The sequence below is a fragment of the Papio anubis genome, chromosome 5 (genome assembly GCF_008728515.1).
Source record: "Papio anubis isolate 15944 chromosome 5, Panubis1.0, whole genome shotgun sequence".
NCBI classification, from domain to species: domain Eukaryota; kingdom Metazoa; phylum Chordata; class Mammalia; order Primates; family Cercopithecidae; genus Papio; species Papio anubis.
In genome coordinates, this window is record NC_044980.1 from 3,814,167 (window position 1) to 3,886,255 (window position 72,089).

Below are 72,089 nucleotides of genomic sequence, written 5' to 3' on the forward strand. Positions count from 1 at the left end.
CTGTATTCAAGAGACCCATCTCATGTGAAAAGACACACATAGGCTCAAAATAAAGGGATTGAGGAAGATTTATCAAGCAAATGGAAGGTAAAAAGAAGCAGGGGTTGTAATCCTAGTCTCTGATTAAAACAGATTTTAGACCAACAAAGATCAAAAAAGACAAAGAAGGCCATTACATAATGGTAAAGGGTTCAATTCAACAAGAAGAGCTAACTATCCTAAATATATATGCACCCAATACGGGAGCATCCATATTCATAAAGCAAGTCCTTAGAGACCTACAAAGAGACATAGACTGCCACACAATAATAGTGGGAGACTTTAACACCCCACTGTCAATATTAGACAGATCAACGAGACAGAAGGTTAACAAAGATATCCAGGACTTGAACTCAGCTCTGCACCAAGCAGAACTAATAGACATCTACAGAACTCTCCACCCCAAATCAGCAGAATATACATTCTTCTCAGCACTACATCGCACTTATTCTAAAATCGACCACATAATTAGAAGCAAAACACTCCTCAGCAAATTTAAAATAACAGAAATCACAAAAAAATTGTCTCTAAGACCACAGTACAATCAAATTAGAACTCAGGATTAAGAAACTCACTCAACACTTCACAATTACATGGAAACTGAACAACCTGCTCCTGAATGACTACTGCATAAATAAGGAAATGAAGACAGAAATAAAGATGTTCTTTGAAACCAATGAGAACAAAGACACAATGTACCAGAATCTCTGGGACACATTTAAAGCACTGTGTAAAGGGAAATTTATAGCACTAAATGCCCATGTGAGAAAGCATAAAATATCTAAAATAAACACCCTAACATCATAATTAAAAGAACTAGAGAAGCAAGAGCAAACACACTGAAAAGCTAGCAGAAGACAAGAAATAACTAAGATCAACAGAACTAAACTAAACTAAACTAAGATCAACAGAACTAAATAAGGTTACCATAGCCTTGTAGTATAGTTTGAAGTCAGGTAGTGTGATGCCTCTGGTTTTTTCTTTTTGCTTAGGATTGTCTTGGCTATACGGGCTGTTTTTTGGTTCCATATGAAACCAAAAAAGCAGAACTAAAGAAGACAGAGACACGAAGAAACCTTCAAAAACTCAGTGAATCCAGGAGCTGGTTTTTTGAAAAGATAAGCAAATAGATAGCTACCCAGACTAGTAAAGAAGAAAAGAGAGCAGAATCAAATAGACAAAATAAGAAATGATAAAGGGGATATCACCACTGACCCCAGAGAAATGCAAACTAACATCAGAGAATACTATAAACACCTCTATGCAAATAAACTAGAAAATCTAGAAGAAATGGATACATTCCTGGACACATACACCCTCCCAAGACTAAACCAGGAAGAAGTAGAATCCCTGAATAGACCTATGACAAGTTCGGAAATTGAGACAGTAATTAATAGCCTACCAACCAAAAAAAGCCCAGGTAAAATTCACAGTGGAATTTTACCAGAGGCACAAAGAGGAGATAGTACCATTCCTTCTAAAACTGTTCCAAACAATAGAAAAAGAGGTATTCCTCCCTAACTCATTTTATGAAGCCAGCACCATCCTGATACCAAAACCTGGCAGAAATACAACAAAAATAGTAATTTTCAGGCCAATATCCCTGATGAACATTGATGCAAAAATCCTCAATAAAATACTGGCAAACCGAATCCAGAAGCACAATAAAAAGCTTATGCACTGCAATCACTTTGGCTTCATCCCTGGGATACAAGGTTGGTTCAACATGCACAAATCAATAAACATAATCCATCGTAAAAATAGAACCAGTGACAAAAAACACATGATTATCTCATTAGATGCAGAAAAGGCCTTCCATAAAATTCAACAGTCCTTCATGCTAAAAACACTCAATAAACTAGGTGTTGATAGAATGTATCTCAAAATAATAAGAGCTATTTATGACAAACACACAGCCAATATCATACTGAATGGGCAACAGCTGGACACATTCCCTTTGAAAACCAGCACAGACAAGGATGTCCTCCTCTCACCACCCCTATTCAACATAATATTGGAAGTTGTGGCCAGGGCAATTAGCCAAGAGAAAGAAAGAAAGTGTATTGAAATAAGAAGAGTAAAAATCAAATTATCTCAGTTTGCAGATGACATGATTGTATAACTAGAAAACCCCATCATCTCAGCCCCAAAACTCCTTAATCTGATAAGCAACGTTTGCAAAGTCTTAGGATACAAAATCAATGTGCAAAAAGTGCAAGCATTCCTATACACCAATAATAGACAAACAGAGAGTCAAATCATGAGTGAACTCTCATTCACAATTGCTACAAAGAGAATAAAATACCCAGGAATCAAACTTACAAGGGATGTGAAGGACTTCTTCAGGAAGAACTACAGACCACTGCTCAAAGAAGTAAGAGAGGACACAAACAAATGGAAAAACATTCCATGCTCATTGATAGGAATAATCGATATCTTGAAAATGGCCATACTGCCCAAAGTAATGTATAGATTCAATGCTATCCTCATCAAGCTACCACTGACTTTCTTCACAGAACTAGAGAAAACTACTTTAAATATCATATGGAACCAAAAAAGAGCCTGTATAGCTAAGACAAACCTAAGCCAAAAGAAAAAACTGCAGGCATCACACTACCTGACTTCAAACTATACTACAAGACTACAGTAACCAAAACAGAATGGTACTGAAACCAAAACAGATATAGAGACCAATGGAACAGAACAGAGTCCACAAAAATAATGCCACACATCGGCCGGGCGCGGTGGCTCAAGCCTGTAATCCCAGCACTTTGGGAGGCCGAGACGGGCGGATCACGAGGTCAGGAGATCGAGACTATCCTGGCTAACACGGTGAAACCCCATCTCTATTAAGAAATACAAAAAACTAGCCAGGCGAGGTGGCGGGCGCCTGTAGTCCCAGCTACTTGGGAGGCTGAGGCCGGAGAATGGCGTGAACCCGGGAGGCAGAGCTTGCAGTGAGCTGAGATCCGGCCACTGCACTCCAGCCTGGGCAACAGAGCGAGACTTCGTCTCAAAAAAAAAATAATAATAATAATGCCACACATCTACAACCATCTGACGTTTGACAATTCTGACAAAAACAAGGAAAGAGGAAAGGATTTCCTATTTAATAAATGGTGTTAGGAAAACTGGCTAGCCATATGCAGAAAACTGAAACTGGTTCCCTTCCTTACACCTTACACAAAAATTAACTCAAGATGGATTAAAGATTTAAACATAAGACCTAAAATAGTAAAAACCCTAAAATAAAACCTAGGCAATACCATTCAGGACAGAGGCATAGATAAAGGCTTCAGACTAAAACACCTAAAAGTATTGCAACAAAAGCCAAAATTGACAAATGGGATCCAATTAAATGAAACAGCTTCTGCACAGCAAAAGAAACTATCATCAGCGTGAACAGGCAACCTACAGAATGGGAGAACATTTTTCCAATCTATTTCTCTGACAAAGGTCTAATACCCAGAATCTACAAGAAACTGAAACAAACTTACAAGAAAAAAACAAACAACCCCATCAAAAAATGGGCAAAGGATATGAATAGACACTTTTCAAAAGAAGACATTTATTTGGCCAACAAACATATGAGAGAAAGTTCACCATCACTGGTCATTAGAGAAATGCAAATCAAAACCACAGTGAGACACCATCTCTATCTGTGGTATCAGATATGGCAATCTTTAAGAAGTCAGGAAAGAACAGATGCTGGAGAGGATGTGGAGAAATAGGAGTGCTTTTATACTGTTGGAGGAAGTGTAAATTAGTTCAACCATTGTGGAAGACAGTGTGGCAATTCCTCAAGGATCTAGAAGTAGAAATACCATTTGGCCCTGCAATTCCATTAGTGGGTATATACCCAAAGGATTATAAATCATTCTGCTATAAAGACACATGCACAAGTATGTTTATTGCAGCACTATTCACAATAGCAAAGACTTGGAACCAAACCAAATGCCCATCAATGATAGACTGAATTAAAAAAACTGTGGCACAAATACACCGTGGAATACTATGCAGCCATAAAAAGAATGAGTTCATGTTATTTGAAAGGACATGGATGAAGCTGGAAACCATAATTCTCAGCAAACACAAGAACAGAAAACAAAACACCACATGTTCTCACTCATAAGTGGGAGTCGAACAATGAGAACATATGGTCACAGGGAGGGGAACATCACACACTGGGGCCTGTCGGGGGGTGGAGGGCTAGGGGAGGGATAGCATTAGGAGAAATACCTAATGTAGATGATGGGTTGATGGGTGCAGCAAACCACCATGGCACATGTATACCTATGTAACAAACCTGCACCTTCTCCACATGTATCCCAGAACTTAAAGTATAATTTAAAATAACAATAATAATAATTTAAACTTTCACATAAAGAAGAATTCTGGTCAATTTTCTAGAAAAGGAAATTTGTATCTTCCTTAAAACTTTGAAGATATATTTTGTAAATATGTTACCTTGTGGATAACTTTTCAAATTAAATGTGCAAATGCATTAAAGGCACAGAAACCAGCAAAAATAAAGTAATTGAATTGAGTACAAAGGTAAGGATATGATACAACTTTAATTCTAGGATCTTAGAAGATCTAGGTAGTTCTTGAATTAACCTATCCTTTTCTGGCCAAGAAACTGACAACACCTATAATTTGCTAAAATATATCCTAAAGAATTTGTTTACTTGTTGTCATAAAAAAACCCGAAATTGATTGTATTACAAAGAGAATGTCCATGGCTCTTTTGAAACCTTCTCAAAAATTTTAATTTCTTATCTAATGCAAACATCAATAATGTTCTTATTTATTTATGTTTAACTTTATCCAGAGTAAATTGTACTTATTGTTTAAACAGTTTGTGCTTAATAATCTTTGCTTTTTTCAGGAATATTTTATCATATTTTCTCATGAAAAGAGACGTTTGTTATAGTTATCTTTTTCTCACTTAAAAACTCAAAATAGTACTAGTCAAGTTGAGCATAGAAACATCCTATATTTTTCTGTAGTTTCTCTATCTGTATATAGTAAGTTGGTCAGTTCGTTGAAAAATTTAAGATAAGTTCTTCTCTGAACTTTGTTGTATTATTTCTACAGAAGGTCAGGCTTAAAGTTTCTCTTTAAATACTTTAAAGAAAAGGTACCAGGTCCACAGGAGCCCAATATTCTGTTTACTGACAACCCTGATGCCAAACATTGCGTATGTCAGACACTGTGAAGAAAGATCTGTGGCAAATATTCTAATTTACACGTACTACTCCATGCACAGTGAACTTGAGGCTCCTGTTAATGAATCAGATGCACTCACTCTGTAACTACTGTTCTGAGCACTGCTTTAGACCAAGTATTTTAGAAGCCATGTCTTCAATCCTTTGCACAAGCTGAGCGTTTCCTTTGCATTTGCAGCAGAACAATAGACAGATGATCATTATCCACCCACAGGCTGAACACACGCAGGGGGAATAGATGAAAATGCTTCGTGATGGGCTTCTGCCCACATAGGCGTTTTCATATTTGGGAGTTTTTTTCAGTTTAAAATGCATGTTAAGGACAAAGACATAAACAATCTTCCTTTAAACTCTGCTTGTCAAGGAGCACCTATTTCTGATACATAAAAAACAAAACAAACAAAAAAACAACTCCTGATGAGCCTATGTTGAAAACAAGCATAAATAGTGGTGATAAAAAGAAAAGAATGTAGATAATATGTGTTTGTTGGAAGCTGGCTGAAAGTGCAGATGAGTTGGAAGGCTGGAAAGAAGCAAAGACTGGTGATATTCATCATTTAAAAAATGAGTAGTTTTAAGGCTGCATTCTGCAGGGAAAACAATAATTACACATTTAGGTCAGCCTGGAGGGACCTCTGAGATTGTTTCAGGCTTAATATTTCTACCTCTAACTCAACATTATACTCAATTAGTCTGCCTTTGTCCAAAATTAGAAAGAGATTTTAAAGGGCCTGATTCTTTCTTGCTGTGAGGAACTTTCCCCTTGGAGAGTGCAGCACACACATTGCAAGATTAAACCTTCCTTTTTGTTTCTGCAACCTAAGCTAATATAGCAGGACCTTGTAATGTCTCGCAGCAGAAAATTGATATAGTGAGATCAGGAAAGATAAACTATAATGACTGAAAAGGGCATTCACAGCCAATCCAAAGGGCTGGGTGAATTTTTTTTTTTTTTTCCATATAAGGGAATTTATCTAAAAGAGTCATATCTGTTGAGTTCAATGCTAGTATGAACTAGGAAAAAAATTTAAAAGCTTGAAGTTGGTAAAAATATTGACAATTTCAAACACAGCCAAGCTTAGAAGTCACTATCAGAATTCCTCAATGTCTCAAATGACTTTATTTTTCTCAACATTGACCATTATGTACAAGTGCTTCTGTTAAAAGATACATATAAGTCTTACCATTTACCTTTCAAAGTGGCAAACTGAAATGCAGACTTTACTATGGTTCTGTAGCCAGAGTTTGAATTCCAGGTTTGCAAAATTATAACCTTCAAGGTATAAAATATGTGGCTGCCACATGACATGAGCTCTGACATGTGAGTGGTGCTCAGCTTTTACAGCAGGAAACAGAAGAATTCTGAGGATGCTCTTGACTGTTGCTTTCAATATTAATAAAAGGAAAACAGGTGAATTATATTGTTTCATCCTTCTACCCTCATAAAGATAAGCTTTCTTTTTGCGAATGTACCAGTCCTTGATTGCTTATTTTCTGTGTCTATTTGTCATAATTTCCTTTAACAGTCAATGCTAGACTTTTGGATAACTGAAATGTTTTGCCTTTCTTGTGTTATCTGGGTCTCCAGATCCACTGTGTCTGATATACATTAGATAATCAATTTGGTGCAGGGCAGGCCAGCTCCAAAACTGGGACTTAGCCTGGGGAGGTTCTTGGCTTTGCTCAGGAAGGATTTCAAGAGCGAGCCAGTATTAGAAGAAAACAGTCTTGTTGAGGCAGTGGTGTTACAGATCCATGACTGGTCCTGCAGAGCAGAGCTACCCCACAGGTAGTGTGCTGAGAGCAGCAGCTCAGGGCAGTTCTGCTATCATATTTATGCTCACTTTTAACTACATGCAAATTAAGGGTCAGGTTATTCTGAAATGTATCAAAAAAGGGGAGTAACTTCCTGGTTTTTGTCATGGAAAGGGGAAGTAACTTCTGGGTGTTGCCATGACATGGTAAACTGTCATGGCGTTGGTTGGCATGTCTTATGAAGAGGCATTTTAGTGCCTCTTCTCTGTTCCAGCCAGTCTTCAGTCTGATCCAGAGTCGAGTCCTGCATCCTACTTCAAATAGATGTTAACTCCTTTTCTCATTTTTGTCTGATGGTGAGGTTTCTAAGTAAAGGGAAGGGACTTTGCTGAAAATGGTGACAAAGTCCCTCCCAGGGCAGGTTGGAAACTGAGAAATACACTCCAAAAGGTATGTAAAAATCTCCGAGTAAGGTGTGATTGCTGTAGAAGGATCTCTGACCACTGAAGCATAAGGTGTCCTACCTTCTCTTGTATTGAGAGTGTGGGCCTCAATTCAAATTTCAAACACTGAATAAAGTTAAAATAGTTGTCAAACTGCTGACATTTTCTCCAAATGTAACAAAGAATGTGAATGTGGTGAATAACAGGATATCGATGTTCAAAATCTATGTTTCTCATCTAAAAAATCATGTATGAAACTCCCATTTTTCGTTTCCAAGGAGGAAAAAATCCAGAAAGTTTAGGCATATTAATATTTATGAGTTAAAGAGAATAAAACTTATTTCAGGAAATGCAAGATGTTAACAGTATGAAAAATTTTCAGGCAGACATTTGGAAGAAGCTAGGAAGAGAAGTTTTTTTTTTTTTGCTTTCTTCAATGAAATTAAGAAAAAAAAAAATACCACACCATAGTGATCATATTATTAGTGGTAAGAAGAGGAAATAAGTTGATAATTACTAGTAAAGTGCATTTGGAACAGACCGGAATAGTTCTAATAGCTAAAAAGTCTCATCCAAGAATTTCATTTAATTTAAACCTTTAAATAACTATTCAATAAGAATAAATATTAACAAGGCTATATCAGAAAGATGCATAGCTTTCCTGGCTCTGTATGTACCTGACAAAAATTATGAAAGGCAGAACATTAAAAGAATTAGAAAAAGAAATATATAAATCCACAATCATTGTGTATATATTTAACATAACCTCCTCAGAAATTGATAGGCCAAATAAAGCAAAAACCTAGCAAAACCAAAGAACACATGTGGAAAATTCAAGACATATCTCAAAACAATTAAGACATCTACATTATATCTTCCACACTCCTTAATGGTAATTATTTGGAATAATTATAAATGAAAACTGAAAAAATAACCAAAATCATCCTATATTTTGGTAATATAAAAGCACACTTCTAAATTCTTAGTGTATCAAAGACAAAATGATAATGGAATATTAAAAATTATAAAAATGTGATTTCCACCATGACTTAGTAGATGTATTATTAATCTATTTCACACTCACAGAGGTGGAATTTAAAAACCATGCTTCAGTTCTTTGCCCAAGGATGTACTAAGTGAATGCCAAAACCAGAAATTAAAGTCCAATCTTCTGATTCAAGAAACTGTCTTCTTTTTGATGCTTTTATAACCCTGCCCATAAAATAAGTAGTGTTATCAATAATACTAACAAATACTTTGTTTTACCTAATGAAGTTAATATTCATAAATTTCGCGGAATATCTTAAGATTTGCTTGGTTCATTGTAGCAAATATATATGGGCCCTTAAATAATCTACCTGCTATCAGCTTTGAGTTAGGAGGAGGTTGTGTTAATGTGTATGGTGAGGAAGTGTAGGTGATAAGGACTGGACATTGTGATGATTCACATTTATTCTTGTGAGGAATAACAATCATCATTCCAAATAAGCCACATTCCTTGGTAAGATTCTTCGTTACACAAAAATATGATTGATTTTGTGCGAGTGTGGTTAAATCTGATTTCGAAGATATTATGGAATAGTCACATGCTTCTCTTCTAGACCTGCTTCCTTTTGGTCTCACCCTGTCTTTTGGCTTTGGATGTACCTGAATGCCAAGGAACTTCTCTTCTTTCTACTGCAACCTCTGTCCTAAACTATAGACTCAGACGTCAGCCCCACTGCCTGCCCCGCTCCCATTTGGATGCCCGACAGACATCTCAAAATCGACAGGTCCAAATTGAACTCTCAGATCTCCAAGTCACCCCCGTCCAAACCTCTTCTATCCCCTCTCCTTCAGCAGATGGCCATGGTCTTTCAAGCTCCTCAGACCAAAAAGCTTGAAGTCATTCTTGACTCTTATCTATTCCTTGTGTCCCACAGCCAGGAAGTGAGGAAATCTGGTTTGCTCAACCTTCCTATATCTTCAGAATCTGACCCCTTGTCACCACGCCACAGCTCTGACTCAGTCTGAGCCATCATCTCTCCTGCCTGCACATCTGCAATGCTTTCCAGCCGGTTGTCCTGCTTCCATGCTGAACTCTCGGCAGTCAGTCTCTCCAAGTCTCTCTGTGGAAGCTGAAGTCCTTAAGAAGGTGTAATAGTTCATTCTCACATTGCTAATAAAGACGTACCTGAGACTGGATAATTTATAAAGGAAAGAGGTTTAATTGACTCAAATTCAGCATGGCTGGGGAGGACTCACAATCATAGCGGAAGGTGGAGGAGGAGCAAAAGCACATCTTACATGGTGGCAAGCAAGAGCGTGTGTGCAGGGTAACTGCCCTTTATAAAACCACCCGATCTTGTGAGACTTATTCACTATCATGAGAACGGTATGGGAAAACCCACCCTTATGGTTCAATTACCTCCCACCAAGTCCCTCCCATAACATGTGGGGATTATGGAAACCAGAGTTCAAGATAAAATCTGAGTGGTGAAACAGTCAAACCATATCAGATGACCCTCAGCAGGCCACGCGATACGCCCCCATTTCAGCCCCTGACAGTGTCTCCCACCCATAGTAGACCATGCACCGGCCCCTGGTGATCCTGGACCTTACCTGACATGATACTCCTACCCTGAATATAGCAATGTAGGCAGCAGTCTACCCAGCCCTCCCAGGCTCTCCTGGGAAACCTGACTCGGGCCTACTTTTAATTTTTCTTCATTTCACAGTCCATCATATGTTAATATTTATTGAGTCATCTTGCTTATTGTTTACTTTCTATCTCCTTCTTCAGAAAGATGAAAGACATTATTTAATGTTAAAAAATGTGCTATCTGCTAATTGGTAATACTGACCTAAGCCCTGTGCAAGTACACCAGCTTTTAGCAGGAACCAAACGACTGCCCACGTATGAATTTCAGTCTTTACAATCAATGTGCTTCATGTTCCTGAGTCTATGGTAGAGCCTGCCTTATTCATGTCGTGAGCAACACACTTGATGAAATAACATAATAAAAATGCTTCTTTCATTCAGTGCAATGATTAACGTATCAGGTACCATTTTAATTTTATTAATAAAATATTTCACAGTAGTATTTCTTTTAAACTAACTTAATAGAAACAATTATTTTTTATCTGTTTTCACACTGAGGCTTTAATAGAAGACACAAATATATTAATTTATGCCTAATTTGTTTAAACAAAAAAAAAACCTACAAAATATTTTTTACAAATTAATTATCAGATGTAGGGCTGTGAGTAACTTAATTTCTGAAGCCTCTTGGAGGGAATGGCATTAATACACTAAATGTCACATCAGTAGACACAATGTGGGATGAGGTATACACAGATGGAATCACAATAGGAGGCTTGAAAGAAGTAGGAAGAGACAGCTATATATCTTCTGTGCTTCTTTTTAAATATCTATTTTTCATTTCAGAGTTTCTCATTCCCTTAGGTGCAGTATGAACTTAAAAGCAACCTAGATTCTTCATAGGACTTTTAGAGTATATGATAGATCAATAATTTGTTGGTTTGTTTATGAAATATGCCAACTTACTAGGACAGAGTCATTTTTAAGAGGAAGCCAAGATCAATATATATGTGCATAGATTTATGGGTGTTTTTGTTACAATCAGAATAAGTCCGTTTAAAGAACTCTAAACGGCAAGGCTGGCTGTTTTTACTGTGATCTATTGGCTCATGGGTGCCACTTTAATTCCAGAGACTAAAAATATCCATCTGAGACTTTCATTCTGATAAACTCTCCTTGAATGTAACTAATTTTAACAGTTAGATTTTAAAATTGCAGACAAATAACAACCCAGCTGTAACTTAACAGCATAATCTCTAGAATTTGCTCCCTTTCTTAGGAGTACCAAATAATTGTTCCTGCCAGTGGATTTTAGAGTTATAGCCTTCTGAATTTTAATACTGCATTTTTTCCTTTACAGAATTAAAGAAAGGAAGCAGAATTATGGACTTAAACATATGTTATGGCTTAACTATCGAACCACACCTGTGTTCCCACATGACCCAGCTGTGATACCTTTCTTTGTGTAGCTGGTTGGATCTCATCCACGCCACTCTGGACAATCTAGTTTGGGCAAAGACAGAAGACACAAGTAAACGTCCTCATTCGGTTTATTAATTTCAGTGATACTTTCATTCTGTTGGTCTACTGAGCATAATCAGCTGGTCTATTGACATTGCACAATTAGCCCAAAGAGATGGGTTGGCTTCAGGTAGTCCAACTAAATAGAAGGGATGAGAAACATCGTGACATGGCAGCAGCATCTTTCTAAAGCTCTCATGGACATAACTTTAAGATGAGGTATGGGGCAAGTTAATACTCTCCAGCTACAGAGACGGGAGTGTGGTAGTTATCTCCATCTTACATTTCAGTTGTGATCATTTTCATCACACACTCCCCACGGTGCGGCTCACTTTAATGGTGAATGTAATAAACTTCTCTCATCCTTCCCCATCCTCAACTGCATGTAGGTTTCTGACTAGAAAGGTAAACACAGTGTCATCTAACTTTTAAAGTGTTAATCACTAATCGAAGGATAAAGACTGTTGTCTTAAATCCTAAAACTATTAAAATGAATTAAAATTGTGCAAGCATATGGGGAAGACGGGATCAAGGTTATTTTAGCCACAATTTCTTATTTGACAAATAAGAAATTAAATTTATTTTTTTTCCATTCATAGTATTTGATAAGAGAATGATTCCAATTAGATCACCCCTAGGTAAACAGATTTTCTTCCTTTTAGGGATCTGTGAGGAAAGACATTTAGAGTCTCCTCTCCTTGGCTCTTGACCTGAGCCTCTACTGTGCCACTGAGTTGGAGGGTGAAATCTGGAATCGCATACTCAAACACCTGCACTGTTCTTCCAAAAACAACCAAGTTGAAACAGTAAACGACTCATCTGGTATCTCTTAAGCTAAGGTGCAAAGGTGCAACATCATCAGCAAATACATTCGGTTGCATATGTACCTAAACAGTGTATTTCCAGCTTCCTCCTAATCTGATCCCAACTCACATATCCCTCCTCTGCATCTCTTCCTGCTTCCCACCTGCATGGTCTCCTCCCCTTAGCCTACCATGTGTCACTGCTCCTGATCATGTGTGTCACTGCTAAGTCCTTGGGACTTTGCCCAGTGTCTGTCTCCCTAACTGCTGTGGTTAACATCAGTCCCAGCTTTTTAAAGCACCTGTAACACAGATTTTAGTGCATACTATCATGAGCTATTACATGCTGCCTTGCGCCATTCATTAAATGCTTTATATTTTCATTCCTCCACCAGATTGAAAGTCCTTTAATGGAAGAGCTCTATCCTGAGGATTCGGTCGAGAGTCAATCATGTGGAAGAGAACTGGTTGCTTTATTAAGAAATTTTGCTAGGTGCATCAGACAAAATGACTCTGAAGGGGAAAGAAAGATTACAGTAAAATAGTCATCCCAGGAACATCACAGAGACTTTGGACAAGAGGAGGAGGAGAAGAATACATGGGTGGCAAGGAAAGGAAGGAGAGATTAGGAACATTAGAAGAACGTAGAAAATGTCTTATAATGATTCGTAGATATCTAACAGTCATGTTAGTAAATATTTAGCAATATATAAAATTGTCATAACCATGTCAAATAAGCAAGGGTAGAATTGCATGCCATTACCATAAGTTTGACCCCTTGGGGAGTGCTTTGAGGGAAATGTTTACTATCTTGGGTCTCTTTTTCTTGCACCAAAGCTCAGCTCCACTGTAATTTCTAAGGAGAAACAAAATGAGAGTCAGAAGTTACAGTGTGGACTGTTTTCTGCTCCAGATCAAGCCTTGGTGTCGGGAACACCGATGGAGGAGAGTTCTAGGCTTTGTGCCATTCCACTCCCCACTCTGGATGTGCACTCATCTGGCTATCGGAGGCGGGAAGCATTGTCAAGAGATGAGGGCCTCCATTCATGCTCCTTGGTCCTCTCCCAGGAAGGAAATCTGGATGTTATCTAATTTCTCCAAGTCAGTTTTCTCGTAGGTCACATAGGGATGATGATAGCATCCAGCTCATTGAGACGCTGCAAATACTAAATGCATCGGGCCTGTATTGTAAGGCATCCATGCTAATACCTATGGGACCTAGTTACAAGGAATATAAAGGCAGTGTTGTTACATGGTGCAAAGGAATCGAGGCTGTCTTCAGAGAAATGGGCCATGATGAAAAGGGCTCTAGTAGGGGAGGTGGTGCAGAGACAACAGTTCCGGTGGTGCAGACTGGAGGACTTATCCCTGGACAGAAACAGGAGCCACCACAGCAATCACAGCAGCAGCTTGCAGTCACAGCTCTGCAGTTGCCAGGCTCTTATAAGCAGTCAGTGTTTTCTGGATTACTCCATTTAATCTTCCAAATGAGGTTAAGTCCCACTGTTCCCCCACTGAACTGATAAAACCACTACCTCAGGTCACCCAGAATTAGGAGAGCTTATATCTGAACCCCAGCATGCTGATCCTTGATCCACACTAAACTGTTCTTTCTCTATTTTATATTATTTTAAATAACTGAAATGATGTCTACGTATTTGGGTGACAAAAGGATGGATCCAGCTCCACAGAGTGAACCTCTGCAATTCAGCACTCTCAACAGATGTTGGCTGAGGTTCTAAGGCTGAAAAACAATGTCAAACGCAGGGCCTGTGCTTAGAACACACACGGGTCAGAAGCTGGGAAGCCCATCCTTTCATCTATTAGGAGGACAAGAAAGAATTTTCTGAGCACTTGCATGACTGCAGACCAATGCAGAGATGCTACTTCCTCTTTGCCCTCAGCAGATAGGCTGGTAAATATCTGCACCTCTCATGTACTTCCCTCTAACAACACTGGTTTTGGAAATAATGCTGAATTCAAATAAACTCATCGTTTTGTTGATGTTTATTTAAAACTGTATGTAGATAGCCAGGACAACATGGCTACAAATGTGTGTTTAGTAGATTAGCATGAATAAAATTCAATAGATTGTTTTCTTTTAATATATATCTTAGAAAAACAGTCAATAAATTTCCTCAATATTCTTAAAGGCAGCTGTGGCCTTACTCTTTATCCCTAAGTCATATGTAAGAAATCACTGTTTTTATCATATTTCAGTACAATATTCAGAAATTGGGGTTGGAGCTGGGGTCAAGGAGTTCCCCACTCTTTGGCTGGTAAGTTAGGGCATCCGTGACTGGGACTGAAGACTCCAGAGGTTGACACACCTCTCACCCGTGACTTCAGGCGGAAGACTACTCCTTGGCTATTTTTAGGCATTCCAAATAACAGCACTTGTCCATTTCACTGTCCACGTGGCTACTATGCAAATAATGAAAATATTTCCACATGCATACATCGAGGTATGATCAATTGTGGGTGACTATAAAGTAGTAATAAAATCATCCTTTTAAATAACTGAAATGGCAATTGACCATTAAGCCTGTTATTCATACCAGCAACATTTCAATGATTCAGAAATAAGGAAAATGGGTAAAGTGTTTACATTTTGCAGTTCCAAACTACTTGTATCTTTTAGAACAACAACAGCAACACACTCTCGGTCTCTCAATGTAGACACATACATGCATACATAGACACACACATCCCTGTATGCGCATATATAGATGTGTCTGTATGAAAGCAACAATAAAAATATATTTTTAGCATTTTATACAAATTTTCTAATTTTGAGAATATTTGGCACACCAAGAAAGAGGCCAGTTGGAATATTTTGGCTCTTAAGGCTCACAGGAGAGAGGAAAAGAGAAGGGGAAAAGGACAATGCAGTTGTAGAGTCCAGGTCCAGGCCCAGTATGAGCTTGGAGATGCCACAACGATGGAGAAGTGCGGGACAAAGCATTAGAAATAGACACGAAGGTTCTGCTCACCTGTTTCAGGACAGTAGGGAGATCACCCTGGCACCGCGGGCATGTTCATCACTGCCAAACCAGACAGCAGACCATCCATTAATGACGCAGAAGAATGATCACTGTAGGGACGGGGGTCACTGAAGCGAAGCACTGGCACCAGGAACATCCGTGTGTTCGTATGTGCCTTATGCCGAGTTCGTATTACTGAGCAATGTCTAGAATTTCCAGGGGTCCACGTAAAAGTCAAAAGTTTGGAAACCTATTATTTATAGTAATGCCCTTTTAAAGCATTCTCTAGGAAGTCACTATGAGCTTTTTATAATTCAAATTCTACAGAAGTATATAGAGTCCTTTCCGCTCTAGACTCTAGCCAAGGGCTCTATAATGTAAACTTAAGAGCACTTCCTGTTTGTATTAAAACAACAACAATAACAGAGAGCTGTATGGCTCCCAGTTAGAAAGTATCTCTTAGGTGTTGATGCTTCATGAAGCACAATGATGGTTCTGAGGCGGGTGCAAGTGATTTTGGATTAAATGACCCTAAGACGTGACTTGTAAAGATGACACGTGGTCAAAGAGAAGTGGTATGGGGGAGAGAGCGAATCCTAAAAAAGAGACAAGCCTCGTTTACACTTTATTCGTAAACTTTATTTTAGAACACTTTTAGGTTTACAGAAAAGTTATGCAGTATAGAGAGTTCCTATATACCCTGCACCCAGTTTGCCTATTATTAACAGCTTGTATTAACATAGTACATTTGTTAAAAGCAATGGACCAGTATTGGCACGTTGTGTTACCTAACATCCTATTTCTGTTCCCGCATGCCATTCAAGATACCCCATCACATCTACTTGTGTCTCCTTAAGCTCCTTTTGAGTTTGAAAGCTCGAGGCATTCTCTGTCTTTAATGACCCTGGCAGTTTTGAGGGGCATTGATTAGATGTTTTATACGGCATTCTTCAGCTGGGGTTTGTCTGATGTTTTTCTCATGATTAGGCTTTGATGATGTGTTTTTAGGAAGAAGGGCACAGAGGTTAAGTGTCATTTTCCTCACAACATAGCAAGTGTATTGTATTGTGCTACATCAAAATAAATACCCCAAAACACATTTTCAACTCCTAGTTCCCAGAACCTATAAATGTGACTGTACTTGAACTAGGTTATTTGCAGGTTTAACTGCATTAGAGATCTTGAGATGAGATCATCCTGGATTTAGAGTAGACCCAAAACCCAAGGACTGTGTCCTTGCAAGAGAAAGTTGATGGAGATTTGAACACAGAAACACATGGGGGATAAGGCCATGGGAAGATGGAGACAGAGACTGGAGCAATGCAGCCCCAAGCCAAGGAAGCCCAGGGCACCAGAAGCTGAAAGAAGCAAGGGAGGGCCCTCCCATGGAGCCTTCAGGGGCAGTGTGGCCCAGCTGACACCTTCGTTTCAGACCTTTGGCCTCTGAACTCGGAGAGAATAAATTTCCTTTGTTTTAAGCAACCCAATTTATGGTCATTTGTTACACTACCCCTTGGAGATGGAACAGGCATTTACTATCCACATGACTTCACCACTGATGTGAACCTTGATCACCTAGGGGAGGTGGGATTGTCAGATCTCTCCACTGTTATTCTGTGACTACTGCATGGTCACAATGATGCGTAGTAACTAACCTTACTATGCATGGTCACAGTTCCACTCAAGGAATGGGAACTATGCACCACCTCCTTGCAGATACCTTAGATACATCTATGTTTGGAATCCTTTTGGAATTCTTCTTCATGGGAAACCTGTTTCTTCTTCTCTTCACCTTATTTACTTATTTAATCATTTATTTATGACAGTATAGACTCATGGATATTTATGTTTTGGATTTTAATCCAATACTACATTATTCTTTTTGTTGGTAACTTGTGCCAGATTTGGTCACTGGGAATTCTATCAGTTGATTCTTGCATTTCTTTGAAATCATCTCATTATTGCAGGTTTTTTTGTTGTTGTTTTGCTGTTGTTGTTTGTTGTTTTTGTGTGTGTGTGGATTTGCCTTGTATTTTTTTGTTTTGTGAACACTTTCTGAATTTCTAGCAAATGGTGCTCCAGGTTCATCTTGCGAGTTTGCTGCTTCTGAACTGGAACCAGCCATTTCTCCAGGAGTCCTCCTTCCCCTTCTTGGAGAACACCATCAGATGTAAAGAGCTGGATGCTGGCTGGGCTCCTGCTAGTGCGCTGAGTTTGCTTTTTGATTTGCTATATATTACCTATTTGTCCTTGAATATGCTACTTAGCCTCTCTGTTTCATTTTATTTAACTTTTAATGAGGGTTATAAAATACCAAAAATAATTTCTAACCAATCTTGATTTAATGAACTATCAAAACTAATACCTATTTTCCATTTGCCCTTTAAACCATCTGACTAGTGACTACACAAAGGAAAGATCTGATGACGTGAAGTCACTTAAAAATCCTAGAAAATGAGATATTTGAGCCACTCACAGGGAGAAAGCAAAGTGTAAAAACTGGAAGTGCTCAACATTCAAATTACTTTGCATATTACCTGTAAGATTTCACCATCTTACTGGAAGCACAAGCACAGAAATTGTGAACTGAGCCTTTTGTGTACATTTTTTCAAGAAGGAGAACTTGGAAATTAAAACAGCAACAGATCCATATTCAAACAAGTTGATTCTGCCCTTTTTGAAAGATTGATAAATGGACACATTTTATTTAACTGGTGAGTCACGAGGGGCTTCAGCCAGTGACTCATTACCAGCAGGTCTGGAATATTTTTGTGTTTTAATAGCTCCCATGCTGTCTTGGTGTGTACTGGCTAACTGTACCCCCAGCATGGGAGTCTGAGGTTAACAATTTCATGCCATAACTGACTCTTCAGTAACCAGTTGGTTAACCTGCCAAGAGGGCTTTACTACTATGATTTCCTGAGGCGGGTGTAGGACAACTCCTGGCAGGCAGAGTCTTTCCACATTCTGGTGTGTGAAACCGTCACTGCCATTGTCTCCTCCTTGTCAGCATTAGCCTTGACTCCAGGATGACTTGACTCTGCCCAACCAGAGATGTTCTTTGGCAAAGTTTTTGGCTGCATTCTAACTGTGTCTGTAAATTGAAAGTGCAGAGATTTTGGTGAGACATTATGAAGATCAGCACCACCAGTGCAATCCCTAATCTCCTTACGTCTAGTTTTCTCCTCTGTATGAAGGGAAGTATAATTCTTAATGTGTATGGCAAAAATTAAAACAAGAAGTCAATGCTATGAGATGTTTGTAAGGAGCATTCAATAAATGTATCTATTGCCAGCTGCATTTTATATAGACAAAGATGTAAAGAGTGGGCAAGGCAGGCAGGCAGAGAGAAGATTGAGAGGCAGCATGGGGGCACTTCAGACAGAAGGATGCCTATGGTGCTGTGGGAGCAAAATGAAAACATTATATAATTACTTTCCATCTGCCAGGAATTGCTCTAAATGCTTTCCAGGTGGTTCTCACTTGCTCCTCAGCTAGTGCATTAAAGCCTTCTCACTTCACCGGATAAAAACTGGGGCACAGAGAGGTCTGCCCCTTGTCCAGAGTCCATCACTTCTCCAATACAGATGCTGGCTTCAGGCCCACTTTGAGTGCTGCTGGCTTGTCCTGGAGGACTGCGTATGAAAACAGGAGCTCTTGGAAGCACAGTCTTTTTTCGGAGAGCAGTTAGTTAATCAAAGGATGAAGGAAGTATAATTGGGGAAACAGCATGACTACTGCAAAGGTTTGGTGCCCCACATGGCCAGGGACTCTCTAGCAGGGGTGATTGCCTTTGAGGGCTTTTTGGGGGAGGGATGGGTGTGTACCTGGAAGACACATACAATGGCTGGTTATTAAACGCTAATGAATCCGTGCACATTTTATCAAATGTCTTCTTTTCTGGTGAAAATAATAAATGGTTCTCCTGAACTCTCAGGGGAATGGAAGGAAAAGGGCCAGTTGGCACACGATTGAGCATGCACATCTTTTATTCTAAAAAATATTAAGAGACCTGAAAATATGAGCAATATAGATGGTAAGGAGGCAAAAAAACAAAAACAAAAACAAAACAAAACAAAAAACAGATGCCTATTAGACCAGGAGTCCCCAACCTCTGGGTCATGGACTGGTACTGGTCCATGGCCCATTAGGAACTGGGCCACACAGCAGGGGGTGAGTGAACAAAGCTTCACCTGTGTTTACAGCTGCTTCCTATCACTCGCATTACTGCCTGAGCTCCACCTCCTGTCAGATCAGCAGCGGCATCAGATTCTCATAGTTCTTCACAATTCCATTGTGAACTGTGCAGGTAAGCGATTTAGGTTGTGCGCTCCTTATGATAATCTAATGCCTGATGATCTGAGGTGAACAGCTTCATCTTGAAACCATCCCCCTCAACACCCTGTCCATGGAAAAACTGTCTTCCATAAAACAACACTAGTGCCGAAAAGTTGGCGACCATTGTATGCCAATAACAACTATATTAGTTTGCTAGAACTGTGGCAACAGAATACAACAAACTGGATTTTTTAAACAACAAAAATTTGCTAGGTGTGGTAAGATGCCTGTAGTTCCAGCTATTTAGGAGGTTAAAGCAGGAGGATTGCTTGAGCCCAGGAATTTGAGTCTAGGGTGGGCAACACAGTGAGATCCCTGTGTCCAAAAAAAAAAAATCAAAACAACAGAAATTATTACCTGATAGCTTTGGAGGCCAGAAGTCGAAGATCCATGGGTTGGCAGAGCTAATTCTTTCTCAGACTGGAAAGGAGATGCTGTTCCAGGCTTCTCTTATAGCTTCTACCGTTTGATGGCAATATTCAGCATTCTTGGACTTGTGGAAGCTTCACCCCAATCTCCACCTTCAACTTCATATGGTGTGCTCTCCATGTTCATATCTGTCTCCAAATTTTCTCTTTTGTAAGGACATCAGTCATATTGATTAGAACCCACCTTAATGAGGTCATTTTAAGTAGATTACCTCTTTAAGGACCCACCCTCCAAAGAAGATCAAGCTTGGAGGTACTAAATGCTAGGACTTCAAGATATATTTGGGGCAGGTTGGAGGGACACAATTAAACCCATCACAGTGAGAGTAGTTAAAACCATGTACTAAGTATAAATTATAACAGTAGGATAGTCCTTCATGTTTATTTGAAGCATGTGAAAATTATTCACAAAGAAATTCTCACATTAGTGGTTTCAACTTCAGTTAATTTTTATTTATTTATTTATTTTTATTTTTATTTTATTTTTGAGGCGGAGTCTCGCTCTGTCGCCCAGGCTGGAGTGCAGTGGCGCGATCTTGGCTCACTGCAAGCTCCGCCTCTCAGGTTCACGCCATTTTCCTGCCTCAGCCTCCTGAGTAGCTGGGACCACAGGCGCCCACCACCACGCCCTGCTAATTTTTTTTTATTTTTAGTAAAGACGGGGTTTCACTGTGTTAGCCAAGATGGTCTTGATCTCCTGACTTTGTGATCCACCCACCTCGGCCTCCCAAAGTGCTGGGATTACAGGAATGAGCCACCATGCCCGGGCTAGTTACATATTTTTAAATGTTATTTATCTCTTACAGGCTGTTACAAAATCATCCAAATATCTTTATTTTATATCCATCAAAGAATAACAGCACTTAAATTTGTCATCACTCTGAATGTGCTACAGCATTTCGGAATTGTTTGTACAGTCTTTTTAATCATGAGAATTGAATATATTTTTGGTGTGACATTGTTAATGTACACAAAAAACAAAGTTGTATCTAAAATGCATTTTACTTCAGTTGGAAGTGGAAGGAATAAGATTTATTCTTATGTCAAATTAATTTTTCACAGCTCTTCACAATAAGGTTCTAAGTTAAATCATGTTTATTTTAGATAACTTAAAATCATCATTTTTGTTTAACACATTCATGAGAAGCAAAAGTCTATTTTATAGGCCAGAAGAACAAAGGAACATTGTAAAAATAAACTTTTAAAAATGGATCTATTTCTCCCCCAAAGAGAAACTATTCTAAATCCACCAATGGGTGTCATTTAGAGCAACTGTTCCCAAATTGTTCTGGGATGTGTGCGGGTCCCTGAGGTCCCTCCAGGTGACCCGCAGGCTAATCTCATGTAGTATTGATGCTTCTAATATGAAAATGTCTATATTTTAGTTTCCAGAATGGATGGTTTATGAATAATGTATAATATTTAATAAAACCAGACATTGCCTCATTAATGTCTCATCAAAAGTAGAATGGATCTTTCCCTTATATCTGGCATTTTTGGGTCATGTACTAGACACAAGTGTGGGTGGATATACATTATTTCGCCCTACTAAAGACAGTTATATTCCAGAGAATCTGATAATTAATTTTTAGAAGTTGTAATCACTAACCAGATTTAACTCAAAATAAAAATTACATGCAGTTATTAATTTATTTACTTTGCAGTGAGTATTTTTATTTGCTTGAAAATCGTTATGAGAAAGGTGAAGTCCAGATTCCAGGAAAAGGATTTCTCTGAAGAGCACGCAGTACATTAGGATGAAGTTCCAGGGTTGCTGCTTAATACATATTTTAAAAGTTGAACTGTTTGAGGATAATCACAATATTTGTTTTGAGGATGCTGATTATTTGGTATGAGAAAATTATACTGGGGAAAAAAAAAAACTCCATTGCTCTATGACACTGAGGTATCGGTCTACACTCAGATTTCAGATTACCTAAGAAATGAATGATTCCCATTAGTTACTCAGTATGTTATCTGGTCAATTATTTGCTTTCCCAACAATTACAACTGCTACAGTGAATTCATAACTGCTCTAAGTGATGATAGTAAATAATTAGTTTTATCTAATCTTGGCACTGTATTCCTGCAGAGTCTGCATCAATCTTAATATTTTGTCACTGACTTTTAAAAATCGTGCTCACTTAGCCTTTTCCCAAGCTGGCATATATATCATTTTACGTCTAAATATGTCTTGCATTTTACATGAAAACTTATATGCTTTAGTCATGTTGAACTCTCCTTCTCCTTCTTTTTTCCTCTCTGTTGTAGGATATGGTGGGGATGGAGTGGGAAGGAAGGAAGCAGATTGGTGAGGCTGGGCAGTGTTGGTGTGACAAAGGGTAGGTGAGTGGGCATCTTTGATCTCTAGGCTGGAGCCAGTGGAGGCGGAAGAAACACTCCTTAAGGAATTATTTCTCCTGGAATTGGAAATCACAGGTTTCCTGAATCAAATGAGTTGACTCTGAATTCTAGTTATCTGAAGTCTTGGCTGTTTGAAAGGTAACTTCTAGAGGCTGCGAGGACCCCTGACACCTTTATAATCTCAAGTCATTTACAATCTTCCCTGAGACAATTTGTCAAACTCATTGAGTCATCCAGGAAAATGCTATGCCCTCCCACTCCCCACCATGACCTTCTGGGTAAAACCCCAGATCCTCAGCATGACCTGCAACTGCCTTTCATGGTGTGATGCTGGCAGCCTCTGTAAGACCACCTCACTTCATTCCCCAACCCGCAACTGGCACTTCCTGTGGGGAAAGTCTCCAATATGTGCTGGTCCTTCCATCCATCCCTGCCTTGCCTATGTCACCTCCTCTGTGCTCAACATTAAGGCCAGTGCATTACTCTTTTAACCCTATCATAAGAGCTCACATATCATCTATGGGGTTTCCCCATCATGGCCTAGGTTGAACATTTTCCCACCTGGTACTCATCACAGGACCTTCTAATTGCCTGGTGGCTTGTCACATTAGCTGGAGATTTCCTAGAAGTCAAATAATTAACTATCAATTTTATCTAAATTTCTATAACTTAGAGGGTACACAGTATGTGGTAGATGCTCTGGCAAAGGTCTAACAACTGACTGACCAGAGGAAGCTTTAAGGGAGGCAGAAAATGGGACAGTTGACATAGATGAGGCAAAGAGGGTGAAAGGTGATGCCCTGCTACGGAGCTGCCTTCTTCTGCAAAGATGGATTTTCTGCACGTGGTGCTACAAAGAAAACATGCTACATTACTCACTTTCAGGAAACTTGGTCTATAAAGGACATTATGGACTTTAACCTAATCACAGGATCTTGGAGATATTGATATTTAAATTTACTTAAGTTTTTAAAATCAGGACATTAGTATTATTTCATTTTGACTAGGAAATTGTTCTGTTAACAAAGCAGAGAAAGAAATGAGCTGGGAATTGGGGTGAGAAACTATGGCTAAAGAGAGTGGGAAACGTTATAGATTGGTTTCAATCATTCTGGCAAGTGATAACTAACAAGATAGTAGTAGATGGAGAGGAAAACGCACTGGCCAACAAAAGTTCTTAACATTTTCATGAAGAAGTTCCAATGAAGCCCCTTATCACATGCTACAGGGACACCACTTTTGCAAATGCTCTTTGGTTTTATAATGAACATTGCAAGGGATGCCACTTAGCTGGATGGCATCGATCCCCTTAATGAAGGTGTATCTATCCGAGAGTTATTTTTGACTCTCTCCTAATTTGCTGATTCTCTCCTCTCCTACTCCAGTTTCTTTCTGGCTTTCCTTCCCATTGCATTTTTTCCCCCACCAAATTCTATTTGTGAATCAATTTGTCCCTAAGAATAGAGCAGCCTTTGCAAAAATGTATCCAGTACATAAAGAATGGAGAGTACAAGCAAGTAAATCAAAGGTGATCCAATTAGTGATTTTTTTTCTAGAACAGGAGTACTGAGTCTTCATTTATACTTGGAAAAAATATAGAGCACTAAAATAAAAATTACTAGTTCATGATACTTTTTAAAGAAAAGTGCAGATGCATTTAAAAAGTTATTATTTTTTTTTAAATCGGCTAACAGAGAGATGCCAGGCAGCAGGTGTTCCCTGAGGAAGATGGTTATGTATTTATGGCAGGTTTAACACCGAAGATTCTGAAATCTTCTCATCTGTAACCAAATCCATTGAGCAGAGCAAAGGTGACATCACCAAAACAAGGAAACCGTCCTTACCATTCTGGAGGGGATCAAAATAAGAGGGTCTAGATGGATCCTGTTTTATGGGCCGCTCTTCTTGGAATCCAGATCACTAAAAAGAACCTTCAGTTATAAAGAGCAAGAGGCTCTCTGCCCCTCTCCTCTACAGTGGGGATTTTTCCCAGGATTATTGGTTGTTTATCTTTTAATAACAATACAGAGCTTTAGAGAGAGGAAGCAACAAAGTCTCCTGTTTTTCATTTCCCTTGCAATATCTCATCGAGATGATTCCAACCACCTCCTCTGCTGGCAACCCACCTAGATGTCCACCACACTCCAGTGCATCCTCCACACACAGTCTGTGCCGGGCGGTTCGGCTTTGGGTTGAAGATGTTTAATGTGTTTTCTAAACTGGCCCTAGACATTGGCGGATTAAATGATTAGAGAAAACATCAGTAAATCTCAAAAGGCAGAAAAAGACATCTGCTCATTGATTGACTCAAATCATCTACGAGTTAAAGCAAAATACGGTTTCAAATAGAACCTTTCCAGTAACACATTCCATGGAATGGGTGAGTCAGGGTTTTGAGATACCCATGGCCACTGTGCTGTGATTGCCAAATCAGGATAAAATGGGACTGTGCTCAGCTTGCTACGCAGCACAAATTTTTGCAGATAAATGGGCACGTTTTTGGTTTAACACAGCTATTTATATGACATATTAAAAAGGTTCTATGGAAAAAGGTAGTACCCAGCACAGTAGAAATCATTATTGATTTATTGTCCTTGCTGTGTCATTAGGATGGTTAAGTCTTTGAAGTGTGATGATGAGGAAAGCAGGGGCTCGATATTTCATGCAGAGAATCCAAAGAAATATCACATACACCAGCCTATGTAAGAACTTAAATCATTTATGTCTCCCAGTTTCTGTGTATAAGAATTTGGATGGTTTTGGTTCAGGTCTACTAGGAGGCTGTAGTCAAGATGTTGATTGGGGCAGGAGTCATCTAAAAGCTTGATTGAGGCTAAGGATCTACTTTCAGCCTGGCTCCCTCATATGTCTAGAAAACTGCTGCTGACTTTTGGCAAGAAGCCTTAAATCCTTGACACACAGACCTCTTGAGTGCTCTCCTTCATGGCAGCTGTATTTCCCCAGGGTAATTGACTGAAGAGAGAGAACAAGACCAAAGCCAGATGTGATTTAAGGCCTAGCCTCAGAAGCCACACTCTGTCATATCTCCAATATGCCACTGAATAAACTGAATGCAGAGGTCAGCTCTGTTCCGTATCTAACACAGAGCTCTAGAACCCAGGCAGAGCTCCAGGATATCCCCAGCTCCCTACAGCACACCACCATTTAAATGTCCCCATGTTCCTCAAATTCACAATGTCCCCAAGTGATTTCAGCTTCTCCCACCTGTCCACCCCTCTCCATAAACTTCTACTCTGCCCAACCCTAGCATGTAGAAATCTATGCCTTCAAAATGTATTTGTTTCAGGTCCTCTGCACAGAAGGGTGTTCAGTTAGTTTTAATTTGAAATCCACTTGAAACCTGACTCCTCCTTTTCATTTCTATTGGTCAAAACGTCTCATTGAGATGATTCTAACTTCTGCTCTACTGGTGACCTACCTAGAGGTTCACCACACCCTAATTCATCTTCAAAAATTACGGCAGAAATGCTTTTTCTAAAAATATGTGTTTGTCATTACCTTCCTAAACTTCTTTATCATTCCACATACCTTCAGTTTTACTTTCTTCTTGTATCCCTATTCTGCTATAAGGCCCAATTAACGTTTTTTGTTTGTTTGTTTTCGTTTTTGTTTTGAGACGGAGTCTTGCTCTGTCGCCCAGGCTGGAGTGCAGTGGCGTGGTCTCAGCTCACTGCAACCTCCGCCTCCCAGGTTCAAGCGATTCTCCTGCCTCAGCTTCCCGAGTAGCTGGGACTACGGGTGCGCACCACCACGCCAGGCTAATTTTTTTGTATTTTTAGTAGAGACGGGGTTTCACTAAAGCCAGGATGGTCTTGATCTCCTAACTTCATGATCCGCCCGCCTCGGCCTCCCAAAGTGCTGGGATTACAGGCATGACACCCCACACGCAGCCACCCCAGACCTTTCTAAAAGGCAAAAATGTCTGATTATTAGGACTGTGGCCCAAGGAAGAAAAAACAAGTGTCCCAAACCTCTTTATCCTCCTTTTATCCTACCACAGCTCTAAGAAAAGACCTTCATGAGTTTGGGCATGTAACTATTCAGTCTGTCTGACTCGTACCAGAGGAACCCTGAGTGACTGCTCTTGGACCCTAGTTTGCTGAGGCTGGTCCATAAATCCCAACCACAGCAGAACATAAGTCCCAGCCACCAAAAGTGACCGGGGAGGAGGGGCAGCCATAGGAAGTGGCCAGAGCCAACAGCTGACCCACTCTAGGACCAGTGAGAGCCCTTGGGGTTCCCCTTCAGCAACCTGTGCCCAAGTGACCAGCTGTTATTCTCACCAACTTTACTTCCACAAAAGATGTTTGTTATTTCAAAATTTGAGGGAAAATCTCTCACCTGTAACTTCCTTCTAGGAGTGGGCAAAAGAGACCAGATCTCATTGTTTTAGGTTCCATAGGGAGAGACATTTAAGATTATCTTGTCTGAATAATTTTAACTAGTACAAACGTGTTTCTATTCATGATATAGTTTGTACTGTGTGTGTACAAATATGTGTGTGTGTATGTATATGTGTGTGTGTGTATTCTCTCTCTCTTTGAACCGACAACATTATCATGGTGGCCTTGTTTCTATTTATTCCCTGAATACTTATATCATCAGCCAAGGAGATTTCCAGGCACAGGTGGAAACCTGCTTCATCTTTTTCATATTAAACCCTCTCCACATCAATTGTTACCCTTGGCTAAAAGCTGAGCTTCTCTCAGTCTCACAGTTGCCTGGACTCCTGTAAATTTCATGGAATTTTCCTCATCTTAAAGGAAAACCTAAAAGTCATTCATTCACTCTATTTACTTTCTTTTGTGTTGTGGCACATGAAGAGTTAAGCATCAGGCAACTTCAGAAAGTCAATTAAAAAGGGATAGTGTCGCTTAATCACAGGGCTTTTCCTATCTATTTTTTCCAGTAGTTACTTTAAAACTGCTAACTTGAAATCACAGCCCTGTGCTGTCTTCAGAAGTTCACTCAATCAAAAGCCAAGTGCTGAGTAATCAAAGATCTTAAATAACTGGAAGTTCTAACCCTGACCACAAGAGGATTAAAAATCCAGTAGCCAGAACTCAGTTCTTCGATCCAGCAGGCACCAGTGCATAATGAGAAATCCCCAAAGCCCTAGATCACAGCCGTGTCCTTGCCCAGCGCAGAACTAAGTGGAAAACCTCTCTAATTCCTTAAGAGATCTTATCTGCCTGATGAAAATAGATATTGGCTTCTGTGTAGTATGATTAGAAGAATGCAAGAGGCTTAGCAAAGATGCAAGCTAAAGGCTCAGCCAGCTCATTTACATGGCGTTGCTGCTGACAGGTGATGTTAACAGAAGAGCATAACCCACGGGCACAACCACACCTGAATTAAAGCAGCATTTATTTACTCAAGCTATAGAGGGATTAGCAGTCATTTATTTTGCCATATCCAATTTTTTAAATCTATTAAGCACTTTGATGCTTACTTTATTTTCTGTAACAAACAGTCAAGCTGGTTGAAGAGATGCTTATTTTCATTCAAAACAACCTGTCAAATGATTGTAACAGAAATGTAAGTGTTGGGATGAATGAAAATTATTTCTATTTATTTAAAGTATAAATGTTTGAAAGTCACAGATTCATTAATACATTACTATTGCTTATTGCTACATAATGTGATATATACATGTGCATACACAAATGCACATTCATATTATATGTATACTATATATAGTATAGCATATACCAATATTTTATATCAGATAATTTCACATTAGTCAGAATGGCTATTATTAAAAAGTTTACAACAATAGATGCTGACGAGGCTGCAGAGAAAAGGAACACTTGCACACTGTTGGTGGGAATGTAAGTTAGTTCAGTCACTGTAGAAAGCAGTATGAAGATTTCTCAAAACACTGAAAACAGAATTACCATTTAACCCAGCAACGCATTACTGGATATATACCCAAAGAAAATAAATCGTTCCTCAAAAAAGACACATGCACTTCTGTGTTCATCGAGGCACTATTCACAATAGCAAAGACATGGGTCAACAGAGGTGTCCATCAGCAGTAGATTGGATAAAGGGAATATGGTACACCATGGAATACTATGCAGTAATAAGTAAGAATAAAATCATGTGCTTTGCAGCAACATGACTACAACTGGAGGCTATTATCCTAGGCAAATTAACATAGGAACAGAAAACCAAATACTGCATTTTCTCACTTATAAGTAGGGGCTAAAAATTACCTATATATGAACAGGAAGATGGCAACAGTAGACCCTGAGGACTACCAGATGGGGGAGGGAAGGAGAGGGGCCAGGGTTGAAAAATGAACTATTTGTACTATACTTCAGTACCTGGGCGATGGGATCAACCATATCACAAACCTCAGCACCATTCAATAAACCCATGTAATAAACCAGTACCTTTTATTTTTACAGAACAAAAGTTATAAAAAATTGCTTATTTTAGAATACTATGTTTTAAGTTTATAAATTTATAACATGTACATTTACATCATCATGTAAAATTTGAGTATATTTGTACATTTGGCATTGAAATTTGAAGTTAAAATTATCCAGAAACAATAAGCCTTCAGAAAGATCAGGCAGAACTTAAAATCGTATGATACATTTTGTCAGCTTCAGTACTCACAGGATTCAAAAACACATTTTAGAGAGGAAAAGTGTTTTTGAAAAGTGTCGATTATGTGAATAATTGGAAAATGCAAAGTTACTTTGAACAAACAATATCTCCTTCCTAACTTATTACCAAAGTGCTGGACACTATTAACACAAGGAAAATGCTTATACACTGGATTTTTTTTAACTCTGCCATTGTTAAAACAATGTTGGTTTTCTATTCAGATTGTTGCCTCTAAATGCAGAGCGATTCAATATAACATAAATATGTTATCATATATGAAAGTTTTGAAATCTGGTTGAATACAATGTATTACTGTATATTGCAAAATTTAACAACACAGGATCTATATGCTTGCATAAGGAAAATGAAGCAAACACAATGAGGAAACACAAAACAACACCAAAACCACAACAGTGAACTAAGTTGGTTAGTTTTGTATTGGAATAAAGTTTAATATGAAAAGAAAATATTTCAAAGGGTCGTATCAATTTTGGTCAATAAGTGCAAATTCCAAATTATTTTATAACTAATATCAAAAGGCAGACTCAAGTGAATTTGTATAAAACTTTTAAACAACTTTATTAAGATATCATTGGCACACAATAAAGTGCAAATACTAAAAATGTAAGACGTCGGCCAGGCGTTGTTGGCTCATGCCTGTAATCCCAGCACTTTGGGAAGCCGAGGTGGGCGAATCACCTGAGGTAAGAAATTCAAGACCAGACTGGCCAACATGGTGAAATCCCGTCTATACTAAAAATACAAAATCAGCAGGGCATTGTGGTGCAAGCCTGTAGTTCCAGCAACTTGGGAGATTAAGGCAGGAGAAGACCTTGAACCTGGGAGGCAGAGGTTGTAGTGAGCCAAGATCGTGCTACTGCACTCCCGCTGGGAGACAAGTGTGAAACTCTGACTCAAAAAAAATTAAAAAAAAAAAAAAAACATACGATGTAAAATTTAACATGCGTATGTATGTATGGACCTATCAGAGTTTGTTTTGGACGTATACCAAGCAGCATGATTGCTGGATCATAGGGTAGTTTTATTTTTAGTTTTTTGAGGAAACACCATACTGTTTTTCATAGTGGCTACCTAAATTTACATTCCCATGAGCAGTAAACTAGTGTTCTCCTTTCTTCACATCCTTGCCAGTATCTGTTAAATTTTGTTGTTTTGATAATACACATTTTAAATGGAGTAAGATGATATCTCACTGTGGTTTTGATTTACAATCCCCTGATGATTAATGGTGTTGATCATTTTTTTATATGCCTGTTGGCTATGAGTATGTCTTCTTTTGAGACATGTTCATTTAGATCATTTTCTCATTTTAAAATCGATTATCTGGGGCTTTTTTTGGCTATTGATTTGTTTACATTTTTTAGATATTCTAGCTATTAATCCCTTATCAAATGGATCATTTGCAAATATTTTTTCCCATTCTGTAGGCTATCTCTTCCCTCTGTTGATTGTTTTTGGTTGTTCATTTTTGCTGTGCAGAAGCTTTTTAGTTTGACAAATTCCATTTTTTTGCTTTTGTTGGCTATGCTTTTGAGGTCTTACCCAAACAGTATTTCCTCAGACCAATGTCCTGACGTATGTCCTCAATGTTTTCTTCTAGTATTGTTTCAGGTCTTCTTTTTAAGTTTTAATTCATTTTAACTTGATATTTTTGCATACAATGAGAGAGAGAATATTCAGTTTTCCCTGAATTTTAATAAATTCAATTTATTAAACATGATATTATTTCCCTACAGAATGTTCTTGGTACCTTTTATTTGAAAGTCAGTTGGCTCTAAATATGTGGATTTATTTCTGAGTTCTCCATTCTGTTACACTGGTCCATGTGGCTTCTTTTATGCCAGCATCGTGTTGTTTGGGTTACTATAGCTTTGTAGTATATTTTGTAGTAAAGTAGTGTGATGCCTCCAGCTTTGTTCTTTTTTCTTCAGGATTGCTTTGGCAATTCAGGGTGTTCTGTGATTCCATATAGATTTTAGGATTAAAAAAATATATATTTGTGTGCAGAATGCCACTGATGATAGGAATTACATGAAATTGGTAGATCACTCTTGGTAATATGGTTCTTTTCACAATATTAATTCTTCCAATCCGTGAACATAAGGAAACTTCCCATTCTTTTGTGACCTCTTCAATTTCTTTCATCAATGTTTTATAGTTTTCCTTGTAGAGATCTTTAACCTTTTACATTTATTTCTAGGTATTTCATTATTTTGTAGCTATTATAAGTAAGACTGCCTTCTTGATTTTTTTTTTTTTTTTTTGGCTAGTTAATTGTGGATGTATGAAAACACTACTGATTTTGATTTTTTTGTATGTTAATTTGTATCCTGAAAATTTACTGAATTGATTGATCAGTTCTAAGTTCCTCACTTCCAGTTTGGAAAACCTCTAATTTTTCTCTTGCCTAACTTCTCTAGCTAGGATTACTAGTACTATGTTGAATAAGAGGGGTGAAAGTAAGCATTCTTGTCTTGTTCTAAGAGGAAAACTTTCAGCTTTTCCACATTCCATGTGATATTTACTGTGGATTTGTCATATATGGTCTTTATTGTGTTGGGGCATGCTCCTTCGACATCTACTTTGTTAGAGGTTTTACAGTGAAGGATGTTGATTTCTATCAAGTGCTTTTTCTACATCTATTGAGGTAATTAAGTTATATGTCCTTTATTGTACTGATGTGATGCATCACGTTTATTGATTTGCATATGTTGAGCCATTCTTGCATCCCTGGGGAAAGCTGGACTATATTATAGTGAATAATCTTTTTAATGTGCTGGTGGATTCAGTTTGCTAGTATTTTGCTGAGGATTTTTGTATCTATGTTCATCAGGGATATATCCTTACAGTTTTATTGATGCTGATGGTGTGCACTTATCTGGTTTTGTTATCAGGGTAATGCTGGCCTCTGAAAATGAGTTTAGAAGGATTCCATCACCTGTGATTTTCTAAAATATTTTGAGAAGAATTTGCATTAGTTCTTTAAATGTTTGATAGAATTTAGTAGTGAAACTATCACATTCTGGGCTTTTATCTGATGGGAGAAATATTATTACTGATTAAATCTCATTTCTCATAATTGGTCTTTTCAAGATTTTTATTTTTCAATATTGGTAAGTTATATGTGTCTAGAAATTTAGCAATTTGTTAGAATCTCCAACTTGTTGACATGTCTTTCATAATACTCTCTGATAATTCTTTGCAATTCTGTGGTATTAACTGTAATTTCTCCTTTCTCTTGATTTTATGAATTTGGGTCTTTTATCTTTTTTTCTAGTTAGTCTAGTTAATTAATGGTTTGCTTACTTTATTTATCTTTTTATTGTTTTTTCAGTCTTGATTTTATTATTTCTACTCTGGTCTTTATTACTTTTTTCCATCTATTAATTTTGGGTTTGATTTGTTCTTACTTTTTTAGTTTCTTAAGATGAACCATTATGTTATTCATTTGAAATATTTCTACTTTTTTGATGTAGGTGTTTATTGCTATGAATTTCCCTCTTAATATTGCTTTTGCTATATGCCATAGGTTTTGGTACATTGTGTTTCTATTTTTATTTGTTTCAAGATTTTTTTTTGCTGTTGTTTTTTGTTTATTATTCAGTATTTAGTGTTTGTATATGTCCTAGATTAAAATAATTTTTGGATTAAATATTAAATATTTTCTATCAGTCTGTGTCTGATTGTCTGTGTCTGATCCAAAATAACTTTTTGAATCAAATATTTTCTGTCAGTCTGTGTCTTAACTTTATTTTTTGGTAGTCCATTTCAAAGACCACAAGTTTTTAATTTTAGTGAAGTTCAGTTTATTGACTTATTTGATCAGTTATGTACATGATGTGTTATATTAAAAAAAAAAAAAACTCTGCCAATTCAAGACCACAAGGATTTTCTCCTATGTTTTTGGCTGTGAATTTTATACTGTTATATCTTACATTTAAATCTGTGACTTATTTTGAGTTAATTTTTATGTAGGACATGAGGCGTGAATTAACAGACTTGAGAGTTATTTTGCCTTGATTTTTGCTTATTAAGTGTATTAGTTTGCTTGATCTGCCATAATGAAATACCACAAATGGAGTGACTTCAAGAAGAGAAAATTTCCTATAGTTCAAGGAAGCCCATGATCAGGTTTCAGCAGATTAGATTTCTTCTGAACTGTCTTTCCTTGGCATATAGATGACTGTCTTCTTGTTGTGTGCTTACCTGGTTCTCCTTCAGTTTGTCTCATCTGTGTCAATACCCTCTTCTTATAAAGACACCAGCCATATTGGATAAAAGCCTACTTCTACATTCTAGACTAAGCTAGTATGTAAAAATACAATTCGTTTTTCATATATTTTTATTTTATGCCATTACCTTGATAGACTAATTTATTAGTCTTATTATTTTTTTATAGATTCTAACAAATTTCTATGTTGATAATCATGGCATCTGAGAATTAAGATGGTTGTTTCCTTCTAATCTGTATGCCTTTTATTTTCTATGTTTTTATTATTGCATTGGCTAAAACCTTGAGTACAAGTTTGGACAGAAGGTAAAGGTAGTGCTTTTAAATAGGTAAGTACAGTAAAATGCCATCATTTTATTGTACTTGCATATTTAAAAGTACTGTCTTTAAAACAGTGACATCTGAGATACTGGTGTTACGACTCAAACATTTGAATTGGATAGGGTGGGGACACAATTTAATCTATAACAATATCTAATAGTTTCAGCATCATTTGTTGAAAGACTATCTTGCTCCATTGAATAACCTGTACACCTTTATGAAAATCAGTTGTCCATATATGAGTGGTCTTATTTCTGAACACCCTCTGTTTGTTCTCTTGAACTATTTGTCTATATTTATACCAATACAACATTGTCTCAATTACTGTCATTCTGTAATATGCCTTGACATTAGGTGGTATGTATTCAACTTTTTTTTTGAAGTTTCTTTCGCTGATTGCATGGGAATTTTAGAATCAACTCATCAATTTATACTGTGTGCTGAACTGCAGATTAGAATCACATTGAATCTATAGATTATTGTGAGGAGAATCAACAATTTATTAATATTAGTCCTCTATACCTATCAACAAGGTATATCTTTCCATCAACTTTGGTCTTCTTTAAATTCTTTTACTAGTGTTTTAAAGTTTTTTGCTATATAAGCCTTCAAAATATTTTATACATTTATCTCTAAGTATTTTATATTTTTGTAATGTCATAAATACCATTTAAAAATTTTAATTTCTGGTGGTTTACAGCTGGTAATGTAAAAATACAATTAGTTTTTCATATTTTTATTTTATGCTGTTATCTTGATAGACTAATTTATTAGTCTTATTATTTTTGTAGATTCCACCAAGTTTCTACATTGATAATCACGGCATCTGAGAATTAAGATTTTTCTTTCCTTCTAATCTGTATGCCTTTTTTTTTCCGTGTTTTTATTATTCATTGGCTAAAACATCGAGTATAAGTTTGGATAGAAATGGTGGGTAGCAGGCAACCTTCTATGATTCCTGATCTTAGAAACATAGTGTTACTTCTTTCAACATTAAATATGATGTTAGATGCAAATGTTTTGTAGGTGTCATTTCAAGTTCAGGAAGGTGATTTTTCTTTCTGATTTGCAGAGTATGCATCATTAATGAGTATTACATTTTATCCAATAATTAGATAGTTTATGCTTTTATTGAGCATATGGCTCCTCTAATTTAATGTATTAATGTGGTAAATTACATTGATTTCAAATGTTGAAGCAACCTTGAATCTCTAGAGCAAACCCCACATGGTAATGATGTATTAGCATTTTAATATATTGTTGGATTTGAATTAGCAGTAATGTATTGCTCTTCATATCCGTGTTCATGAGAGAGACTGATTTACTGTTTTCCCTTCTTTCTTATACTGTTTTCTACTTTTCCAGTGAGAGCAGGACAGGCTTCACAGAATGAGCTGAGAGGCATTTCCTCATCTTCAATTCTTCGACAGACTTTGTATAGAATCAGCATTATTTCTACTTTTAAAACAGTATTTAAAGATGCTGGTGTTCATCAATGAATCCATCTACTTCTGGATTTTTCTTCATAAAAAGGTTTAAAAGTACAAATTAATTTTTTTCAATGGAGCTATTCTGGTTTTATATATATATATATTGCATCTTGAGTGCAGTTTGGTGATTTGTGTTTTCATGAAATTTTTTCACATCATCTAAATTGTCAACCTAAATAGTATAAAGTTGTTTATGCTGTGCTTTTATCCTCTAGTATCTATTTATCATCTATAGAATATTATAATATCTACAGATTTTAAATCTATCTAAAAATACTTTGAGTATCTGTAGGAACTGTAGAAATGATCTCCTTCCTCAGTTGATCTGCCCACCGTGGCCCCATCTCTACTAAAAACACAAAATTAGCCAGGCATGGTGACACACGCTTGTAATCCCAGCTACTCAGGACACTGAGGCAGAAGAATCGCTTGAACTCGGGAGGCGGAGATTGCAGTGAGCTGAGATAGCGCCATTGCACTCCAGCCTGTGTGGCAAGAGTGAAACTGTCTCAAAAAGAAAAAAAAAAGTTTGTCTATTTTTTCTGGATGTTTTTAAGTTGTTGCTTCATGTTTTATTAGGTGATAAGCTTGCGCTGCAGGATAAAATGTAGCACAAGTGTGGCCAATGTCAAAAGGCAGGTAAGTACCACTAGGGAAACAGCGCAAGTTTCCAGGTCACTATGAACAGACAACATGCACCCCAGACTCAAGTGATACAGCATTTATTTGTAGCAAAAGGAGAAAGCAAGTACATAAGATTTAGCCCCTTGCAATGCATGGGTCTCCCATGGCTATTGGATCCATTCTACAGTCACTGAGGGCAATGTGACTACATTTGCCTCACTTCAGGCTGAAGTACAAAAATTCCCACCATTGTCTCTAAAGGTGTGAGTGACAGCAAGCTGGGGGGTGCCTGAAGGCTACTGACATATATATAGGTAAGAAGTTCCCAGACAAAATTTATGTATGTGCAGTGCAGCATGAACAGGGATATACTATCTGTTCTCTAAGCTCATTTCCCAAAAACGTTATTTGTGAGCTTGCCAGCACATCCTGTACCAAGCACAAAGTTTTTCTTGAGAACCCAGGGGAGCTGTTGGGTGACACTTGGACCCTGTACTTACACTACATATTTAATGATGCTATTATTAAATTAATAAATATTTAGATTTTATGTCTTGATTAATTGAACCCTTTGCCATTGTAAATGTCTGTATTTTCCCCTGGTAATATTGTTTTGCCTTAAAACTTACACTGATTAAAGTTAATATAGTCAAATCAGTCTTTAAAGTAGTATTAAAGGCCAAGCATGGTGGCTCACACCTGTAATCCCAGCACTTCGGGAGGCTGAGGCAGGCAGATAACTTGAGGTCAGGAGTTCGTGACCAGCCTGGCCAACATGGCAAAACCCCATCTCTACTAAAAATACAAAAATTGGCCAGGTGTGGTGGCAGGCACCTGTAATTCCAGTTACTCAGGAGGCTGAGGCAGGAGAATCACTTGAACCTGGGAGACAGAGGTTGCAATGAGCCGAGATCACACCACTGCACTCCAACCTTGGTGACAGAGTGAGACTCTGACTCAAAAAAAAAAAAAATACTATTAACATGAATATATTTTGCATCTTTCTGCTTTTAACATATTTGTGTCTTTATTGCTCCAGGCTTATTCATATGTAAATGAAAATAGTTATTTTATATATATTTAAGCTATACTACATGACAATTTGATATATGTATACATTGTTACATGACTTCCAAAATCAACTTAATTAAATATTTAAAGTCTTTGTCTTTCAGACTACATATATTTGTTTCTTTTTCATCCAATATGACCATCTCTGCTTTCTAATAGGTGGTTTGAACCATTTATATTTAATGTGATTATTGATGCAGTCAGGTTTAACAGCACTTTCTAATATTTGCTATTTGCCTTATATTTTCTTCATTTTGCTATTTGTCTGCCTTTTTAAAATTATTGAGTATGATTTATGATTCCATTTATCTTTATGTTCACTTAATAGTAAAACACTTTATTTTGTTACTTTAGTGGATGCCTTTGCTGTCGTAGTGTACATCGTAAACTCATCATAGTCTACCTTCAAGTGATATTATATAACTCCATGTAGGGTATAAAAATATTGCAAAAGTATACTTCAGTTTTTCTCTTACTGGTTATAATGTTACTGTTGTAATACATTTTAACTTTTCATATAAACATTACCCAATGTTGTTATTGTTTTTCCTTGAACAATCAACTGAGTTGATTGAAAAGGAAAGAAAAAATAAGCGTTTATCCAAGCAGTTATGATTTCCAGTATTCTTCTATTTTTTTTTTTTGTTTGAACTTATATTTCACTAGATAGCCTATCTGAATTTCCTTTGGCCTGAAAGACTTTCTTGAACATTTTTTATACCTCACATGTACAGGAGATGGATTATTTTATGACCCATATGTATTGTGTGACCTGTATGTCTCGTGTATGATAAAACATACCTGAGACTGGGAAGAAAATGAGGTTTAATTGAACTTATAGTTCCACATGGCTGGGAAGGCCTCAGAATCATGGCGAGAGGTGAAAGGCACTTCTTACATGGTGGCAGCAAGAGACAATAAAGAAGCAGCAAATCACAAGCCCCTGCTAAACCCATCAGATTTTGTGAGACTTATTCACTATCACGAGAATAGCACAAGAAAGACTGGCCATCATGATTCAATTACCTCCCCCTGGGTCCCTCCCACAACATGTGGGAATTCTGGGAGATACAATTCAAGTTGAGATTTGGGTGGGGACACAGCCAAACCATACCACTTCACCCCTGGTCCCTCCAAATCTCATGTCCCCACATTTCAAAACCAATCATGCCTTCCCAACAGTTCTGTAAAGTCTTTACTCACTTCAGCATTAACCCAAAAGTCCACAGTCCAAAATCTCATTTGCGACAAGGCAAATTTCTTCCACTTACGAGCCTGTAAAAGCAAAAGCAAGCTGGTTACTTTATAGATACAGTGGAGGTAGAGGTATTGGGTAAATATAGCCATTCCAAATGGGAGAAATTGGCCAAAACAAAAGGGTTACAGGCCCCATGCAAGTCCGAAATCCAGTGGGGCAATCAAATTTTAAAGTTCCAAAATGATCTCCTTTGAATTCCGGTCACAATTCCAGGTCAACCTGATGCAAAAGGTGGGTTCCCATGGTCTTGGGTAGCTCCACCCTTGTGGCATTGCAGGGTACAACCTCCTTCCCGGCTGCTTTCATGGCCTGGTGTTGAGTGTCTACAGCTTTTCCAAGCACACAGTGCAAGCTGTCAGTATCTACCATTCTGGGGTCTGGAGGATGGTTGCCCTCTTCTCACAGCTCCGCTAGGCAGTGCCCCAGTAGCGACTCTGTGTGGGGGCTCTGACCTCACGTTTCCCTTCTGCACTGCCCTAGCAGAGGTTCTCCATGAGGGCCCTGCCCCTGCAGCAAACTTTTGCCTGGGCATCCAGGCATTTCCATGCATCTTCTGAAATCTAGGTGGAGGTTCCCAAACCTCAGTTCTTGACTTCTGTGCACGCACAGGCTCAACACTATGTGGAACCTGCCAAGGCTTGGGGCTTCTACCCCCTGAAGCCACAGCCCAAGCTCCATATCGGTCCCTTTCAACCATGGCTGGAGTGGCTAGAATACAGGGCACCAAGTCACTAGGCTGCACATAGCATGGGGACCCTGGGCCTGGCCCACAGAGCCACTTTTTCCTCTTGAGCCTCCAAGCCTGTGATGGGAGGGGCTGCCATGAAGGTCTCCGACATGCGCTGGAGACATTTTCCCCATGGTCCTGGGGATTAACATTAGGCTTCTGGCTACTTCTGCAAACTTCTGCAGCCGGCTTGATTTTCTCCTCAGAAAATGTTTTGTTTGTTTGTTTTTCCACTGCCTCCTCAGGCTGCAAATTTTCTGAACTTTTATGCTGTTTCCCTTTTAAAATGGAATGCTTTTCATAGCATTCAAGTCACCCTTTGAATGCTTTGCTGTTTAGAAACTTCTTCCACCAGATACCCTAACTCATCTCTCTCAAGTTCAAAGTTTCACAAATCTCTAGAGCAGGAGCAAAACGCTGCCAGTCTCTTTGCTAAAACATAACAAGAATCACCTTTGCTTCAGTTCTCAACAAGTTTCTCATCTTCATCTGAGACAACCTCAGCCTGGATCTTATTGTTCATATCACTATCAGCATTTTTGTCAAAGCTATTCAACAAGTCTCTAGGAGGTTCCAAACTTCCACACATTTTCCTGTCTTCTTCTGAGCCCTCCAAACTGTTCCATCCTCTGCCTGTTACCCAGTTCCAAAGTCACTTCCATGATTTTGGGTATCTTTTCAGCAATGCCCCCACTCTACTGGTACCAATTTACTGTATTACTCCATTTTCATGCTACCGATAAATACATACCCAAGTCTGGAAAGAAAATGAGGTTTAATTGGACTTATGGTTCCACATGTCTGGGAAGGCCTCAGAATCATGGCTGGAGGTGAAAGGTATGTCTTACATGGTGGCAGCAAGAGAAAATGAGGAAGAAGCAAAAGCAGAAGCCCCTGCTAAACCCATCAGATCTTGAAAGAGTTATTCACTATCAGGAGAATAGCACAAGAAAGACTGGCCCTCATGATTCAATTACCTCCCCCCTGGGTCCCTCCCACAACACATGGGAATTTTGGGCGATTCAATTCAAATTGAGATTTGGGTGGGGACACAGCCAAACTATATCACTATATATTTGAAAAAAATCTTTATTTCCACTTTTTATGTCATTAATCACTTTAAATGTGTTGGTCCTCTGTCTTCTTGCTGCCATGGTTTCTGATAAGAAATCTACTTTCATCTTTCTTTGTGCCCCTCTGTATATAACATTTCTTTGCCTGCACCCCCATGCTGCTTTTAAAATTTCCTCTTTATCATTGGTTTGTAGCAAATTTATTATGATATGCCTTGGATCTGTTTGCCTCATGTTTCCTGTGCTTGCTCTTCACAGATTCTTGTATCTGTTGGTTTACAGTTCACATCAAATTTTTTAAAAAGCAGCCACTATCATTTTGTTTATTTTGCCTCTCATTACTTTCCTCTCTTTTGAAGATGCAAATTACATATATATCAAGCTCAAGCCACATGATGTTGACATTCACTGATTCTTTTTGTTTAGATTTGCATTTTTCCTGTTTCTGTGTTGAAGTTTTGGTAGTGTATATTTCTCTTGCTCTTCAAGTTTATTTATTTTTTTCTGCAATGTTAAATTTGTTATTCATTCTATTCAGTATATTTTTGTCTCTCACAGTGTAGTTTGAGGTTTTAGAAGCTTGAATTAGGGTATTTTTATATCTTCCATTGAATATAATTTTGATAACTTAAAAAAAAAACATTGCAAAGATAGTATATTACATTCCCGAATATCACACCCAGGTTGCCCAATTATTATGTTGTATTAGGATAATGCATTTTAAAATAATTAATGAGCACATTTTTATTAATTGTTATTAACCAGAGTCCATGCTTTATTCAGATTTTCTTACTTTGAATTAATATTTTTCTCTGTGTCAAGATCCCACGCAAGATATTCTGTAACATTTAATTCACATGTCTTCATAGGCTCGTGACAATGACAGTTTGTCGGGTTTTCCTTGCTTGTTACAATCTTGACAGTTTTGAGGTGTTATGGTCAGGCATTTTGTAGAATGCCCATGTTCATCACATCATGTCTGGTGTATGTCCTATCAAGATGATGTATCACAGTTGACATTAATAATGACCACCTGGTGGAGTCAGTGCTTGTCAGGTCTCTCCATTGTAAAGTTGCTATCACAGCCTTCAGTGAAGAGTGGGTAGAAGGGTAAATACATAAATTATTTGGAATTCTTTTTTATGAGAGCCTTTTTTTGGCCCATTTATTTATTTTTTGATTATTTATATCAGTATGGTCTCTTGCGTATTTATTTTGTGTTTTGCAGTATAATCTAATACTTTATTTACGTTATTAATACATATACAGTTTATTTGTCCATTATACCCTAATAAAGCTGAAAAATGGAAAGGAAATAAGGAGGAAAGAATGGCTTCAGATTTGGGCATTAAGAGGTCTGTCAGTTGGCGCCTGGCTGCTGTATCCCTATGACATACCATGGTCCTGGTACTGTGTGTGTGTGTGTGTGTGTGTGTGAAGACAAATTATGGCTCCTCAAAGATGCCTGCATTCTAATTCCTGGAACTAGTGAACATTACTTAGTGAAGTTACCTCAAAAGAAAAAATTCCAGGAATGATTAAGTTAAATTAGGATGAAGAGATTATCCTGGATTACTTGAGCAGACCGGAAATTAATCAAAAATGTTCCTTGGAGGAGGAGGCAGGGGGAGGTGTGCCTATAGAAGGAAAGAAGGCAATGTGGCCATGGGAGTAGAGGCTGAGGTGATGCAGCCACAATTAAAAAATTTCAGCAACTTCAAGCAGCTGGAAGAGGCAAGAATAAGATTGTCCCCTACAGCATTCAGAAGGGGCCAGCCCTGTCAACACCGTGACTTTAGCCCAGTGAGACCCACTTCTGATGTCTGACTCCAGAACTGTAAGAACATCTTTACTGTGCTATTTGAAGCCACTACATTTGTGGTGATTTCTCGTAACACTCATAGTAAGCCAATGCATTTGACTTTTATATTTTCTTCTGCAGTCCTGGAATTGGCAATTACTAAAATCAGCTCTGGCTGTTTATTTGAGAATAAACGTATTTACAGCCATAATCTGGTTACTGTGTGTGCCCATTGCTTCAGGGGTGCCTTTGTTTCTACACCCTCTGACATAACAGAGCAAAAGAACGTATGTGTATATACTAACCTACGTATATCCAAATATCTATGAACATTGATAACAGTATATGTAGTCTGCTGTATCTATATTAAGCTAGACATGAATTCGTACTGATATCTCCAGCTCTAATTCATTACCACATGGATCATTTTCACCATGTCCCTTGCTCATCTGTAACCTGCAACTCCAACAGTGAAAATCTGGGCACTTAGCATCCACCATCCACTTTAATTGTTCAGTTCGTGTGTGTGTGTGTGTGTGTGTGTGCGTGTGTGAGATCAGTATAAAACTAACTCACATCCTTGCAGAAAACTGTATCAACCAAAGAGGTTACGTAGTTTCTTTTGCCTGTAGTCTTACAAATTCTACTAGTTTTCAAATTATTTAAGTCAGCACCATTTTCCTGACCTCCTTCAGTAAAGCTATTTTAAACATTTGTCAGACATCAGTCTTTTGTCACATTCTGTGTTCTACTCTGGGATCTCCTGACCTCCTAAATGATTTATTTTTACCAATCTGCATATATTATGGTTACTCTTGGTGCTGTAAAGAACTATGAGTTTTGACACATATATTGTATCACAAGGGCATGTAGTGGTACTTCTACTATTTTGATATGCAATGTCTTATGACAAATGATGTTACCATGTTTTCATATGTGTATTTTCCATCTGTATGGCTTCTCTAATGAGGTATCTTTTCAATTATTTTGCTCATCATTTATTTTTTGTCTTATATTTTGAGTTTTGAGGTTTCTTTAAATATTTTGAATATAAATCAGAAATGATTTTACAAATATTTTATACATCTGTAGCTTGTTGCATTATTACCTTAACAGTGTCTTTTGCCTAACAGAAAATTTAATTTTAATAAAGTATAATTTGTCAATGTCTTCTTTCACAGACCATGCTTTTTGTGTTGAATCTAAAATCTCATTAACCAAAGTCACAATGATTACTTCCTAAGATTTTTTTGTTATGGAAATTTTACAGTTTTACATTTTACATGTAGACCTATGATCAATTTTGAGTTGATTTTTGTGAAAGGTGTAATGTCTGTGTCACTATGCATCTTTTTAAAAAAAATACACACATCCAACTGTTCCAGCATCATGTGTTGAAAAGACTTCTCTTGTTCTACGGTATTGCCTTTTCTCTTTTGACAAAAATTAGTTTACTGTGTTTGTGACTACATCTGGACTATCTGTTTTGTTTATATACACACAGACACACACACATTATATACATACACAATATATGGGTATTATATATAAAATATATAATGTATATAATATATATATATTACGTTACCAAAATATGGTCTCTTTTGGTGAGGGTCTCATGTGTACGTGTGTATATGTATATCCAGTAATATATATAATTCTATATTATATATAATACACGCACATATACATATATAATATACATGCACACACACACATATAGATATATAAAATCTTCCCAACTTATTAAAGTGGTTAGAAGTTCCAGTAAAATTTTGAACTGGGCTGGTGAGAAAAATCTTTCTGGCCTTGTTCCACACCTTAAGGGGAAAAATATTTTGTTTCCCCATCTTAATTATGATGTTAATTATCGGCTTTTTTTTGGTGATTATTTTTAATTAAAGTAAGAAAATTTCTCTCTATTCCTAGTGTCTTGAGAGTTTTTATCATCAATGGGCACTGTTTTGTGTTGCATAACTTTTATACATCAATTAATATAATTACTTGATACTTCTTCAGTTTGTTGATGCAGTGGTGATTGATTTTCAAATTTTGAACCATCCTTGCATAAATGAATAAATCCCACTTGGTGGTGGCATATACTTCTTAATTTACTCTTGTATTTGATTTATTCATATTTTCTGGGAGGTTTTGTGCCTCCACAACAGGGCCTGATGATTTCTTTTTTGGAATGTTATTATTTATTAGCTTACTTAAATAGATACAGACCTATTCAGATATTTATTTGTCCTTTTGTGAATTTTGGTAGTTTGTATCTTTCAAGGAATTGTTGTGTGGGTACTTAGTTATGTAATATTTCTTATTATCCTTTTATTATACATGGGATAAAGAGTGACGACTACTCTTTTTTCTTTAATTTCCGGTTTTATAAATTTTGTTTGCTCTATTTTGTTTGTGGCTGGACTGTCTTGGATTGAGGATTCGAAATTTTCAGATCTTTTCAAAGAATACAATGTTGGTTTTGTTGATTTTTAAATTGTTTTCCAATTTTCCATTTCAATAAATTTTTTCCCATAACTTTTATTATTTATTTTATTCTCCTTGTTTAACTTGATCTTTTTTCTCTAGTTGCTCAACAATTGATTTTACATCTTTAATATTTTTGAATGTATGCACTTAATGCTATACATTTCTCCCTAATCATTACTTTTACTATACTCTACAGACTTTCATAAGTTGGTTTTACATATTTGTTTAGTGTCATCTGTTTTTAAATTTATTTTGAGATAAATAATTCTGTAATTCATGTATTATTTAGAAGTACACTGTTCAATGTTCAAATATTTAAGAATTTTCCAGATATTTTCATGATTGACTTCGAGCTTAATCCTATTGTGTTCTGAGAAGATAATTTATATGGCTTCTATTTTCTTGAATTTCTTAAGGTATAGTTTAGGAACAAAATATTGTCTCTTTTGGTGAGGGTCTCATGAGAGTATGAGAAGAACAGCTATTCTCCTTTGTTGGGTGCAGTATTCTATAAGTGCTAATTACATCAAGTTGATGGATAGTGCTGCTCAAGTCAACTATAACCTTATTGACTTTTTTTTTGGCCTGGTTGGTCTATTAATTACTAAAAGATAAACTGGAGTCTTCAACTATAAAAGCAAACTTGTCTATCTGCTCAGTACAATCCGTTTTTGTCTCACATAGTTTAACACTATTGTTACATCTTCTGTGTTAAAGATTCCTACGTCTTTTTGGAAAATGTGTCATTTTATCATTAAATAATATCACTCTTTATTCCTGGCAATTTTCCATGATGTGAAGTCTACTTCATTTATAATTAATATAGCTACTCACCTTTCTTTTGAAATATTCTTCTTCCAGATTGGATCTAAGTTCTTTCCCCCAGAAACAAACAAACAAAAAAGGTCGTTTTTAATATAGCGAAAGCACAGGGATTATTTTACAATTACTCTTTTCTTCTCTCTGTCATAGTTATGGGAGGATATTTTTCAGATCTTCATCATAAGAACCTGGTAGTCCCTGGAGGTAATATCCCTGAATATATCTCTCCTCTCCAAACTGCAGTCCATACTCATCCTCCAGCAATTTTTCAGAACTACTAAATTTTCCTTCCAGTTATGGTTCCAGCATCTTCTGCTGCAGGTAGGGAAGTATGAGCCGTGACTCTTGAGTCATCTGTGTCTTCAGATGTCATGGCGATGGTTTTCCCTGAAACCTCAGTTTAATGGTAAGTACAAAAAAAGTAGGTGAATTTTAGTTTGTTCAACTTTTCTGTTGGTGTAAGGACTGAAATGACAGCTTCCAAACTCTCTATTTTGTGGCTACAAATAGAAATCTATAATAACCTTTTAAATGTTTAATAATTCTGATAGCTTTGTCAATTCTGGGTTGGTTTTAATTAACTGAATCATCTTTTTATTTTGGGTTATATTTTTCCAATTCTTTGCATACTGATAGCATAAACATATATTTTGCCTCTGGAGGTGCTGAATATTTTTGTATCCATATAAATGTACATATACACATATATGTGTGTCTGTGTGTATTTTACATTTTCTTGTATCTGATATATACCTAAATTTTTTATAATCATTTGTTCTGTTCAAGCCTTGCTTTTAAAATTTTTGGGGATGTTCAAGAGCAGTATTGAATTAGGAACAGTTTTTGTTTCATTACAATGACAACATTTTTCTGATTATTCTATCTCATATTATTTGTATAATGAGATTTTACAGGCTGTCTGCAGAAAACAGCACTAAGGCACTATTTTTGAGTGTGCAGCACTGTTACCTATAACTCTTTTATAGTGTTTTTCCCATTCCCATGTAGTTTCTTCACACACATGCACTGGTAAGTAACCAGCTCAACACTGAGTGTATCATTTGCAGATCACCAAAATTATCTTTCTGAAAGTTCTCTTCTGTTTGTTTGAAAAAATAAACCAAATAAACAAATCAAACTCTCTAGAGAAGTTAAATTTAGCAGAGTTTATTTTAGCAAAGAATGATTCATGAATCGAGGAGCACTCAGAACCAGGAAAGGTACAGACAGCTCCATCCAGCAATGTGGGCAGGTGGTATTCACAGAGAGTAAAAAAGCAAGTGGCAGACACAACAGTTTGATTGAACATAGCTCAACATCTGCCTTATTTGAGCATGGTGTGATGAAGCATTTGCCTTACATGAACATGATCTCGTAAGTGGACATCCTGTCATTCACCAAAACCCAGCTGCCATGATTGGTTGGGACTCAAACATTTGCTACAAGAATATACTCTTAGGTTGTAGTTTATTTCTTATTAAGTTAGGTTGTAGTTTGCTATGTGGAGAATCAAGATACTTGAGCAAATATAGGCCAAATTTAATTTAACAATTCGTGCCTTTTGGTCAGCCTTTTAATTCTGAAAGATTTGCCAAAACCTTGGGCATTGAAGCCATGCCCTGTTACCATGGTAATTGACCTGTTTGGACTTAGTATGGAATTCGCAATTCATGATGTCAAGCCAGTTGGATGATTCTTTTTATTCTCTTTGTATTTTCATTATTCTAACTCTGGTAAAACAATTTGATGCATAACAGATGGCTCTGTACAATCACTTAGGACTATTGAGAGAATGTGGCATGCCAGGGAGACTATCATAATGGCTTCCAGGAGGATGATTCGAAAAGACTGAAGCATGACTCCTTAACAGTAGACACCATAAATAGAACCAATCCGAACAAAAAATATCACAAGTACCCGGGAAAGTAACCTACTTGTTTACACCAAGTTGCTTGTTTGTTGATTTCTTGCAGTTGAGTTTTTACCATACCAGATGTATTTATCCAAGTGTATTTGTATACACTGCCATATGTTTAGCTGAAAGATAGTCCAAAGAAATTATGTTATCCAAAACAATAGTAGCAGGATTATTTAAAGAAGTTTTCTGGACAACTATAACCTATTTATATTTATGCCAAGCCAGAGAAGAGCTTTTTTTTTTTTTTTTTTTTTTTTTGAGATGGAGTGTCGCTCTGTTGCCCAGACTGGAGAGCAGTGGCACAGTCTCTGCTCACTGCAACCTCTCCCTCCCGTTTTCAAGCAATTCTCCTGTCTCACCATCCTGACTAGCTTGGATTACAGGCACCTGCCACCACACCTGGCTAATTTTTTTGTAATTTTAGTAGAGACAGGGTTTCACCATGTTGGCCAAGTTGGTCTCAAACTCCTAACCTCATGATCCACCCACCTTGGCCTTCCAAAGCTCTGGGATTACAGGTGTGAGCCACCATGCCCGGCCTGAGAAGGAGCACTCTCTGAAAAGATGTTCATTTGAAGGAATTTCAATTCTTTCAAATTACTTTTTATTCTATAATGCAAGTTAAGAAATGTAGGCCAATATTCAGTGTCTAGTTGATTGTGGAGTGAGAGTAGTATCATTAGAATTCCTAATCTACATTGGATCCTTATTTTTCACTTATTGAAACATGGAATGTGTGAATGGTTAAATGATTATTATGCTGTTAAATCCTCCACAAATAAATATATATTTTGGAGGGATATAACAGACAGTTCTAACAGACAGTTCCCTATGGGGATAACTTGTGCATTAGGAGGCACCAGTAGGAAAGCACTAGTAATACTTATCTAAGGCACCATTATTGAATTATTGCAAGGTTGGTAGCTACCCATAATTAAAAGGTTGCAGTTACAAATGTCTACAAACTGTTGAATTTTCTTTTCTTTTTTTGGTATTCAATTTCTGGCCTAATTTAACAGCAAAGCCCTCAGTATACTGTTTACCTACTGTTAGATTTAAATAAGGAGTCTGAATATGTAAATCTAAAAGGCTGACACTATAGAAAGCATAAAACATCACACTCGGAGTATCAGCAAAACACGTTACACAGTGAACCAAAGGACACCTAAGATCATGGAAGGATTTAGGTTTAACATGACATATCCAACATTCATTCAGTTAAGTTCTCTGTGGAAGCTATCAATGATAAAATTAATTTTCACATTATCTTTCCATGTATAGACAGAAGATAAACAGTAGGAAAAAAGAAAAATTTCATGGTGACTGGAGACAGACCCTCGGTCTGTGATCTTGGGATAGTTGTGCACTTCCAGGATGTTTTCTTCTGAGGAGGAGAAGCCCCCCAGGTCAGTTTCACCTTGATGTCTCCAATGTGTATATGGTCCCAAGAGTCTAGAGGGACTCTTTGAGTTAAGAGATGTGGATACAAGATTGAGTCCCTGAAGTTTTGCTGCAGGGTAGAACTTGGTTCCTTTCAAGAGAGTTCAATGGCGGTCTTTCTCTGGTGTTGTTTCCAAGAGACCCAGTCTCCATGCTCTAGACTGTGAAAGGTCTGCCTGTCATCAGTTCATGTGTCATGAAGAGCTTCTTTTATCTGGAGAAAATATACTTGGCCTAGTGTATGAAAGCTTTGAAATATTGGTTCATGTCAGTTTATAAGGGCATGAGGTACACAAGCTTTTATTATGAGAAGAATAGGTGGTCCAGTAACTATTTTATTGGGGTCAATTTATGTTTTCCACTGGGAATGAATCAGATTACCGTCAATTAGGAATAACCTTGACCAAGGTAATGCAATTATGTTAGGTTTGCATGATGACATAGTGTTTGTAATACCTTATTTGACTATTTTATACCTTCTCCACTGAAACAATTATCTCTAATGCTGGAGATTTCTCCAGGAATATCCCATAAAGGAAACACATTTTTTAAAACAACATTTTAACTACCACTTTGAAAGTGTATTTTCTGCATGGGGAAGTTTTTATACTACCAAAAACATACACAGAAGAAGGCAACTGAATGAATCCATTTGTATTTTTTCAAATAGTTCAGCAGATGATGGAAACGTGTCACCTGAGGTTTTTGTTGCCTTACTAGAATTATGGACTCGACAAACCAAAGATTGATTATAAACAACTTCACAATTTTAAAATAGTCACAAAAACGTATTTTTATTATTCATATTATTTTATCTACTCCTTAAGGAGTTGGAATGCAGGGCATTTAATAATGGAAATGTTACACTTATGCCAAGACAGAGAAGGAGCATTTTTTTTTGAGATGGAGTCTCGCTCTGCTGCCCAGGCTGGAGTCCTAAGTGTTAAGAACTCGAATAACCAGGCTACCATCCAGGCTTTCCATGAGCCCACACTTTACATTGAATTAAAGTCCCCTTAAACACTAGCTTTGTTTCTCCAATTCAGGTGCCTAGCGGTGTTTATTAAATAGACGATCATAGATAATTTACTTGGATCAATCTTATGAAGTTCATTCAAATTGCACATCTTAATGATTTCAGTATTGGCTGAGTTAGCATGAAAATCTGTCAAAACATTTCCTTGGTGATCAATTAATTCTTGTTTTGCTTGGTGTTGGTTTAGCAGTTTTACGAAACCAGATTTTTCTGTTAGAGTTCTGAAAATTCTTACCCATGTCTAGTAGTATGATCGGATTTCTAAGAATTTCATACAAATTTTGAAACACCTATTAGTAATACCTCCATACAAATACAACTCAATAAAGGTTTAACATTACTTACTATTTGACAATGCTTCTCACATAATTTGATATATAAAATAAGCTCAATTAGCTTAAGATATCTCTTTTTATAAGAAGATACATCGTTAGGAGATGTTTCAAGGGCCCATCTGGAAAATCCCCAAATTAATTCAGGATTAAGAAAAAGACTTAATTTATAATTTGATTTGGGGAAGTTTGTCAAAAATATCAAGGATCTAAACACTTCATCAGCATAGAATCACCAGTCACTGTGAACTATGGTCATTCATTTCACCCCAGTGGTAATTTAATGACTTCAAACAAGAAAAGTTACACAGTTGTAGAAAAATTGTAACATTTTTAACAGAGAAGTCTCAGTTTTTTAAAATTATCATTAATCTACTAAAGACAAGATGAAGTACAGGAAATTATATTAGTAAAACATAAATCTTTTTTCCTTTGGCCAATTATCTAAAAAATAAAAACTTTTCACAATTTCCTATTAAGAAAAAACCAATATTAAGTTATTTTTGAGACAGAGTCTCACTCTGTCGCACAGACTGGAGTGCAGTGGCATGATCTCAGCTCACTGCAATCTCTGCCTCCTGGGCTCCAGCGATTCTTGTGCCTCAGCCTCCCAAGTAGCTGGAATTACAAACATGCACCACTGCACTCAACTAATTTTTGTATTTTTAGTGGAGACAGGATTTCACCGTGTTGGCCACATTGGTCTCAGACTCGTGACTTCAAGAGATCCACTCGCCTCAGCCTCCAAAAGTGCTGGGATTACAGGCATGAGTCACCTCGCACGGTCTGCATTTTTGATATTAATGCTTAATTTGTAGAAAAAGTTATAACCAAGTATCTTCTAATCTTAAATAGCTTGATCAGATATAAAATTCCTTTTGCAGGATTCATCTTTCACAGATCTTTTTAGGTTTTCTTATCCATTCAGTTTTTGTTCTACACTTTTCCTCTTATTTTTGAACAACCCATCATATTAATTTTGGAGAAAACTTACTCTTCTCTATTAAAAAAAAATCTCCTTACCTTATAGCTTTTCCTTACCAAAATCACATCTTACCTCTCTTGTATACCTGCATATAGAATTGTTTCCTTTATTTTTTCATATATACATATATAGATGCTTAACTTTTAGCGACTTTATTTTCCAGTGAACTCTAGGAAGCAAGCAACTGCCTGTCACACCAGCAATGTGTAGACTGGCGAATCTATGAATCATAACTTCTAGAAGCAGATGTTCTTCATAGTACAATTTGCCAATGTGTCACAGTTCGCTAACTATTCCAAACACCTCTAGTGTCTCTGTAATAAGAAACTGTAAAAGAGGCAACATTTTATGTCTATACTCCTAATTTTTGTCTGTTTGTTTGTTTCTTAGGACTAAGGATCAAATCGTTGTTTGTAATAATTTCCCTCAACCTCAATTTTCCATTGTTGATAAGATGGATGATAAGAATATTAAGACTTTGTGCCATAAGAGGAAGAAAATTTACATGGGAATTTTATCTTACTTACATTTTTGTAACTCACTTAACAATTGTGCTTGAGTTCTCATGAAGATGAAATATTAAAAAGTTAGTCATCATCTCAAGTTATTAACTGTAATATAGAGATAAAACAAGCTTATTTTACCAGTCAACATAGGTAAGAAAAGTTGTATGTCTGAATTATATTTAATCCTGACAACTCTGAAGATATAACTGTTTTACTCAAATCAACAATATTCTTATTTACCGAAGATTACCTAATCTATGTAAACTTGAAAAGATTTAGGGTTACTTATTGTTCTGAGAAAATAATTAATATAAGCATTTATTCTTATTAGGCCAATTAAATACAGCTTTTATATGATTTAATTTTGGCAATATCATAAAAAGATAGCAAATTATTACACACATATATATCATACATAGAGACATACATAGATATATAGACAGGAACAGATCTTACAGCTGCCATTGTGAAACTTTAGCCATGTTCCAGGTACAATAATACAAAGCTCACTGATTTACTAAACAATAGTTGAATTCATTTTTTTTTTCCAGCGGAGTTTTGGGAAATATCAAGGACCATGACAACATAAAAGAGATGAGCAGAGCTGTCAGAATGTAAAGTCAGCAAGGGCTTCAGAAAGGGGGTCTCAGCTGACAGTTTCCCATGGGGGATGTAGAGTCAAAGAGAAAAGCACAGAGGACTAACTGTTACAACTATTTTTTCAGAAAATGGTTCAAGTGTCAATCAGACAGGCTTAGTCACAGTGACCTTTCAGACTTGATTTGAAACCTTCACCACAGTAATATTTTTTTTTTCTCTGAGAGAATTGCTGATTATTTTCTCAGGAGTGAAGCCACTGGGGGCTACCTCTAGTGGAGATAATCCAAACTAAACAAAGTGGGCCCATCAGATGACTGGTGTAAAATGGACAATTTCTTCTCCAATGGTTTGGCTGTTTACAATTAAGGCAGAGATCTCAGGGCACAGGGGTCTTTAGTTTGGGATCCCTCTGTTTGGGTTTGCATATGGTCCCCATAACTGAAAGACATGCACCTGTTTGCCTTTTATAAAAAGTGTATCCACTGTAACCACTGTAACTTTGAGTTACTTTTACTAAGATTCACCCATTTCTCCAGAAAAACACAAGTTCTGGGTCCATAGTTCCTCTACATAAAACTGGCAAGAGTTCCATACTCCTAAGATACAAATGAATCCATGATTCCCTGCCTTCTAGTAACCATGACTACCTACCTAACCTAGTCCAGTGTCTGACCCAGTCAAATACCAGAGACCTCCTTATAGTACTCAGTCTTATTATTATCACAACGTCCAAATCAAGTACAGATAAAAGATACTCAAATAAACTCAGACAGCTAAACACGTAACTTTGTGGATCCAGAATCAGAGAGAGAACTAACCCTTGATTCCAGCTGCTGCAAGAGATGAATGGGCAAAATGGGCCAGTGGTATCTTCCATCGGTCACCTACTGTTGCTGGGGATCAAGGGAGATTTACTTTGGATAAAACTTCTGATGCCAAAATTTTAAAAGAATAACTTTAGATAAATTAAATTTGGCAGGGTTTATTTGAGCAAAAAGTAAGTCATACATCAGGCAGCATTCATATCCAGGAGTGGTTCACAAAGCTCCACCCAGCAACATGGGCAGGCAGTATTTTTAGACTGATAAAAAAGGTAGTGACAGACAGAAACAGCTTCATGGGTCACAACATGGCATGTGCCCAATTTGGGCCTAGTATAATCACTTGGCAGCCTATGATTGGCTGAAACTCAGCTACTAGTTATAAAAACATATATTTTTAGATTAGACTGTAGTTCTCTAGGGATGGACTCAAGATACAAAGGCTTTAAGCCAAATTTAATTTAACTTAACCTTTCTCTCCAAGACTATCAGGAAAATTCCAGCAATCTTGGTTTTCCTGGATTTTCAGGTTCATCTGCTCAACACAGGGAGACTATCAGGCTTCTCCTTGGTGCGCCCTACCTGTGTTGTGGTCTGAAAACTCCCTTGAGGCAGACATGCAGTCAAACTTAGCGCTCAGCTTGCTTGTTTCCCAACTCTCAGGAATCGTGAGAGTGTGTGTGTGTGTGAGTTTTCCTCGTCACCCAGGCTGGAGTGCAATGGTGTGATCTTGGCTCACTGCAACCTCTGTCTCTCAGATTCAAATGGTTCTCCTGCCTCAGCCTCCTGAGTAGTTAGGATTGCAGATGCACACCACCACATCCCACTAACTTCTGTATTTTTTAGTAGAGATGTGGTTTCGCCATGTTGGCCAGGCTGGTCTCGAACTCCTGACCTCAGGTGATCTGCCCACCTCGGCCTCCCAAAGTGCTGGGATTACAGGCATGAGCCACTGTGCCTGGCCTTTCTTGTCTTTTTATAACTGGTTTATTTCATTGAGAGGAATGTCTTAAAAGTTCATCCATGTTGTACTATGTATCAGAATTTCCTTCCTCCTTAAGGCTGAATAATATTCCATTGTACGTAATTAGCACATTTTGCTTGTGTGTTCATAGACACTAGGGTGGCTTCCACCTTTGGCTATTGTGAATAATATTACTGTGAACATGGGTGTACAGATATCTGTCCAAGTCCCTGCTAGGAGGATTTGCCCCAGAATATTAGCTTCTTGAAATTTAATGTTCATGTGAATCACCAAGAGATGCCATTCCCATTAAACTACCATTGACATTCTTCACAGAAGTAGACAAAACTATTTTAACATTTATATAGAACCAAAAAAGAGTCTGTATAGCCAAGATAATCTTAAGCAAAAAGAACAAAGCTGGAGGCATCACGCTACCCAACTTCAAACTACACTACTAGGCTACAGTAAGGGATCGCCATTCTTGTTTCTTGTCCAATGTCTTCAAAACCACTGTTTTGTGTATTTTGTCTATTTATTGTTTTTTAGGAGAGGGTAAATCCAGTCTTTGTTACTCCATCTCAGGTAGAATCATAAGTCGCCATGTACATAAAATTTGATCTAATTTATGATGTCACATAAAAGTCTCCTTTACTTGTAACTTAAGAATAAATAATAAGGGAGAAGAAATGTTTTAATGTTCTGTTCCAGATTCTTAACTTTTGGAAAAGTGGTGCTCAAAAAAAAAATCTTAAGAGTGAATTCAGTGTGTGAATTTGGGGACAATTTACTTAGCAATGTTCTAATACATCTCTTTAAGGCCGTCATATGAAATAATTAATTTAATGCCCACTAACTTGAGAGGGAGGAGACTATCTTTATCACTTAATCTATGGTTGGCCAGAATGAGAGAGAGTGTGTGCAATGGGTACTTGCACAGAGAAGGTGACAGAGTAAGAGAAAGAATGAGACACAGAATGGTGGAGGTACATGGTATGTATATACATACATTTATGTATATGTCTATCTGTCTACCTATCGAGAGAGAGAGAGAGAGAGAGAGAGATAACTGAACCTGGGTTGCCAGCCGTGGCCACATTTCCAAGGATGGCAGCTGCTCAGTGTCATGTTTCTTTAACCTTTTCTTCTCACAATCACCTGGTTCATAAAACCTTCACATAAAGAAGTACCCAAATGTTATATTTTCTTCTTCATGAATCTCATCTTTATGTTTTACCTGCAGTCACAGATACTTTGTGCTGTGGCTTGAACAAGCCCTACAAAATTCTTATGTCAAAGCTTCAACGTTTGGCATAATGGTACTTAAAGGTGGGGCCTTTGGGAGGTAATCAAGGTTAGATGAGGTCACGAGGCTGAGGTCCTCCTGATGGGATCAGTCCCCTTATAAAAACAAGCACCACAGATTTCTCTTTTCTCATACTCCATACACAGAGAAAAGGCCAGGTGAGGACCCAGCAAGGAGGCAGCTGCCTGCAAGCCACGAAGAGGCCCCTCCCCAGGAATGGCCCATCCTGGCACTCTGATGCCAGACTTCCAGCCTCCACACTGGGAGAGAATAAATGTCTCCGTCTCCCAGTCTACTGTATTAATATTTGGGTTATGGCAGCCTGAGCAGACTGATACGCTCTATTTTTACAACTTCTATATATTGTCCTTCCACCATCAGTGAATCTAGCCTGTCCCGCAAGTAATTTTGTTCTTTTAGATGATGCACTGCTGTGCCTTGTGAAAAAGGAGCATGAGGAATGGTGCCCTTCTGCAGTCCTGAGATCAACCCCATGTGGTGTTCTCTGGCCAGAGCCCTTCATTGGATGTATTAGTGGGAAGGCATGCACTTTCTTACGCTTGTCTCCAGAAAGAGGTTGGATGCCCCAGGTTGGATGAAATAGTCACTTTTCAATCTCATATCCAGTGGCACAAACAGTTTTGGAAAATGAAGTGTGCATGGACAGACAGGAGACTGAACCCTCCACACTGCAATGAATCTCCTCTGTGGATAGGGGAAACCTGGAAACCACAGACCTTCACTGCCTCATTATCTCCTTCCTCTACCACTTTCAACACCCAGGAGCTTGGACTTGCCTTCAACTGACTCTGACATGCACATGATTTCTCCTTTTCCTCCTGCGCACTCTTTCTTTTCACAGAATGCCCATATTTTTCTCTGCTCCAGCTAGTTACTATCCAAGACTCCTCTCCCATGTGTCAGATTCAATGTGTTTCAAAAATGTGCAGCTATATTTTAGCTTTCAGGCTATAAACTCTTCAAAATCCTCATAAACAAATGCTGTCTCTAAAAATGTCATTGGATATTGATTCATTTACTTGATAGAGAAAACTTCCATGTCTACATACAAATTTTGAAAAATATATATTTTTTTACATCGAAGTCTAATGTCAACAAAAAAAATAAATAAGCAAACATCTCAGCTGTCTGGGGGAAGAGTGCAGGGGTAAACCATCTCCCCAATTCCCAGTCTTGGAGTAGCTGCTGGTTGCGGGCAGAAGCCCTGGGCTGCCTCTTTGCAATGAACGTGGCATTAGAGGCACAGGGGCCATACAGTGTCCCTGTGTGTGAGTGGGAGTGGGTTTGAGAGAGAAGAGTTATTAGAGGAATTCCACTGCAAACAAAGCACACATTAATAACTACATAAATTACTCAATTAAAGGTCTTTAAATACATTTGGTGAAAAATTTGATCAGCTTGGTGGTAGGAGCATGAACATTTTTGATTTTCTGTTTGTCTGTTTATATCGTTCTTTCCCTAATACAGTTTTTGGCAGTGTGATAAAGCTTCTGTTGTGTTTCTACTGAGGTACACACATGACTGAAACATGCTCCCTGCCATGCTGGCATTACCATGTGCAAATGACAGAGGCCAAAACCAATGCCCAGGTGAGATGTATGATCAGACCAGAGTTTCTGTGTGCAATGGTGATGGTGATCGCTCCTGAAACGGAAAAATCTTTAAATTGAATTGTATTTAAAGGTTTATTGAGTTTCCAGATCTTTTTTTTTTAAATGAAGCAAGTAAGTGAACACTCACAGGATTTTTCTTGAAACTGTACAGTAGAAGATTGGAAGTGAGGATACTTTCCATGCAGCTCAAGATACTCCCCAGACCTTCTATGCCCAGAGAGGCCGGAGGCACTGCATGGAAGGACCAATACTTCCAGGCCCTTGCTGGAAAGCTGCTGCAGGGTACACGGAGCCCTCAAAGGATTTTAAACAAGGCATTAGCATGCTGATCAAGTCTTGTTGGCATCTCCAACTTGGGTTTTGAATTTTAGGTACAGTGGAGAAGCAGTGTTTTAGTGTTAGATTTTGATATGGTTTGGCTGTGTCCCCACCTAAATCTCATCTTGATTTGTAGCTCTCATAATTTCCATGTGTCATGGGAAAGTCCCAGTGGGAGGTAATTGAATTATGGGGGCAGATTTTTTCCCATGCTATTCTCATGATCGTGAATAAGTCTCAAGAGATCTGATGATTTTATAAAGGGCCGTTCTCCTGCACATGCTCTCCTGCCTGCTGCCATAGAAAACGTGCCTTTGCTCTTCCTTCACCTTCTGCCATGATTGTGAGGCCTCCCCAGTCATGTGGAACTGTGAGTTCATTAAACCTCTTTTTCTTTATAAATTACCCAGTACTGGGTATTTCTTCATAGCGTATGAAAATGGACGAATACAACTTTCAACAGTGTAGTATTTGCTTTCTTCTCGTTCTCACCCAGCTCTGGGGTGGTTGGTGCACCTTCTCTGCTTGCAGGTGCTGATGTTCTTCCTGGATTTCCATTCCCCAAGTGACTTCATGACCTGCAGATTCCCCATGCTCCAGGTTCCCATTGAGCACCTTGACAAGTAACTCTCTTCATTTAGCAATTCAGTTCTTTATCTATTAATTTTTCGATTGTAGGAAAAGAAAGCAATGACTTTGCTCCCTATGACGTAGCCTGTGGGCACATTCATAATGGATCAAAAAATCAGATGGTTGTTTTATATCTGACCCAGGTGCCTGTGCTCATCTGCAGCACCTGAACTGCTAACTGCGTGTGCAAATACGCAAATCAAGACTAAGCACAAACTTATGATTGTCTGAACGCCCAAGAAAAAGTTTAATTTTAAAAAACAAGTGTTGAAAATATCAACTTTTCATACAACAGGTTATTTATATTCAATTCTTTCAATTAAATGCATCAAAACAAATAATCAGATTCTTCCACAGGAAAAATAGCAAAGACGCTGTGATTTACAATGGTTCTAAAATTTTTTAATGCTGAGAAAAAATAAAATAGAATAAACACATTGTGGGAAAATAGGCAAATATGAAGAATTCACAAACTCGATACTTAAAATTTCTCATACTCAAGAATGTGTGACATCCCAGTTTGACTGCCAAATTTAGATGTCAATGGTGAAAAGAAAGGTTCTGTTTTATGAACTGAGGAAATTTCCGTGTTGGTAAATGAAGTCGCCATGCAAAGTTTATAATTTGCTTTCATTGGAGATTCAAACAGAGATGTGTTCTGTGAGTTCCATCATTCTTAAAATAATTTGTTCCTATTTTTAATGTTGTTTCTTCTCTTTCGTCTTTTTCAGCATAGCAAAAATTGATTAGGAAACAGATCTGCTCCTACAGCTGAAGCCTTCTCTTTTTCCACGACCAAAACGCAGTGAATGACCAGCATCACAGTCCCTGAGCCCTGGAACACATTTCTTTCCCCTTTGCTTCCAGAAGAGAAATATTTAGAGGCTGACCTTTGGGACACTTTCTCTTAGCAGGCGCCATGTTATCCTCTTGCTGAGCTACCTCACTTTGAGCATAAACCTCATTTCTCTACCCTGTCCTTTCCATTGCGAAAAGTCTCCACAAAGTACTTCAAAAAACACGTTTCAGCCCAAGTCTTATGAGTAACCCACAACCTCATATCTGTTATGTGTAGCCACGATAGTCACATAACTTATCAAAACAGGATATTTCTGAGAGTGAACAATGATGATATTAATAATTTCGCCAGCACAACAGGTGCAATCCAGAATTTAGAATCATCCCAGTTCTGACCAGATTGGAAGTTCTGGAAAGACTTTATCCATCACGTCCCTGAGCATATAATCATTTATGCTTCCTTAACACAAAGCAAATGCTTAATATTTGTTTATTATCAAGATGACCTGCACAATAAGAACCCAAACCAAGCCAGATAGTGTAGAACTGGCCTGTTCAGCTGGCAGTACTAACAAACAGCACCTGCAAGAACGGGTTAGTACCAAATAGCAAATGGATCATACAAATTTAATTCTTTCCCTGATTCCAGAGTAATTTCCCCATCAGCAGCAGAAGGTGTAGAAGAAAAACCTCTCGCTCAACAGTTCATGCTCCTCTTGTCTTGGTATTGATATTAATGCCAACAAAATTAGTAATTTGACAATTAGTTTCCCACTTACCTGAGAAGACATGAAAGGGAGAAAGAAAGTATTTCAACTAGATTATAATGTGGCTCTGACAAGTCAGGATCCTGTCATGTTATAGCCTTCCAACTTTAACATTTTCATGTCTGCTTGGCAGGTTATTAAAATAAATGAGGGTGCATTGGGCTGCTGCTGTGCATTTCCCTAATGGGAGCTGAGGAATTTGCAAGCCACCAATGTAAATTGACCGATCTCAGAGACTGAAAGGATTTGGCTAAAGTGGACAATTAGGATCATTTCTGCACAGCTGAGTGAAATATTCCTTGTTATTTTAATAATTCAGGCCCAGAGTAATTTTCGGAGGCTGAGTTTGTCAAGATAATGTGCCTTGTGCTTGTCTGCTTGTCATTTTTAACTCAGTCTCACATGTTACAGGTGCAGTCTAGCTTACAAAACAGGAAAATCATTCACTGGAGAATTTGCATATGGAATACAGATACATTGCATGGAGAGAAGGCTGACCTGGAGACTGACAGGCAGCTGTGGTGTGAATGCCTCATGACGGTGAAAGTCAGGATGGTGGATGGTGCTGCACTGCTTTGTTGATGCCGTTATGAACATTATTGGGCAATATGCATATGCAAGTGTGGACTACATTCAGCGCATTTACCTTGTGTAACCTGCACAGGTTCAGTAAAGAGATTTGTTAATACCGTGGTATTCCCCCATGGTACACCCAAATGCTCGCTTTTAGCTCAGCTTTATCACAGAGACTGGTGGAATAATATCTTTAGCTTTTAGTAGCAAGACACATTGAGGAAATGATACATGAGTTGGAGATAGAGTAATTCTGGAACAGGAGAGGTCATCAGTGCATTTCTGCAAGTAGAAGCTTGTTTGGTCAGATAATTTGGTCTCAACAGATTAAAACATCACTTTTTATTAAATTGATTGGTATAAAACTAGAATTGATCCATTCTGTTCATTCCATGTATTAGACGGGAACAGCCACATTAATTTGAAATCAAGAAATTATTAAAATAAAATTCTCACTGAAGGTCCCACTTCTGCCAGCCCTTTTCTTGGGTCCTATGTGCAGTATCTCTTTTAGGTGCTTACTGGGAATTGAATGACCTTTGAAGGGTATTCAGACTGTCATCTTTCCAGGAACTCCACTCAGCTCCACTGGAACAATTCTGTTTCTATCTCGTTTACTTTTTATATTTCCATAAAATAATTTAGTGGAAGATGTAATTTATACTAAATACATCATCATCAACAACACAAATATTGAAAACATTGTTATAGGAAAGAGATTTTGTAATGTAAGTTAACCTAAGATTGAAAAGACAGCCAGGATTATTAGCTAAATTTTATTTAGTATGAACTGCTTTATCACAGTAATATGTCTCTACATCTACCTAAATAAATTTATTTTAAAATTAGGTGCATGGAGATATAATCTCACACAATACGCTGTAAGGTGAAGAGGTCTAAAATGAGTGGGACACTCCAAATAGATTACTTAAGGATTGCCCAAAACATTAAGTTTAAATGTTATTATGACGTCAGTAGTCTTTTGTCCTTGAACTCTTATGGAAGATGGCTTCATACAACAGAGAGCCCATAGGTTACTTTTTCCCTAACTGGAGTCTCCTTCTAGCCTGGAGTAATTTTGAAGTCTCTGGTTGTATTTTATTGTGTCATGCAGTATCAGGGCCTTCTGTGTTGAAATGGTGAGTCATATGTCTCCGAACGAAAGAAGAACTTTCCACTTGGGGCACAACATCCCCTCACAGGTCAGCTGAGAAGCTCAGGCTGGTAGAGAAGCCATATTTCAAAACAGTGGCTCTTCAAAGTTACCCCTAATATGGCTTTTCCAACCAAGTGAGTAACATGTGGGAAAAGGGAATTTTTCTTTGGACTTCTGGGCCAATGATGGCTGAATTACACAAGCTGAACCATGAACAAACAAACAAGCATGCAAAGCCAACCCAGAGCATCCTCAGCCTGATGTAGCTCCAACGTTTCAGTCTATGCAGGGCGAGCTCTGCAACCTCCTAGACTCTAATTGCTGCTTTATTTCCTGCAACCCAGTGAGTGTTATTGGGCAGTATGCATACGCAAGTGCAGGCAACATCTTGGTACAAGACCTGCCAACTTCTGCATGCGTCAGGGCAATGGCAATCACTTGCTGAATGTGCTGAACAAAAGCAAGATGTGCTTCTCATGTAGAACCCAGGCAAGTTGAACAGATGCCCTGACCAATCTCTTTCAAGCAGTGGCTTAGAGATCACGATTCCTTCCATTGTGCATCTCTGTCATCTCGGACAGTTATCTCTTCTAGCCTGTGAGCAGAGGCAGAGGGTGAGCCGAGAATCTCATGTGCTATTAGAGGCCGGGCTCCAAAATAGCAGAAACCACCACTACTGACAACACAGTGACAAGAGCTGTCCCAGGCACCCAATTTGCCTGAAAGTGAGTCAGGGAAGGAAAGCAGCCCCCAGGTCTAGGAGGCCAGTGAGCATTTAGGTGATCTCTGTCACATAAACCAACAAACTGGACAACGGTGGCATTTCAGTACCTGACACAAGTCAGTAGCAGTGAAATGCTGAGTAGACAAATACACAGAGGCTTTAAAGGGCACATGATACATATTTACCATCAACATATGGTCCAAAAATAAGCACTTCCATGGAAAATGTGCAGGCAGCATCATCTTAAAAATAGCATATTTAAGAAATGACTTTGGAATTTTAGGAGCTTACTCAGATGGATCTTTTCAGTTGTTTTCTCACTAGCCAAATGACCACATCTGTCCTTTCTGCTGATCTTATGGTTCCGTATTTTTCCACTTCCTTGTTCTCTAGTGAGAGGGGACTTGGCACATCAGCTTCCCCATATATATCATTCCTTTGGATCACCCACAGCTCCTAGCATTAGTGCAATTGCTGTTCAATACTAGAGTACATTAAATTAATGTATTAGACTCCAGTAGATTATCAATAAGTGAGTAGAACTGAATTATAATTGATTAGAAATAATTTTGCATAAGTGCCTTCATCAGCTTCATAATTACAACTTGTCACTCAACTTTAAATTTGGCCAACTATGTCACAAGCAGTGGGGTCTGTGGAACTAAGAATGTGTTGTAGATGTCCCAGAACTGAATGAAATTACCACAATTATAGTTAATCAATTTTGTGACTATGTGTGTTATGATGCTCTCTTTGATTAAACAAATTCCCACTTGGGTAGTCTTCTCTTCGTAAGTTGACTAAGAGAACCAAATATCACTTCTGATTTGAAAATCCATCATAAAAAGGAGACATCAGCTGTCAATGCCAAAATACCCAGGAAGGCGGCTTGGCATTTCAGGGAAGAGAAGGGATTTGAAGAACCAGTCCAGGATCACACATCATTTTAGAATCCAACTAAATCTTCTCACATTGGTTTCATTTTTCCTCTGGCATCCTAAAAGTGACATAGCTTATGACTGATAGATACAACGTCTTACACAAATAATCACGTGATTGTGGAAACACACTTAGGTCAAGGTGTGCTTTGCCTCCTTCCACAGATCCTCACTGAAGTTCAGTCGTTAACTAGCACATGCTGATGGATGTCCTTGTCTCACCATACATTACTGAAATACATTTTATATTGGAATATAAAAGCCCTGCAACCTTGAAGACACTGTAAAGCTAACTTTAAAATGTATTTTAATTTTTCCTAAATTAGAACCCTAGTCTAATCCGTAACAGCCCTTTAAGATATATTAGACTCCTCACTCCCTGAGTATCTTGCAAGCTGAATTTGACTTTTTAAAACATGTACTTATCCACCCTTCAGAAAGGCAGCATTTTCTTTTCATAGTGCACCTACAGAAAAGTAGCAAAAAATATCACAGACAGCAATGGGTTAGAGATGAAGTTTCGTGTGAATCAGTTTTCTCCCCTTGTTTGAGTGTGCAGTCTTCACTTTGTGTTGATTTAAGGGAAGAAACTTGGTATTCAAGGCAAATACTTATCAGAATACAATTTATTCAGGATGGCTTTCAACCACAGGCTCAGAATATTTGCCTGGATAATCACTGAAGCTAAAACATGGGTAGCTAAAATGTTTTCGCTACTAACCTGATCACTAGCTCAATTCTGGCATTTTAATCTAAATTTTCACTAAAATTATGTCAGGCATGTTTTTGTTGTGTTTCTAGAATTTTATGTCTTATATATCTTATGTAAAACCTAGCACTTTAGGTTCTTAAACAGAATCCATATGCATCTGACACTCCTAGCCAACCTAGCAGCATTAGACAGTGGCCTTCCAGCCACTTCCCACATTGAAACTGTTTAAACACACTCACTACAAACACTTGGGTTCGTGTTAACCCTCTGAAGCCCAAACAGAAATCCACAAATGAAGCAATGGCTTTGCTATTACGTATGGTGCTGCAATGAATATCCACGTGCATGTGTCTTTTTCTTTTTCTTTTTCTTTTTTTTTTTTGAGATGGAATTTCACTCTGTCACCCAGGCTGGAGTGCAGTTATGTGATCTCACCTCACTGAAAGCTCCCCCTCCCGGGTTCATGCCATTCTCCTGCCTCAGCATCCCGAGTAGCTGGGACTACAGGCGCCCCGCCACCACACCTGGCTAATTTTTTGTATTTTTAGTAGAGACAGGGTTTCACCTTATTAGCCAGGATGGTGTCGATCTCCTGACCTCGTGATCCACCCACCTCAGCTTCCCAAAGTGCTGGGATTACAGACAGGAGCCACCGCGCCCGGCTGCATGTGCCTTTATAGTAGAACAATTTATATTCCTTTGGGGATATACCCATTAATGGGATTTCTGGGTTGAATCGTATGTCTGTCTGTAGGTCTTCAAGGAATTGCTGCACTGTCTTCCATAATGGTTAAACTAATTTACACTACCACTAACAATCTATATGTGTTCTTTTTTCTCCATAATCTCACCAACATCTGTTATTATTTGACTTTTTAACCATAGCCATTCTGACTGGTGTGAGATGCTATCTCATTGTGGTTTTGATTTGCATTTCTCTAATACATGAAATCAACAACAAATGCCCACCAGTGATAGACTAAAGAGAATGAAGTACATGTACACCATGGAATACTATGCAGACATAAAAAGAAGGAGATCATGTCCTTTGCAGGGACATGGATAGAGCTGGAGGCCATTATCCTCAGCAAACTAATGCAGGGACAAAAAAAAATCAAATACTGCATGTTCTCACTTGTAAGTGGTAGTGAATCATGCCTGTAATCCCAGCACTTTGGGAGGCCGAGGCAGGCAGATCACCAGGTCAGGAGGTCGAGACCATCCTAGCTAACATGGTGAAACCCTGTTTCTACTAAAAATACGAAAAATTAGCTGGGCGTGGTCGTGGGTGCCTGTAGTCCCAGCTACTCAGGAGGCTGAGGCAGGAGAATGGCATGAACCTGGGAGGCGGAGCTTGTGGTGAGCTGAGATAGCGCCAGCCTGGCTGACAGAGCGAGAGTCTGTCTCAAAAAAAAAAAAGTGGTAGTTAAATGATGAGAACACATGGATACATAGAGGGGAACACCACACACTGGAGGTTATCAGTGGGTAAGGTGGGGAGAGAGAGAGGATGAGGAAAAGTAACTAATGGATATGGGTTTTAACACCTGGGTGATGAAATAATCTGTATAATACAAATATAAGTTTACCTCTGCAACAAACCTGCACATCCTGCCCATGTACCCCTTAACTTGACAGTTAAAATAAATAAAAATAAAACTATGGCACCTGACTCCTCAGGTAAGTTAGGCTGATGTGAGAACAGTCCAACTCTTGGACGTGCCATAAGGACAGTTTCCCTTCTTGAGTCCCATGAATGCAGAGGTGCCAGGAAGCAGCATCCCCAGGCTGAAGCTGTTTATGGGCACGTGATATTTATAACTTGTCCAAAGATAGGAATTTCCAGTCTCTGAGAAGAACAGAGGTACTTCTTAAAGAAGATGGTACTGGCCTGGGTTTTGTAGAGAGTAGCATTTAGGCAGGCAGAGGAGGAGGTGGAATGGACAGGGAAAACTGTGGGCCAGGTGTAGAGACACGTGTATAATACGACCTGACCCAAATGTGGAATTAACCAAGGGGGACCGTGGCTGACATTTAGGGAAACTGAAGTTGAGGAATCACCACGGAGAGCCTTGAGTGCCTGGATGAAGGTTTTACAACGATGAGGCATTAAGATCTCATAACATGTTTTTGAACAAAAGAACATAATTATGGGAATGTTTTAGAACATTCATTCTTCAAAAGTTGCCTGGACTATAGGAAGAAGGGAAGGAGAAATTTGTGAAACTTAGAAAAGACTGGTATTATTAATATTATTTTTTTATTAGTCACTTCAATAAAATCAGGGCTGCCAGCAGTTTGGGGAAAGATAAGAACATGTGACAGTGAATCAACCCAGATAAAACACCCAGAAGGCCCCGGAAATCAGGAACTGGAGCTCAGAGGAGAGGTCAGGAGCGAGAGGTGGGCATCAGGCTAGAGCCGGTCCTCCACTACTGACTTAAGCCATATCTATTCTTCCAAGTGCAAAGTGTCATCCTATGATTTCACCCACTTGTCAGATATTTTATGTCTAAAATATGGGGCAGAGAAAAGGAGGCACAAAGACATAAGGAAACTAGCAGAGATGGATTGTTGCTGTGGCCTGTGAGTGAGTACGTCGATGCCATGATCTCCACATACAGTGCCTGGAACGTATTGCCTGCACGCCTAGGCTGAGGGAATCCTGCACTGTGTGCACAGCGGTGTGACTCAAACCATTTCAGGATAAAGCCTGTATCTGTTTTCTTCAGGGAGGAAATAGTCATGATGCCATGGCTTTTTGTAAAAGAAAGAATGTCACTCTCTGATTCCTCCTCCCCTGAGAGCCCACCATCTATCTGTTCAACAGTAACAGAACAGCTGTTCTGTTACTCTGGTTACACTGTTGCTACTGTAGCCCACCATGCTACACCCTAGGTCACGTTTTCTAACACATATGTAGTGTCTATGAGAAGAGGAGCCACTCTTTTGCCTCAGAGAATGTTCTAGTTGTACAACTGACATCAGTGCAGGATACATTGTTGTATAGCAGGAGGGGCATTGTCTGGTGTCTACTTCCATTAGCCCAACTCCTGAAGGTTAATATTGCAATAGGGCCGGGCGCGGTGGCTCAAGCCTGTAATCCCAGCACTTTGGGAGGCCGAGACGGGCGGATCACGAGGTCAGGCGATCGAGACCATCCTGGCTAACACGATGAAACCCCGTCTCTCCTAAAAGATACAAAAAACTAGCCGGGCATGGTGGCGGGCGCCTGTAGTCCCAGCTACTCCGGAGGCTGAGGCAGGAGAATGGCGTGAACCCGGGAGGCGGAGCTTGCAGTGAGCCGAGATCGGGCCACTGCAATCCAGCCTGGGCGACAGAGCGAGACTCCGTCTCAAAAAAAAAAAAAAACAGAACAAAACAAGTAATTTGGAAAGAGGACATTTTGAAGTGAAAAGGATAGAGGAAAAAAATAGGATCCATTTTTTATTATTTTTAAATACTAACAAGAGTGCTTTTCTTGCTAGCTATCAGGGGAAAGATCAACTCATACATCAAAAGCTCAGAGATACAGATGCTTCAGAAATATCGTCCCCTCTGTGGAAATCCTGCCTTGTCAGCCGGTCAGGTCAGAAGGTTTCAGTGCTGCAACAACCTCCCAGCTAATCTGACATTGATGTACAACTTGCCATTTACATGAAAATGCCAGCCCTTCTCGGGACCTGACTTGGCTTTATTTTTGTGAGTGGGCAGCTCATGCATACCTTGTAGATATGGAAGAAGTAGCACGGTGTGCATTTCATGTAAAATTGCTGTAAAATACAGAAGCTGTTAGAGAGGGTTAAGAGGATAATATGTGACTTAATCATCAAAGTTGTATTAATAAAATTCATCTTAAAATGACCAGTCAATGTCAAATGAGGGCCTTTGAGTGAAGGAAATGCCGCCCTCCAGTGTGAGCTGGCCATCCTTGGCTCCTTGAAACCTATCAGCAATGGAGGGATCTGTGCAAAGGTGGGGACAGGTGCAATACTTGAAAATGTATGAAGATGAGCAGCCGCTCTAACTCTTTATTCTTTTATATAATTATGTGTTCTTAAAGTCTGCAACCTACTAGGTTGTGGTCTTGATTAAAGTGGAAGACAAGACAAAAAGGGAAGAGCAATAAGGGATAAAGGGGAAAATAGAAACTCCACTACACAGCGTTAAGAACAGAACCTGATTCTCAGAAAACGTTTTATAGAACCTTACAAAGCCTGGGGCTAAACTACCCAGCTTAAGCCTGATTTGGGCCATGGGGTTACGCTCATGGACATCTGCATATTGTGTACATTTTTATGATGTCTTGCGCTTTTGTGATACTAAGTTTCAGCTTTATTTTCCATAATTCTTGACCCTTCCTCAATTTACCCAGGAGCATTACCATGACTTCCAGGAGAATTCAACTGTTAGGGGAGAAATGCAAACATGTTAATTGAATACTATTTCATTTTTCCTAACATAGTGCTTGAGAATACGTAAGTAAAGGCTTCAGGAGAACAGGGTAAAGGAGGTCTGTTCTCAGAGTTTTGGCAAGTGAATAGGGGGCATGGCAGACCAGAAGCTGAACGGGCCGTAGAAGGGGCTGAGGAGCCAGTCAAGGGGCAGGAGATGGGGAAGTGGTGAGGCATGGCCTTTGCTGTGGTCTCCACACTGGTGTTCCCCGCCTTTTTTTTTTTTTTTTTTTTTTAGAGACAAGGTCTCATTCTGCTGTTCAGGCTGGAATGCGGGAATGCGGTGGCGCCATCATGTCTCACTGCAGTCTTGACTTCCTGGGCTCAAGGGATCCTCCTGCCTCAGCCTCCTGAGTAGCTTGTACAGGTGTGCATCACCACATCTAGCTAGTTTTTATTTTTATTTTAAGTTCTGGGGAACAGGTGCAGGATGTACAAGTTCATTACACAGACAAACGTGTGCCATGGTAGTTTGCTGCACCTATCAACCCATCACCTAGGTATTAAGCCCAGCATGCATTAGTTATTTTTTCTGATACTCTTCCTCCCTCCAATACCCCCGACAGGCCGCATCCAGTGTGTATCATTCCCCTCCATGTGTCCACGTGTTTTCATCATTTAGCTTCCACTTGTGAGAATACATGGTGTTTGATTTTCTGTTCCTGAATTAGTTTGCTGAGGGTAATGGCTTCAAGCTCCATCCATGTCCCTGCAAAGAATATGATCTCTTTTTCATGGCTGCATAGTATTCCAAGGTATATATGTATCACATGTTCTTTTTTCAGTCTCTCATTGATGGGCATTTGGGTTGATTCCATGTCTTTGCTATTGTGAATAGTGCTGCAATGAACATATGTGTGCATGTATTTTTATAATAGAATGATTTATATTCCTTTGGGTGTATACCCAGTAATGACATTGCTGGGTCAAATAGTATTTCTGCTTCTATATCTTTGAGGAACTGCCACATTGTCTTCCACAAAGGCTGATAAGGCATAAAGGGGAAAATAGAAACTCCAATAATTTATATTCCCACTAATAGTGTAAAAGTGTTTCTTTTTCTCTGCAACCTCACCAGCATCTGCTGTTTCTTGACTTTTTAAAAATAGCCATTCTGACTAGTGTGAAATGGTATCTCATTGTGGTTTTCATTTGCATTTTTCTAATGATAGTTATGTTGAGCTTTTTTTCATATGTTTGTTGGCTGCATGAATGTCTTCTTTTGAGAAGTGTCTGTTTATGTCCTTTGCCCACTTTTTAATGGGTTTTTTTTTTTACTTGTAAATTTGTCTACGATCTTTATAGACTCTTGATATTAGGATTTTGTCAGATGGACAGATTGCAAAATTTTTCTCCCATTTTATAGGTTGTCTGGGACACTGTGGGTTGGAAAAGAAGGCATCAGAAATGTGCAAAAAACATGCAGAGGGGAGTTCATGCTAAGCCCTAGTGGAAGAATCTGAACACACGACCCTGAAATTTTGGAGTAAAGTAATGGCACACACAAGGAGACTGATAAGCCTCTTGAGAAGGAGCTCTGAGTGTTCCAAACTGAAACTCTTGACCATGAAACAGCTGGAGACCAAGAACCCAGAGCTGTCCTATCACCCCACCCCACCCCCGGCCAGGTCACAATACCATAAGGGCATCATAGTAATCCATTGCAGGATGAAACAGAATATCCAGCATCAAGCAAAGCACGACCACAGCCACGAGTAAGCTACCTGATCTGGTAGCTCAGAATCACCTGCTAAAGGATTGGTTAAGACAGGATATAGGCACAATCTAACAATGAATGGCAGCCACAATGCACTGACAATGTGAGATGTAAAGACCGTAGAGAAAGAGAATCTTCCAGTAGTGCACCTGGCCATCACTTTGTGTAGAAGTGGACCAGCATGAGGTATATTCAGATTTTTGGACAGTGGCTGTATTCGTCCATTCTCACACTGCTATGAAGAAATACCTGAGACTGGGTAATTTATAAAGGAAAGAGGCTTAATTGGTTTACAGCTCCACATTTCTTGGGAGGCCTCAAAAATCTTACAATCATGGTGTAAGGCAAAGGAGAAGCAGGCACCTTCTTCACAGTGTGGCAGTACAGAGTGAGTGCAAGCAGGAGAAATGCCAGATGCTTATAGAACCATCAGATCTTGAGAGACTGATTCGTTATCATGATAACAGCGTGGCAGAAACTGCCCCCATGATTCAATTACCTCCAACTGGTCCAGGCTTTGACATGTGAGGATTATGAGAATTACAATTTAAGGTGAGATCTGAGTGGGGACACAGTGCCAAACCATATCAGTGGCCAACAGCCACTGTTAGGGACCAGGTACAGCTGGTCAAAAACCTGAGGACAAAAAGGACTGGAATATGGCAAGCCAAGAGCTCTCATTAAAGCACATGGGTGTATATACAGAAGATAGCATGATGTTCACACTGCTATGAAGAAATAGCTAAGGCTGAACAATTTATAAAGGAAAAAGGTTTAATTCACTTACAGTTCCGCATGGCTGGGGAGGCCTCAGGAAACTTACAATCATGGTGGAAGGGGAAGCAAACACACCCTTCTTCAAATGGTGGTGGGAGAGAGAATTGTAGAGCCAAGCAGGGAAAAGCTCCTTATAAAACCATCAGATCTCACTCACTCACTAACTCTCACAAGAACAGCATGGGCAAACTGCTCCCATGATGTTATCACCTCCCACGAGGTCCCTTTTCCAACACGTGGGGATTACAATTCAAGATGAGATTTGGGTGGGGACACAGAGCCAGAGCATATTAGATACATGAAGACATTTGTATTGTGTGCTGACGCCCATGGGAAGGCAAACACTGACCAACTAAGTAGGCAAAATAACCCAGCTGTTTGACACTAATCAGCCATCATGACTGTCCAGCACAGAATTTGCACAATAGCATATGAGCAGACTGCATGCTTACAGAGATGAAGGGTAAAAATTAACCCTGCTGGGATGGTACTTACCAAAGCTGATCTAGCTGCTGACTGTCAAATAGGCAAGGCACAAAGATGAATGCTGAGCCTCTGTGTGTTACTGTTCCTTGAGGAGACCAACCAGCCAGTATGTGGTGTGGCAAACAGACTACAATGGGCCTTTTAAATTCTGGAATGGTCAGAGGTTTTTCCTTACAGAAATAATTGGCTAATCTGGGGGTGAGTTTGTCTTTTAACCCAGCATAGCCTCATTTAACACCACTACCCAAGAAGTTAGAGCGTGGCTAATCGACATGCATGGAATCCCACATAGCACTGAATATGACCAGGAAACCCACATCATAGAAATGGAGGTATGGAAGAGGGTCTTGGACCACAGAATACAATAATTGTTTTACACACTGCACCACCCAGGAGCAGCCAGCCTCATGGAATTCTGGAATTGTTTCGTTATTTTGTCTATCTCTTGCTTTAGGCTCTTATTGTGTACAAAGTAACCTCTGTTGCTCTGTACACAGAGGTCGTTTACTGCCCTAGGATGTGATAGCTATGTACTTTACTTCTGACATGTGCACCTGAGATTCATTTAAGTGGAATATCCTCGACTTACTGGAGCAAATTTATCTTCAAGTGCAGGAGCCAAAAGTTCTGTCAGTTAGTGTTAACTTCATTTTGGTACAGAAGTACAAAACACAGGCGCTTTGGCCCCAAAACAGACAAACTCAGAGGCATTAATTACACTCTACGAAGGGTTAAGCCTAATGAGAGCACCAAGCAGAAAAAAGAGAGAAGGAACAAAAGCAGTGTTTGAGGTAATAAAGGCTGGAAATTACGGAAAATTAACAAAAGACATGAAATCACAGATCCCAGAACCTCAGAGAACTCAAAACAAGATAAATTTTTAAAAACTATAAATAGACATATCAAAATCATTCTACAAAAAATCAAAGACAAAGAGAAAACACTAAAGAAACCAGAGGGAAAACAACACCTTACTATAGTGGAACAAGAATAAGAATTACATAGGACTTCATATCGGAAATAATGCAAACAAAAAGGGGTTAAAATGTTTAAAGTGGTAAACAAAATAATCCAACAGTGTTTAATCTCTCATTCAGTGAAATTATCCTTAAGAACTGAAGGAAAATAAAGAGAGAAGCAAACCTAAAGGAATTTGGAATCAATTTTCCTTTCTTGCAAGAAATGTTAAAAGAAGTTCTTCAGGGAGATGGAAAATTACTTAGGTCAGTAATTTATATCTACATTTAAAAGGAAAATGCATCAGGAAATAAATAGAGGTAAACTCATGCTTTTCTTACTTATTCTTAAGTTGTCTAATAAATATCTATTCAAAATAATATTATCAACAATGTATTGGATGATTATTGCCTGTAATTAAGTGTAATGAATGACAAAAATGTGATAAGAGATGTACAGGAGAAATGTTGAGTACTCATAAGTTATCT

At 38.3% G+C, this 72,089-nt stretch overlaps 1 long non-coding RNA gene across 2 annotated transcripts; it reads right to left on the reverse strand.

Annotated features, from left to right (window-relative positions):
• Nucleotides 1-18,028: 18,028 nt before the first annotated feature.
• On the reverse strand, nt 18,029-47,196 carry LOC110743420. 2 transcript variants are annotated; one of them, XR_002522409.2, is made up of 5 exons: nt 46,987-47,196; nt 38,085-38,156; nt 24,329-25,457; nt 20,050-20,266; nt 18,029-18,448 (listed from the first exon to the last, which is right to left on the reverse strand). It is a non-coding gene; the product is annotated as an uncharacterized LOC110743420 (long non-coding RNA). The 2 variants fall into 2 exon arrangements; XR_002522410.2 differs by lacking the exon at nt 24,329-25,457.
• Nucleotides 47,197-72,089: the final 24,893 nt, after the last annotated feature.